The 60,948-nt window shown below is 44.2% G+C and overlaps 2 protein-coding genes across 8 annotated transcripts in view; one reads left to right on the top strand and one right to left on the bottom strand.

Annotated features, from left to right (window-relative positions):
* The first annotated feature begins 5,499 nt into the window (after nucleotides 1-5,499).
* Nucleotides 5,500-36,616, top strand: LOC128837115 (SERTA domain-containing protein 2-like). 6 transcript variants are annotated; one of them, XM_054027998.1, is made up of 4 exons: nucleotides 5,500-5,628; nucleotides 8,907-9,037; nucleotides 18,254-18,283; nucleotides 33,302-36,616. In XM_054027998.1, the coding sequence occupies exon 4, from the start codon at nucleotides 33,306-33,308 to the stop codon at nucleotides 34,158-34,160; it is 855 nt and encodes a 284-aa protein (XP_053883973.1). In that variant the 5' UTR covers nucleotides 5,500-5,628; nucleotides 8,907-9,037; nucleotides 18,254-18,283; nucleotides 33,302-33,305; the 3' UTR covers nucleotides 34,161-36,616. The 6 variants fall into 6 exon arrangements, with proteins under 6 accessions (XP_053883973.1, XP_053883972.1, XP_053883971.1 ...); XM_054027997.1 differs by lacking the exon at nucleotides 18,254-18,283 and adding an exon at nucleotides 7,905-8,242; XM_054027996.1 differs by lacking the exon at nucleotides 18,254-18,283.
* A 14,040-nt stretch (nucleotides 36,617-50,656) lies between these two features.
* The window catches only part of CLBA1 (clathrin binding box of aftiphilin containing 1), a 17,247-nt gene continuing 6,955 nt past the window's right edge, over nucleotides 50,657-60,948 (bottom strand). For both annotated transcript variants that reach the window (XM_054027323.1, XM_054027324.1), the window contains exons 3-6: nucleotides 60,862-60,948; nucleotides 59,035-59,164; nucleotides 54,363-54,473; nucleotides 50,657-52,612 (exon numbers count right to left, since the gene is read on the bottom strand). The exon at nucleotides 60,862-60,948 is cut by the window's right edge and continues 62 nt beyond it. In XM_054027323.1, coding sequence (XP_053883298.1) covers nucleotides 52,445-52,612; nucleotides 54,363-54,473; nucleotides 59,035-59,164; nucleotides 60,862-60,948 — 496 coding nt within the window. In that variant the 3' untranslated portion in view covers nucleotides 50,657-52,444. The remainder of the gene's footprint in view (nucleotides 52,613-54,362; nucleotides 54,474-59,034; nucleotides 59,165-60,861) is intronic.

Here is a 60,948-nt window from a genome sequence, read left to right as displayed (position 1 = left end):
GTTATTCAATGAGGGGGAAAAAGCTATATGAATGCAGAGTTAAGATTGCTTGGTGGTAGGTCGTCCCCTTTCAGAATGCTGAATTGAGCAAAACTCAAACTTGAAAACCAGGAAATATACAGTTATGATTACCCATGTAACCTTAACTCTTCCATCTTTCAGTAATGACATAACATACCTTTACAATGCAGTCGCTGAAATATACAATCTCTTCACCTCCTTTACAACCCCTTCACTCTCAACAATAGTAATCCATCAAATGCTATTAAAGGACAAAAAGGCGGGGGAAAAGAACTTTGCCCGCGCCACCTTCCCTCTTGTTCCCTTGAAGCTGCACTAGCCAATGGGAAATACTTGCATACACTCCGGGTACAGTCAATGTATTAAGTTATCCTGAACTAAGTGGTGGATGCAGTAATTGGGCCGGTTTGGTAAAGGTGTGTTTGGGATATGGGGACATGCAAATTACTTTGAGATGTAACATAAGCCGGCATCAGCTTGGGGCAAGTGCCACGTGGGCAGCCACGGACCCTCTACTGCCCTGGTTGGTGACATGGGCTGGGGGGCTGCTGTCAGGCCCCACAACCCAGGGAGGTGGAGGAGCCCAGGCTTGTCATCGGGGCCTCGGGGGAAGTTGAGGGTCTGGGTGGGGCCACAGAGGGGGCAGGGACTCATATTCATCCTCCCCCCCCACACACACTTTTAGGAAGAATCCATCACCCTAGTCTAAGCATTCATTATCTGCAGGCACACTCCAGTCTGGACAGTGACTGGCAGAGGCAATAGCTCAGCTCGATAGAGGTGTATTTGTGAGATCTCTGGATTACTTTGAGGTGCGTGACAGAGCTGTAATTGTGATAGAAGGAGATCTGTGTTTTCCAGCAACGTGTGTGAGAAAACAGAAGCATTGCATGTGTGCCTTCGGGATGCAGTCTGCATCATTTCTATGCAGAATTGCATAGGTTACATCAGTAGCAAGGCATAGGTTTTTATTACAAAGGATGCTGTCAGCAGTGAGGTGGAATATGAAAGGATTCTAATTAGGGCTGTCGATTTAATCACAGTTAACTCGCACGATTAACTCAAAAAAATTACCTGCAATTGAAAAAAATACAGTAGGAAGATATATACACACAGAGGGAGAACATGTATTTTCCACTGCATGCATCCGATGAAGTGGGTTTTAGTCCACGAAAGCTTATGCCCAAATAAATGTTAGTCTCTAAGGTGCCACAAGTCCTCCTTGTTCTTTTTGCTGATACAGACTAACACGGCTACCCCTCTGAATCTTAGAGCTAGTTTCTTCTCTTTATGTCCACTCCTGGGTGGTAGGGGGAAGCTTATGGATGGGAAATGCAGCTACTTCCCCTCAAAGCTGCCACCAGTCCCTCTGCATAAACTCAATGCAGCAGATGGACTGTGGGGGAGGGGGAGTCACTGAACAGCCATTCAAAGTGGCATGTGCCTCTCCAATACTGCCCAAGTAGTGTGTCAAAAAAGATTCATTAATGCTGCTTGCAGCAGCATTTGCTCCCCTTCTGTGCTCTGTGACCCCCAGCAGCGAGGTCAGAGCACAGCTGTGGCCCAGGAGGAGCCAGAGGCAGCATGTTGAGGGGAGGGAGGAAGCTGAAAGGAACCTGGAGGGACAGTTCTTCTGCCTCTAGCAAGGGATTTTACCTGGTTTGGTCATGGTTTGCTGTGCGTCTTTGGCCTCTGCCCTTCTTTCAGGCCACAGCCCCGGCCCCTCACCTCACTGTTGCCCATCCAGAGATGTAGCAGGGGTAACAATCTGCTGGAACAGAGGGTCCTGCAAACTGTCTATTTTTCAGAGAAATCCCAGTTTGCTCACAAACTTATCAATTTAAAAAATTTAATTTTTTTTTAAAGATTTCTTTAGCCTTGTATTTTGGATCTGAATCAGTTCCCTGGGCTTATATCTTAAATGTGAGCAGTGTTGCTTACCTGTAATTTGTAAGGTAAAGTCATAGTATTGTTTAAAAGAACTCCAAATCGATTTTTCAAAACTGCACATGCAAGTATTTCTATTTGCTTTGCACAAACGTTTGTGCCAATATACCTTGATTACGCAAATGTTCATGGAAAACAAATATAAAAGACGTGTGAGCATGTTGAAAGAAAAGTCATTTAAAAAAATCAAGCGAATGTGAACCACTTTTGCAATATTTGCCCAACTCTGGCTTCATCCCAGAAGAATGTGGGTGTCTTACTCCCCTTGCACTTACAGAAAAAGGAAGACTGTTAATGGCTGTTTACTGACACCCTTGCTATTCGTTAAATCAGTGATCATGCTTAGTGAGGGCTTGCTGCCCCTAATTCTGTTCTTTTCCGATTTGGGAAGAGATGGTGTTGTTGGGGAGGGCCTATCAATCCAAGGCTGTGTTTTAGGTAAGGTCAGAAGTTGGCATGTGGTGCAATAGTTGTAACACTAACACCAGTAAAGAGATTTTGGTACAGCAGTTGAGGAGCTTTGGGTGGTGTTCAGGCAGAATATCACTGCAGCCTTTGTACTTTTGCCCATTAGCCGGTACAAATAAAGTCCTAATTGGCTACCAACTACTTACAATATGAATAGGGCTGTCAATTAATCACACTTAACTCATGTGATTAACTAAAAAAAGTTAATTGCGATTAAAAAAAATCACGATTAATTGCACTTATAACAATAGAATACCAATTGAAATTTATTAAATATTTTTTGATGTTTTCTACATTTTCAATATTGATTTAAATTACAACACAGAATACAAAGTGCACAGTGCTCACTTAATATTTCTATTTTATTACAAATATATGCACTGTAAAAATGATAAACAAAAGAATAGTATTTTTCAATTCACCTCAGACAAGTACTGAAGTGCAGTCTCTTTATCATGAAAGTGTAACTTACAAATCCAGAATTTTTTTTGTTACATAACTGCACTCAAAAACAAAACAGTGTAAAACTTTAGAGCCTACAAGTCCATTCAGTCCTACTTCTTATTCTAACAATTGCAAAGACAAACAAGTTTGTTTAAATTGATGGGAGATACTGCTGCCTGCTTCGTATTTCCGTTACCTGAAATTGAGAACAGGCGTTTGCATGGCACTTTTGTAGCCGGCGGGGCAAGGTATTTACATGCCAGATACTAGATAATGTTTTCACCTCTCTTACTGAACATTTGTATGCCCCTTCCATGCTTCAGCCACCATTCCAGAGGACATGCTTCCATGCTGATGATGCTCATTAAAACAAAAATGCTTCAATTAAATTTGTGACTTTACTCCTTGTGGGGATAATTGTATGTCTCCTGCTCTGTTTTACCCACATTCTGCACATATTTCATGTTATAGCAGTCTCGGATGATGACCCCGCACATGTTCGTTTTAATAACACTTTCACTGCAGATTTGACAAAATGCAAAGAAGGTACTGAAGTGAGATTTCTAAAAATAGCTACAGTACTCGACCCAAGGTTTAAGAATCTGAAATGCCATCCAAAATCTGAGAGGGACGAGGTGTGGAGCATGCTTTTAGAAGTCTTAAAAGAGCAACACTGATGCAGAAACTACAAAACCCAAACCACCAAAATAGAAAATCAACCTTCTGCTGGTGGCATCTGACTCAGATGATGAAAATGAACATGCATCAGTGCGCACTGTTTTGGATCGTTATCAAGCAGAACCCATCATCAGCAGGGACGCATGTCTTCTGGCATGGTGGTTGAAGAATGTAGGCACATATGAATCTTTAGCACATCCGTCAGATAAATATCTTGCAATGCCAGCTACAACAGTGCCATGTGAACGTCTGTTCTCACTTTCAGGTGACATTGTAAACAAGAAGCAGGCAGCACTATCTCCTGTAACCAACCTTGTTTGTCTGAGTGATTCGCTGACCGAGAAGTAGGACTGAGTGACTTGTAGGCTCTAAAATTTTATATTTTTATTTTTGAATGCAGTTTTTTTTTTACATAATTCTACATTTGTAAGTTCAACTTTCATGATAAAAAGATTGCACTACAGTACTTGCATGAGGTGAATTGAAAAATCTAATTGTTTTTTACAGTGCAAATATTTGTAATAAAAAATATAAAGTGAGCACTGTACTTTTTGTATTCTGTGTTGTAATTTAAATTAATATATTGGAAAATGTAGTAAACATCCAAAAATATTTAAAATAAATGGTATTCTGTTGTTTAATAGCGTGATTAAAAAAATTAATCACAATTAATCGTGCAATTAATCACAATTTAATTGCTTGACTGCCCTAAATATGAATAATAACTTTTCAAACATACAGTACCTTCTTGCAAGCCCTGTATTTGTCATGGTCTACCCTAGGTTTGTAGCAGCAGTTTGCCTTTAACAAGGGAGAGTATTCATAAAATTGCGGAGCGCTTTTTGGAGGCAAACGGCTTTTTTATTGTGACAGATATGCAACACCAAATGTAAGTGGAAGGAATATCCATTAAACTAGCTCTTATACAGCTATATTAATGTGGTGCTATCTATTACATGTTAAAAAGGTGTTTGGTCCTGAAAAAGACACTGAGGAGCTGTAGGTCTAAGCTGCACATGGGATCTATGAAAAGAAGGGCCTTTGCATTTCTTTTACCAGCGAGGGCTCCAAAAGCCACCGTTAAGGGGCTGCTTATAAATTATTAGTAAGAAGAGATGGGTGGGTCCTTCTTTTTGCCCATTTCAGTGTTACAAGGGATGGGCGGATCTTGAAGCTCACCAACAAAACGGTTGCCTAATTTATGGGCAGCAGATCCTTACGGGAAAACGGACGGGACTCCCCCAAACAGTGTGATCAGATGTCCCCATTTTATAGGGACAATCCCGATTTTGGGGTCTTTTTCTTATATAGGCTCCTATTACCCCCACTCCCTGTCCGGATTTTTCACACTTGCTGTCTGGTCACCCTACCCCCAAAGCATGGGGCTCCCTTACACTCCGCCTTAAATCAGAGGCACAACAGCCTGCGTGCAGCAGCTGGAGGGCAGCGGTACTGCTCACCCCCGTGTCGCTGCTGGCTGCTACGCCCAGGGCACCCAGCTGCCGCGGGGCTAAGCCGTGCACTCGTGCCGCGGTATCAGGGGGCCTGGGGACTGCTACCGGCACAGCCCTGCGCGAGAGGCGCCTCCTCCCAGCAGGAGAGTGGAGCGGGAGACCTGTCCCTCCAGGAGCGGGAGAGGCGCGCGCTCGGGCGGAACTGCGGCTGCGCCCATTCCAATTGGACGAGGGGGGGGTAGCCGCCCCGCCCCCTCTGGCTCCGGCGGCTTCGTGATTGGTCGTGGCTGTTGGGTAGGCAGAGCCCATCCCCCCAAAACTAGCCGGCCAGTGAGAAAATGGTTGCTGGGCTGGCTTGCAGAGCCGCTGGCCAATGGGAGCAGGGCCTGCTGCCGGCGGGCGCGGCGCGGCGCGCGCAGCTCCCCCTCTCCCTGGGCTGGCCGTGGTGTTGCGTGCGGAGGGGAGGAGCTGAGGTGGCCGGGGCCCGGCGGGGGTGGCTCTCGCCTCCTCCTGGAAGGAGTCCGAGTCCCAGCCCCGCTGAGGGAGCCCGCCCGGCTGGCTGGGGAGGGCAGAGCAGCCTGCGGAGGAGCGGGCGGCCCGCTCGCTCTTCTCCCAGGTGAGGCACCGGCTGGAGCGGGGCGACTGAGCAAAGGTGGCGCGGGCGGGGGGGGTGAAAAGTGGCCTGGCGGGGGACTTGTGGGGAGGGAGTGGCTGGCTGGCGAGGGAGGGGGGGTGGACCTGGCTGGGGGGCCGGGATCTGAGGGGGGACGGGGGGGGCACGGGGACACCTGACCTATGCGGGGGACGAGTCCTGCCTGGGAGGACCTGGGGGGGTGGGGATGGGGGCTGGGGGGCTGGCTAGCTGCTTGCAGGGACTTGGGGGGTGGGAGGGTGGCTGGCTGCGGGGAGGACCTCTAGGAGGGGACACCTGGCTGGCGATCTTCAGTCCGGGCGGGGAGGAAGCGCTCAGATCAGCTCTAATTAGCCTGGCTGGAATCTCTGGAAAACGGGGCAGGAGGCAGGGGAGGAGAGGAACTTTTCACAGTTCAGGAAGCCCAAGGTTATCTTCGGTTTTATTGCTGCTGGGGGCGGCACAGGCAGCCGTTTTCAGGAAGTACCCAACTTGTCTAGTCTCTTTTCACGAAGGCCAGATGGTGGCAGGCTCCCCTGGGCTTTATTATAAATGGTGCATTTGCAATAGTAGCTGTAGGGATGGCGTCAGGGAAGAGAATCTTTCTAGGTCCCTGCCTGTGTGTGCGCTCTTATCGTTTGCAATTATTTAGCTTTTAATCATACTGCCTTTTGGAAAAATGCTAATTGCAGCCGCTACATAACTGCTTTGTACCTTTATCGTATGTCTCTTCGTGTCTATTTTATAAGTTCCCAAGTTTGCCTCAATTTCCAGCAAATGACTCATACTTACCTATTATCCTAGTCTCTCATATGCATATTGCAAATTTGCTGCACTAACAAACATGATTAATAATTTCTGCTCAAGATAGGGCTGCAATTTATTGAGAGAGGCTGCAGCAATTTAGAATTGAGGTGCCTTTACAGAGCTATATGGGAAGCTTGCATGGTGGCTTTTTCTTTTATATCTGATTCAGCCAAGTGTGTTAGATCTCTCAGTTCTGTGGGCACTAAATTAAGTTCAGTTTAGTTGGAATAATATAAAAAAATAGATACTACAGTGTTTTTAAGTTAAAAGTGGACCACAAACAAATTGGTACTGAAAGAATTAACATAGAATTGGAGGGGGACAGAAGGAAGAAGAATATATTTTTATAGTCTATAAAACTGGTAACTATTTACAGAATAAGCAATTAGGTTCCCAGCTTATGCTAAAAATGAATGCTTTCTGGTATATAGGCCACTTGCGTTTGATAGTCTTTTGTATTTTGCACTGTCACTCATTGCATACCAGTGTGAAATTAACTAAGAATGGTAAACTGGTGGCTTGGAGCATGAAAATGAGCTATAGTTAAGGAAAAGATCCTCTCTTTTCAAATAATGACAGGTTTCAGAGTAGCAGCTGTGTTAGTCTGTATCCGCAAAAAGAACAGGAGTACTTGTTAGTCGCTAAGGTGCCACAAGTACTCCTGTTCTTTCCAAATAGCTAATCCTCTACATAGTTCTTTAAGGTCTATATGTAAAAAAAATTTGAAGGATGTTGCATATTTTTCACTTTTGTTAAAAACCACTTTTGCATTATGAAATCTTTTTATTAATCTCAAGTTTGAAACTAAAATCCTTTCTTACGTGAGTGTGCACACTGACTTGTCTGTTCCAGAGCTCTTATAAAGACTATATTCCCCATGAGCTTCACAAATAGATTTTTTTTTTAAAGCACATTAACTTTTTGGCCATGTTAGTGCTTTTTTTTTTAAACAAAAAGTCATGCTTTTTAATGTTCAACTCAGTGTTAAAAACCTATTTTAATTTCTTGTCAAGAATGGTGCAGATCTTCAAGAAGCCAATTTCTGTGAGGAGTAGGGAGTTGTATCTGAATAGTTGTCTTATTGTTGAGTTAAATTGGCAGTCTCAAACTCTCAAACCGAGGGTGTTCTACTGCTGGATTATTACTTCTCTTTCTACCAGCTGGTCCTGTGTGGTGAAATTTTGAGGGGGACAAGCAAACAAACCCATACATTTTCAGAGCTCTCTGTAGCTAGATGCTAATAAAGTAAGGTGTTCTCTGTTAATAGAATATTAGAACTAATTGCTATGTTAAATATACTTGCAAATAACAAAAAATATTGGTTTATGAATAATTGAGTATGATTGTTGAAATGAACATTTTAAACTGAAAAGCTAGTTCTTGGTTACAAAGGAATATGTTTTCAACTAGATATACTGTTGATATTTACTCCAGTGCTGAATTTTCTAAATTAGACAGACTACTGTGGCTAGGTCCAAGTTTGAGGAAACATTCCAGGCACAAACTGAAAAAGCACTCTGCTACCAACAGCACATGGGATTCCAGGGGGCAGATAGCTGAACTCAATGGAGCTATGACAACTTGCATCAACTGAGGATCTGCTCCCAAGAATAAATGAGACTATCAGAGCACCCCAGTTTGTGAACCTCAGTGGAGGCTGAACAATCCCTTTTACTACACCCTCAAGCCTTCGCCTAGTCCACTAGCATCACTTGAACTTCAGCCACCTTGTTATAATCCAAGTTGCAGTTTCTGTTGTGCACTGATGAACCACACACACTCTGCTCTCTGGGTATGATGAAAATTATACTATGTTGTGTGTTACTTGCAAATTTATGGCTCAGGTCAGTTCACTGTATTCCCTAATGGCCTCATATATACTGAAGATGAGGAAATTTGGGTAATTACTGTGAAAAATATTTTCATTAAACTAAAATCTAATAAAATCCAAATCTAGATGCCTAATGCCATCTCTCAGTAGATATCAATCAGTTTTGAAATATGTATGTTATCCAGAAAGATTTACTTGTAACTTGGTCTGCCTGCTGTCTTTATGATCATGTTAGAAATCCTGTGAAAGAGAGCAGTTTGTTGTTGCAGCATGTTGGATAAGATGATGCAAAATTAATATAGCTGAAACTGGTACTTGGTGGTCAGTTTTCTGTGTTATGTTTAATTATGGAAGGTAATTACCATTTAACATGATCTGCTGACAAAATATAAATTAGAATTTTTAAGTATGAGCCCAAGGCATCGAATGAACTTAATTTTGACTCTTGTATCAATTCAGGTTTTTCAGTTGTTTATAGTTGTCCTATTAGCACTGAATATCTAAAATGTCAGTTTAAGAAAGTAGTCTTAAATTTCATGCTGATAATTTGTCTTAGTATATCCAGACTTATTTTTTGTAAAGCAATGTCATAGTAATAGAACATTTTTATAATTCTGTCCTAAAGTTGCATCATTCTACTGAAGTGGATGACTTGGGCTGTTATCACAGTTGTATAGTTCAACACCGTTTCGGATGAATGCGCTTTAAACAAAATCTAGAATCTTCCTACCTGGAACACCTTTCTAACTTGTAAAGGTAACATTTTTTTCTTTGAAATCTTATTTTTACCTGCACAGTTTCTATTATGCTTGTAGCTAGACTCTTAATATCCAACTTCTAAATAACTTTTTGAGGTAAAATCAACAGTCCAAAATGACAGTGGGTTTCTTTATGCTTGGCGGGTAGAGTAAAATCTTCAGATTATTTGCTTTGAATTCCATGTTTTATGTGAGTTTCTGTTCACTTAAACATTATAGTGTCACAATAAATTGTTTGCATAAGACCCCATTTTTCTGGGTTTTAATAACTAGGGCCCCAATCCTACAGTGAGCTCTGGGGTGCATGCTCATTGGCAGTCCCTTCAGCTGCAGGAATTGGGGGCCTTATGGGAAGTATGTCTACAGTGCAAAAAAAAAATAAACCGTCCGGGACTACAGACTCTGGCTCACGCTAGAGCAGTGGCTCTCAACCTTTCCAGATGACCGTACATCTTTCAGGAGTCTGATTTGTCTTGCGTACCCCCAGGTTTCACCTCACTTAAAAACTACTTTCTTATAAAATCAGACATAAGAATGCAAAAGTATCACAGCACACTGTTACTGAAAAATTACTTTCTCATTTTTACCATATAAAAGAAATCGATTAGAATATAAATATTGTACTTGCATGGCAGTGGATAGTACGTAGAGCAGTGTGCGCAATCATTGTATGAAATTTTAGTTTGTATTGACTTCCCTAGTATTTTTTTTGTAGCCTGTTGGGAAAACTAGGCAAATATCTAGGTACCCCCTGGAAACCTTTGCATACCCCTGCTTGAGAATCCCTGCACTAGAGAGTAAAAATAGCAATGTAGATGTTCCCCATTGGGCTCAGAAACCCACCCCTCTTGCTTAGCTTCAGAGCCCAAGCGACAGCAGGACTGCAAACACATACACTGCTATTTTTAGGTATGTAGTGTGAGCCCAGGTCTGTAGATCCAGGTTCTGAGGTTTGTTGCTGTGGGGGGGATGGTGGGGGTGGCGGTGGTTTGTGTGTGTTGACATACCTATGTCACGTTATTACTATGCTCTCTTGTGAGGCAGTGTTTCTGATATATGCTGCTCTACCATAAAATCTTGGGTGTGATTAAAAGAATGAATCCCAGTTTGACCCAGTCAAATGTTTTAATGCACTTTAGTGAAGTGTGTGAAATATAGAAATGTATGAGGAGAAACACTGCTTTTTTTTGTGTCTCCCCCCCCCGATCAGTTACATTTATTTATTTTTGGTGGTGGAAACTTCTCTGATTCTCTGCCAAATCGACATACTAGCATTTCATCATTCTGAATAATCTAAATTCTACTGACAATGGATTTTCATCTGGATCACTGCAACTTGTATGCAGTTTCTGTCTATGGCGTTACATATGTGATCACATACAATAGTTTTGCATCTTCAGTAGATAGGTGACTTAAAGAAGGAATAGGTTTTTTTTCCAACTGTTTTCTATCAAGTAAGGAAAGCTGGTAATAGGCATTACAGTGAATCTGATGATCTTTTATTTAGTTTATCAAGCCAGCTGTATTTTGCTTTGGTGGAACCACAGTTAAAAAGTTCAAATTTAATTAGTTAAACTTTTGCTGCAGTTTCTAGATTTAGTAACTTTTGATCATGTTTGGTTCAGTTCAACTTTTGAACTGTTCCGTTATGCCTTAGCTTAAATGACAACCCTCCCCTCCTTCCCGCTGAAACCCTCCACCCAAAAATTTCAGCTGAAATGTAGCTGCTGCAACACTTTATATACTAAGGATACATACTTGCAGGGTTCACATCTGAAAGTGGAATCATACGCACAAATGACAAGTTTGGGGACAACACTTTTAAGATAGTTATTTTTTTTTAAGCCATGCTACCTCATTACTCTCCTGCAAGTGACTCTAGTGATAGATGTTGGATGCTAAGAGTACTTCTTGTTTATTGCTATAAGTAGTCCCACAGACATCACACCATGCTATTATAGCCGGTAAAAATACAAATCTTGACAGAGCTGCTTCTTTCCCAGAATGAAATACCGAAACTAATAAGTAGCAGTAAGTGAACAGCTGTTCATTTTCTATACACAGAAAACTGATTACCGTTGCTTTACAGAGAATGACTTGTGAATGAGGGTCATTTTAATGTAGAAAGTCTCTTAGCATAATTATTTTTATTACTAAACTTTTTCTCTTTTCACCTCTTATTTTTAGATGAAGGTAAAACTTTTCACTTGAGTAGCACCTTCTATCCAAGGACCTTAGTACTTTACGAACACTAGTTTAGCTTTGTAACATTCCTGTAAACGTCTGAATTATCCTGTCTATAGATACTGAAACTAATGCAGAGAAGTTATGAAATAGAACCGAACTTCCAGTCCTGTGCTTTACCAAGGCTATTGTTTCTCCATTTATTTCATTTAGTGCTCTTTAGAATCGTGTCTATATTAAAAACATTGTTTGGCAGGTGGATTGTCCTCATTTTGTAGTTTTATGAAAATATTAACTATCTCTTGTCGCTGTGTTCAGATAAGTCCCTCTATTACTATTAAAAGTTATGTGAAGCATCTGTCCGTATTTGGGGACCAAAAAATGTGTCCTGCTCTAAATTCACTTAACATTATCTGCAAAAAGAACAGGAGTACTTGTGGCACCCTTTTTGAGGAGCTGTTTCCTTTTGGATTCTAGCTCCAGTAAATAACTTCACTCCACAAGAGCTAATTTAGATTTTTGGAAGTAACAAAGATTCAAGGCAGTATGTGGCAATATGCATGTCTGAAATGGTTTAAAGAGGAATACCGCCTATTTAATCTCTCATACCGTTGGACTAAAATAAAAAGCAAAATGCTTTTCTTTAAGTCTCATTCTGTCCCTAAGGCTAGAGTCATATCTTATCATTTAGTATAATATATTTAATCCTTGTCTCACTTCATAAAATGATCCAGCCCCATTGTTAATAAAAACCTGAGTTGAACTGTAAAATCCTCAGGGACCTTGGCTAGCAGGGCACCAGTTGTGATTATCCAATCACACCTTGCTGTGTTATGCAAGCTATTTTGGGTTGTCAGTGTAAATCCATTCCTAATGTCCAACCTGGCCACTTCTGTTTTGTCCCTTGATCTCTGCTCCATTAACAACACTAGCTTCTCTACCTCTTTGCTGCTCTTGTCTCTCTTTTGTGGGGAGGAGAGGGAGTAGCCATTGCAGGAATACTCAACCTCCAGTTGTCAGGACCTTACTGTGCTAGGTGCTGAAATACAATGTGGGTAGATATGCTCCCTTACCCTTGGATGTTTGCAGTTTAAGACAGGATGCAACAAGTACATTAAAGATTGTCATGCTCAGATACTACAGTGATGGGAGCCAGATAAGTACCACAGATTGATAGGTAAGTGGCAAATAGTAGCAGGGAAGGAGAAAAGATGAGGATAACAAGTTCACACAGTTACATATACTAGCTGTGTGCACAATTTGATGGTTCTGAATTATAACTATTTCTAAAAGTCACCTACAATTAACTTCCTTTCTAGATGGCCACTGTTAATTTGCTGATTTACTGTAAGCACCCTTATGTCTCTGATGTCTCCATACCTCCTCCTATGTTGTTCCTAGTGCTTAGAACACCACCCTTTCAGAATCTATTCAAGCCCCCAACTCTTAACCCTCACCTAATTCAAATTATTGCTAAAAATCTCACTTCTCTAGTATTGCCTACATTAAATGAGTGTTTACAAAAAAGAAAGGTACCACCAAGATGTGTGAAAACTTAAACTGGGTCATCATGTAAAATCTCTATAACCTGTGCCCTTTCTTGCCCTATCCTCTTGTCTATCAAGTCCATCGCGCTTATTGTAAGTTTGGGGCAGTGAGACTTGTCTTTTAGGTGTTTTATCTTAAGTGCCTCATACAGTCATATGGGCACTCTAAAATCTGAAATTTTGAAAGCCTGTCAGTCAAATTATATGCCGTGTCTGAATGAGTCAACAACATGATGCAGCTGTGAATAAGGCTAATATAATTCTGGGGTGTATTAGCAGGAGTTTGTATGTAAAACCAGGTAATTGTTCTGCTATCCTCAGCACTGCTGAGGCCTCAGTTGGAGTATTCTGCCCACTTCTGGGCACCATACGCCAAGAAAGATGTGTACAGATTGGAGAGAGTCTAGAGGAGAGCAACAAAAATGATAAAAGGCTTAGAAACCTTACCTATGAGAAAAGGTTAAAAAAATTGGCATGTTTAGTCTGGAAAGATTGAGGGAGGAGCTGATACGTATTCAAATATATTAGGGGCTGTTATAAAGGAGACTGTGATCAGGTGTTCTCCATATCTACTGAAGGTAGGCCAAGAAGTAAGGGGCTTAATCTGCAGCAAGGGAGGTTTAGGTTAGATATTAGGAAACTTTCCAACTGTAAGAGTAGTTAAACTCTAGAATAGGCTTCCAAGAGAGCTTATGCAATCCCCATCACTAAAAGTTTTTAAGAACGGATTGGATGTACACCGATGAGGGAGGGTCTAGTTCAGTAGTCCCCAACTTTCAGTGTGGTGGGCGCCGGATGACCAGCTACCGAAATGCCACCAAGAAGCGGCATCATCGAGAAGCATCGCCGCTGAAATGCTTGTCCGGCGGCTGCGCTCCTCGTCAGTGGGGCGCTCCCTTGTCAGTAGGCGGGCACACATAAATGCCCTGGCGGGCACTACGGCACTCTCGGGCACCGTGTTGGAGACCACTGGTCTGTGACCCCCAGCAGCACTGGTCTGTGACCCCCAGCAGCACTGGTCTGTGACCCCCAGCAGCACTGGTCTAGTTTTATCTGGGTCCTGCTTCACAGGGGGCTGGATTTGATGACTTTTCAGGGTCCCTTCCAGCTCTACGTTTCTGATTTTGACTTTCTTGGTATAGTTATTCTAGTTAATTAAGACTTGGAAATAAGAAGGGCAAACATGATTGTTGTGGCTATTCCCACAAGGTAGTATACCTGACTTAAGTTTGGTCTACATTACAGAGTTAAAAGAAGAACAGGAGTACTTGTGGCACCTTAGAGACTAACAAATTTATTAGAGCATAAGCTTTCGTGGACTACAGCCCACTTCTTCGGATGCATATAGAATGGAAGATATATTGAGGAGATATATATACACACATACAGAGAGCATAAACAGGTGGGAGTTGTCTTACCAACTCTGAGAGGCCAATTAATTAAGAGGAAAAAAAAACTTTTGAAGTGATAATCAAGATAGCCCAGTACAGACAGTTTACAGAGTTATTACAGAGTTAGGTCAACATAAGGTCAGCCTAACTGGGTAAACGTCTACACTGCAATGTTCCGCCCACCCATTTAACTCGCCCGCTACACCAACCTAATAACTCCACCTCCGTGAGAGGAGTAGCATTTAGGTTGATGTAGTTAGGTTGATGCAGTGTCTGTGTAGACACTGTTGCTTACATTGCCTGTTGCTGCCTTTGACAGATGGAGCCCTGTCAGCCCCGGGACTCCGGCTGTCGGCCCGGGGCAGTGGGGCTGCGGTTGTCAGTGCCCCACAATGCCCCACTAAAGTCGGTGCAAGTGCTTCTGGTGAGGACCCGCACTGCCGACAGAAGGAGCGTAGTGTGGACACAAAGATCTGATTTAATTACTGTGGCTACTGTAGGTGGACCTAACTTAAGTTGACTTAATTTTGTAGCATAGACATGCCCTTAAACAGGCATAAGTTCAATAAAGATGATTGTAAAAGTGACCCCTCACTTGTGCAGAAAGAAATGCACCAGGAGATCCAATAAGGCCAAGTCACAGATTCTAAAGCCGGGGTGGGCAAACTTTTTGGCCCAAGGGCCACATGAGCGTATGGAAATTGTATGACTGGCTATGAATGCTGACGAAATTGGGGGTTGGGGTGCAGGAGGGATTGAGAGCTCTGGGGTGGGGCTGAGGGTGCAGGGTTGGGGGTGCAGGAGGGTGCTCTGGGCTGGGACTGGGGGGGTCGGAGGGTGGGGGGAGGGAGGGAATCAGGGGTGTGGGAGCAGGTCAGGGGTGCAGGATCTGGGTAGCGCTTACTTCAAGTAGCTCCCAAAAGTAGCAGCATGTCCCGCCTCCAGCTCCTACCTGGAGGTGTGGCCAGGCAGCTCTGCACGCTGCTCCATCTGCATGCGCTGCCCCAGCAGATCCCGTTGGCCGCAGTTCCCAGCCAATGGGAGCTGCGTGTGTGCGGAGCCCCCTGGCTGCCCCTACGCTTAGGCATTGGATGGGAGACATGCCGCTGCTTCCAGGAGCGCCCTGGCTGGAGCCTGCTCCCCGGCTGGAGCGCTGGAATGGGGCAAGCCCTGGACTCCGCTCCCCAGCGGGAGCTCGAGGGCCAGATTAAAACATCTGGAGGGCCGGGTGCGGCCCCCGGGCCGTAGTTTGCCCAACTCTGTTCTAAAGTCAGAAGAAACCATTGTGATCAGCCAGTCTGACCACTTGCATAATACAGGCCAAATGCTTCCTTAGAGATCATGTCCATCAGCATGTACTGTAACAGCAAATGAATGCCAGTTAGCCCCGGTGCTGGGTATCCTTCATGAGAAGGAAAAGGGTGCACACTGTATACAGTCCTAGATTCTATAAATTCACTTTCTTGGAAGCTTTCTCTGTTGAAACTTGCACCACATGCAGTTCTAAAGTTTAGCAATGTTGCATACTTTCAAGTAGGATGTTTTATGAAAGGTGGAGAAAGAGGAAATAAGGAAATGGGCTTGCCCAAGCAGAAATAATGGGAGATTCTAACTCAATCATTCACTGCTTTCCTCCTGTGACTGTTTCCAGCTGCACTTCCTCACCACATGTCAGCAGCAGCTGCTCTGCAGCATCAGTCCCTGTGACAGATGGAGCTGGTGTCTTCCTCTAAAACTGTAGCACTTGTATAATCTGCCACAGGCTTCTCAAGGTTAACATTTCTGGGAGCCTGGAGTGTTTCTTTTGCATCGCTGCCTGTTCTAACCAGGCTTCCCATTTGGCATTCTTGGCTGATGGTTGATCAGTGACATGCCTTCCTGTCTCCTCCCACTTCCTTCGTACTTGAGCACAGTTGAGAATTGTGGCCCATGGTTGCTTTCTCCCACTCCAAAGGGGCAAAATTCCTGTGGCGCTACCATGGGTCTTACGTAAGAAACGTGCTGCTCAGCCAGCACCTACTCCAGACTGGATCTGTGGATGCGAGCTCCTCTCTGCTTACTATCCGAGGGGAGCCGTGTTAGTCTGGATCTGTAAAAAGCAACAGAGTCCTGTGGTACCTTATAGACTAACAGATGTATTGCACCCACGAAAACTTATGCTCCAATACATCTGTTAGTCTATAAGGTGCCACAGGACTCTTTTTGTTGCTTTTCTCTGCTTACTGACATGGATGGTAATATTTGCCCCTCTTAACAGTGAAAAGTAAGCTTTTTTTGACTTTTTATTAATATGCAAAAAGTAATTAGGCTTTCAAAACTCTTAATGTAAGCTTTCCATCATAAATGACCTATAACTCAATGTTGGTTCACATTGTATGATAACTTGGTTAAGTAGATGAGAGGACAGTACCCAAAATACTTAAGTGTAGAATTCCCTATTTTTAATTATTCTGTGTGCGCCATGATCAGGGACTCAAATGGAGACCCTAAATTATTTTCTAGAACATGTTCTAGTTTTTATCTAAGTTTAAGGAAAGTGTAATCTGTAACTTGTCCTTTCATTTCTAACTGGATAAGTACAAATCTCAGGTTTATGTTGATGTAGGCTTTAATCTGTGCTCACTTTGTATATTTACAGTGGAATTTTAAAATCCGTACCCACATGATCATTTTGCTAGGGTCCTATTTTTGAGTGTTGAGTAGCTTCCTGGAATTAGGCTAAAGCGAGAAGGATACACTTCACAGCAGTTTCCAGAAGCTCCTCCTACAATCTAGCATGTCCAGTTTGTGCTTCTCTGTTGACCAGATTGTACAGTTCTGTCAGCTGTTTGAAAGGACTGACAACTGGAGAGCAGTCATCAGTAACACAGGATTATCTAGGTATGGAATTGATAGAGGTTGGTTCTTCGTCTGTAACAAAAATTATAGTGGGAAGCGGATTACAAAATTAAACAATGTGGTCATAGTTCCATGCTGTGTAATGGAGCAGCACTGAAAAAAAGAGTACCTAGAAAAAATAATACTCTTAAAAGGTAAGTTACCCATAGAAACCTGGAGCAGCTTGTTAAAGATATACTCTTGTGACAATTTGACAAATTATTTTATACTAGAAAGTAAAGCAAAAGGCCTGATTAAATGTAGTTTATTTGGTAAGAGAGGCTTCATGCCTTTGTAGGTCAACGTTTGAGTGTATTTGACACAGAATTGAAGTGTAAAATGACGATAGTATCGTGGTTACTAGTGGAAATGTTAGCTGCAGAGTTATTGCAATGCTGCTTTGGTTTTATTATCCTCTTTAAAAATTCCTATACTTCTAAAATTATCTATCTTCTAAAAACAGACATGCAGCATTCATGCAGTTAGGCAGACAGCCACATTAAGCAGGCATAGTTAAGGCTGCTGCAAATAAGACTAGGTATTCTAAAAGTCTTGCCCCCTTTATGGGTTTAGAAATAGATTTGGTTAAAAACAAATTTGCTTTGCTCTTAGGCTTCTTCATGTACTAGAAGAGTTTTAAGTGTAATGTTTTAGAAAGCTACAATCACTCAAACTGTATTAAACACTTCTAGAACAGCTAGTATTAAGGAGGCGGAACTTATTTTGTTTAGCTATTGTGGGAGGAAGTAAGGGAGGGCATTAATGCACGTGTGTGTTGGAGTTTTTAGTGTGATAGGCACACTATATGTGAAATGAAAAGTTAAACTATATAGAACTTTCATGCAGCTTTAAGGATTTTTAATGTCCATGTCTCTGAAAATTTCAGCGTGGTGAGCTGGAATTTAGCGGAGTGTCTCCTACTAAAATTGATAGGTTTGCAGTAACTAAAACACTGCACTCTCTGAGAGAGAATGTAGGGATTATCCTTTATCCATATTAGTCAAATTGATTAGACTTCTAAAGGTTCCTGGATTGACAATGAAGCCTAAATATGCATTGCAGAAAAATTACATTGACTTTGCAACCTTCAAGTTATTTTAAACACTCAAAAGTTAAGAAATACTAGATTTTTGGTGTCCTATACAACCTTTAATTTGGCCCTCTTGTCCATATGTATTAGTCTTTAAGTGATCACATACTGTTTTTTTCATTCAGTGTGCAGGATGGATGACGCTCCCTGAATGGGTAAGCTATTCAATATTTTTTTTATCCTTGTTCAGCATATGGTTCCAGGCCATTTTGCTGCACATTATCTAAACCCTGCACTGATTGCAGAATTAGATATTTTCTCACGGCTTTTCTGTGACACTCATCTCCATAGCAGATGGCTTCTTTGCAAACACTAATTAAATTATTTTCACAAGGCTCCCATGGGATGGGGTAGTGACATTATTCCTAAAATAGATTCCCCCCCCCAAAGATTGCTCCCCAAATTGCCAGAGAATCTCAAATTGGACACCCAAAATTAGAATAATATAGGATCTGCTTTTTGAGTATTTCACATTATTTTTGCATTGTGTATGTTCAAAGCACATTTTCTATAGACTTGATCTACAGTTAAGTCCTCAGCATTTCTGTAAATCAGTCTCCAGATGTCTTAAGTTGAGCACCCAGAAAAAGAGAGAGACAATTAATGGCCACTTTTTAAAAGTTTGATTTAGGTGATTTGCTCAGTATAGTCTCCAGTTGTTTCAAAGAACAAGACTAAACTATTTTTGTGGAAAACTTCCACCCAGATGGTTGAAGTTTGGCAAAATTAAAACCAACTGAAAGCAACATCTTTATAATGGAAAGTATTAGGCGACTTAACAATAGGCAGAACTACTAGCCCCACGTGTAACTTAAAAGTTCATTTGAATGGCAAACTTGATTTCCTACAGGAACATCTACATCAAAATACACAGACTATGAGGGAGTCTCACTTTCATTCCTTTCCCACCTACCTGTCTTCCTTCCCCCTCTTCTCTCCACCCCCAGTTGTTCCTGAGTGCTGCTCCATCTCTTGCATCCTGTTACCTTAGACAGCACTCTTCAGTTATGTTCTGGTTCAGTTCAGCTGTGGTGCAACACAGACGATGCATATTGTCGATGAATGCCTGCTGACTAGGTTCAGCGGTGGCCTAGAAGAACTGCATCACGCCACTGACGATGCCATCGCTTGGCTAGACCACTATGCACATGCTAAATCTATGGTCCAGGCAGATGGATGCATTGGAAGCCCTGCAGTATGTTCTGAAAATCTGAGATGGGATCATTCTCTGGAGTGAAGGGGGCTTTCTTCCTGCCATTCCCCTCTACCCAGAAATATAGCAGCAGATTGTCTTAATGGATAATGTGTGGTAATGGACTGGCAGCTAAAGTAGTCATCTGGACTACTGCTGACTGTACTCAGTACTCACATGAAAGGGAAGTTGGGAGGCCTTCTACAGTGTGCTGGGCCTGGATTCTGGTGTGCAAAGGATCTGACATTAATCTGCCACTGAGTGTCTAATTTGATTGTTTGTGTGTTGAGTCTAAGGAGTAAACTCTTTCCAATTGTATGGACAAAACCAGGTCCAGGCTTTACCAGTGTCTTCAGCAGAAACTGAAGTCTGTGGTTTTTTGTTTTTTTTTTTTAAACTGCATATTATAGCTGAGTGTTAGCCACGCTGTGTTCTCTCTACTGCAACCAAGTAGAAAAAATAGGAAAAAATACTCAACTCAAATATAGAACTGCTTGTTTTTTTTTTTTCCTAATGTGTATAGTAGTAGGACTGGTTAATATCAAGGCATTGTTGTTTTGAGCCACTTCATAGAATTATAAAGTGCAGGACTGGAAGGGGCCTCAGTAGGTCATCTAGTCCAGTCCCCTGCACTCAAGACAGGACTAAGTAATAATTAGACCATCCCTGAAAGGTGTTTGAAGGTTTTTAAGAACAGGTTAGACCAGGGTTTCTCGAATTGGGGTCCATGGACCCCTGGGGGGTCTGTGAGGGTACTCCAGGGGATCCACAAGTCATGTCCAGGGCCACTGGCTCCACTGATCAACTCCTCCCCCTCCCTCCCAGCATCTCCTGCACACCACTGAACAGCTGTTCCACAGCGTACAGGAGGCACTGGAGGGGAAGGGAGGAGCGGGGATAGGGCTTGCTCAGGGGAGGGAGTGGGAATAAGAGGGGCAGAGATGGAGTGGGGACAGGAAGAGGTAGGGTAGGGGTGGGGCCTTGGGGGGAGGAGGAGTGGAGTGGGGGCAGGGTCTGGGGCTGCGCATGAACAACTTTAAATGAAAATGGGGGTCCTCGGGTAGCTAAAGTTTGAGAACTGCTGGGTTAGACAATGACTGAGATTCTCCAATTTGTCCCACATCTTCCTGAAATGTGGTGCCCAGAGGTGGACACATTATTCCTGCTGAGGCCTTAGCATGAAATAGAGCAGAAGAATTACTTCCAGTGTCTTGCTTACAACACTCCTGCTACTACATCCCAGAATGATGTTGGCTTTGTTTTGCAACAGTGTTACACTGCTGACTCTTTTAGCTTGTGATCCACTATAATCCCCAGATCCCTTTCCGCAGTACTCCTTCCTACCTGTCATTTCCCGTTTTTTTGTATGCGTACAATTGATTCTTTCCTAAGTGGAGTACTTTGCATTTGTCCTTACTGAATTTCATCCTCTTTACTTCAGACCATTTTTCCAGTTTGTTCAGATCATCTTGAATTTTAATCCTATCCTGCAAAGCACTTGCAACTCCTTCCAACTTGGTACTGTCCACAAACTTTATAAATGTACTCTCTGTATGCCATTATCTAAATCATTTATGGATATATTGAACAGAACTGTACCCAGGAACAATCCCTGCAGGACCCCACTCAATATGCCCTTCCAGTTTGACTGTGGTGATTACTCTCTGGGAATGCTTTTCCAATGAGTTATGCACCCATCTTATAGTAGCTCCATCTAGGCTATACAGGTCTGTCTCATCTTACGCGGGGCTTCCATTCCACAGTGCGTAAAGCAAAAACCGCGTATAGCTAAAACCCCATTGAGTTCAATGGCAGGCGAAATCGCCCGCACTACAGGTATAGTATTAAAATTGTTTCTCTTTTTTTGTTTTTGCCGACCGCGTAAAGTTGAAATCGCGCATGTTAAATGTGCGTAAGATGCGACAGACCTGTATTTCCCTAATTTGTCTGAGAAGGTATGCGGAGTTGTTGTAGTTGTGTCAGTCCCAGGATATTAGACACACAAAGTGAGTGAGGTAATATCTTTTATTGATATTTTATCTATGGTGAGAGACAAGCTTTCCAGCTACACACAGCTCTTCCTCAGGTCTGGGAATGGCACTTAGGGCATCACCGCCAAATACAAGATTGAACAGATAGTTTAGCATAAGTAGTTAACACATTCTGAGGCTCATTCCAGGTGAAGTGTCCAAACACTGCAGCATTAACAACCTCCCTGGGAACACCATCCTTGCCTCCATGCATTTCACTTTCCTATACACCAACATTCCCCACAATGGCTGCATAGCTGTCTGCCTCAAATATTTACAAGACAATGGACAACCCTCAGATATCCACTCCATAGTATTGCCAAACTCATCCATTTCATCCTCACCCATAACAATTTTACATTCAACAACAAACACTTTGACTAACCATGGGAACAACCATAGGTACTAGCATGGCTCCCCAGTATGCCATCCTCTTCATTGGACCTTAAAGAACTTCTGGATAAATGCACCACAGAAACAAGGATATTCCCTGGACACATCAATTATATTTTCATCCTCTGGACAGACCACTTAAAATCCCTCCTAATTTCCACCACAACTTTAGCAACCACCACCCATCCATGAAACTGTCTCTGGTATGCTCCCACACTAACATCAAATTCCTGGACACAGCAATCAGCTTCAACAATAGAACCCTACAGACAACTACATACAAAAAACCCACGGATCAGCACACCTATCTTCATAGATACAGTAACTACCCCAGATGCACCAAGAAATCTGTCTACAGCCAGGCACTCAGATACCACAAAATATGCTCTGGGGAGAAAGTTCGGGATACACATTAGCACACTCAAAACCACTTTCACCAAACAAGGATACTCCACCAGAGAAGTAATTCACATCATGGAATAGGACACCCAAGTACTCCAAGAGAACTTATTATAATACAGAAATAAAACCCCCTCTGACCACACAACACTAGTTGTCACCTACCACTCAACACTGGAACCCATCTGGGGTATCGTCAAACTACTACCACCCATACTCGATGGAGACCCCATCAGAAAGAAATCTTCCCTGAACTCCTTTTTCTGGCCTTCACACAACCCCCGCGACCTCTCCAAGATCATCATCAAAAGCAGGCTCCCCACAGACCAGGACACACCAACTCAAAGCAGCATCAGGCCCTGATAGAACAACAGATGCAAAACTTGCAGACATGCCTCCACTTCTACAGTGATCAACAACACACCTTCCAAGATCCCTGGGTCCTACACATGCCTATCACAACATGTGGTGTACCTCATCCACTGCACTAAAGGCCCCAATAACAACTGTGTGGGTGAAACCAGACAATCCTATACTCTTAAATGAACTCTCATAGGAAAATGATAAGACAGGGACACCATCTCACAAAGCGATCTTTCTATACCTGACCTATCTGTCCTCATCATCAAAAGAAACCTGCACAACACTTTCAAAAGATAAGCTTGGGAGCTAAAATTCATAACTTTTGCTAGACGCTAAAAATCATGGACTGTATAAAGAGACGGGTTTTATGGCTTATTACAACAATCTGTAACCCACTAACTCCCCTTTTTGTCTTATGACTACAAGGGTATTAATGGGCTACTTCACCTTGAATAGTCTCTCAGAATATGTGCTAAATACACACGCTAAACTATTTGTTTGATCTTGTATTTAGCTGTACCAACGAGGAGTCCTTGTGGCACATTAGAGACTAACACATTTATTTGGGCATAAACTTTTGTGGGCTAGAACCCACTTCATCAGATGCATGGAGTGGAAAATACAGTAGCAGGTGAGTGTGTATGTACACACACCGATAGTACATGAAAAGATGGTGTTGCCTTACCGGGGGGGGGGGGTGTCAGTCTAATAAGACAAGTCAATTAACAGTAGACTACCGAGGGAGGAAAAATCACTTTTTGTAGTGGTAATGAGGGTGGCCCATTTCAAACAGTTGACAACAAAGTGTGAGTAACAGTAGGGGGAAATTAGTATGGTAAAATTAGTTTTTGTAATGTATTCTACTGTTAATTGAATTCTCGTTAGACTGACCCCCCACCCCCACCCCTTGGTAAGGCTCGTCCCATCTTCTCATGTAGTGTGTGTGTGTGTATATGTATACGTGTGTGTGTGTGTGTGTGTGTGTATATATATATATATATATATATATATATATATATATATATATATATATATATATATACACCTGCTACTGTATCTTCCACTCCATTCATCTGATGAAGTGGGTTCTAGCCCACAAAAGTTTATGCCCAAATAAATGTGTTAGTCTCTAATGTGCCACAAGGACTCCTCATTGTTTTTGCTGATACAGACTAACACGGCTGCCCCTCTAAAACCTGTATTTAGCTGTGACGCGGTGTACCTTTCCCAGACCTGGGGAAGAGCTCTGTGTAGCTGGAAAGCCAGTCTCTCTCATCAACAGAAGTTGGTCCAATAAAAGATATTTCCCCACCCACCTTGTCTCTGATTTTGTAGGCATTTCTGTGGTGTTCTTTGCCAGAGTTTGACTCTCCATTTGCATGCTGTAAATGTGAGCAGTTGTGTGTCTGTTATAGCAAAATGTGTGGTTTATAAATTTTATGGTTAATATTATGTTGAGACTTTCATTATAAAACTTTACCTCCCTTTTAGCTTTCTGAGAATCGTTAGATACGATTTTCTGTATGTGTTCTCACGCTGTAGGTGAATTTGGGGAGGGGGCTGAAAGAGAGTATGGAGCAAAATCTATTAACTTTTTGAGACGAAAGGTTAGAGGGAGGACTTTTCTGGTGTAAGATTTTATGAAGTTATAATGAACATGTTACTTGCTGCTGAATTTCTCAAGTTGAAACTTGGCAATTAGTTCTTACCAAGGACTACAGTATGTTCTCTCCCCCCTCGCGCCCCCCCCCCCCCCCCCCGAAAAGAAAAGTAACTTTTACACATGCAATACAAAATTCCTAGTATGTTTAGAGCTATGGGACTGAAATAGTCCAGCATACAAAGTTTTACTTCTTCTTCGAGTGCTTGCTCATATCCATTCCATTAGGTGTGTGCGCGCCGCGTGCACGATCGTCGGAAGATTTTCTACCCTAGCAACACCGGCGGGTCGGCTGTGGAGCCCCCTAGAGTGGCGCCTTCATGGCGCTGAATATATACCCCAGCCGACCCGGCGCCCCCTCAGTTCCTTCTTACCGCCCCTGACGGTCGTTGGAACTGTGGAGCGCTGCTTAGCTGTTCTCCACTCTCCCTAGCTTTGTTGGTTATTAGCAGTTATAGTTATAGTGTTTATAGTTAAATAGTTAAATAGTTTTTTAAAAAAAAAAAAAAAAAAAAAAAGTTGTTATAGTTGTTCTAAGTAGCTCAGGGGATTAAGGGGGTCGTCTCCCCCTTTCTTCCCCGGCCGCGGGGCCGGGCTCATGCCCAACGCTCCCGGCTTCAAGCAGTGCGCCTCCTGCGCGAAGCCTATGCCCACGAGCGACCCGCACGACTCCTGTCTGAAGTGCCTGGGAGAGTCCCACCAAACAGATAAGTGCAAGATCTGTAAGGCCTTCAGACCAAGGACCAAGAAGGAGCGGGACTTTCGGCTCAGGCAACTCCTGATGGAGGCGGCACTTAGCCCGGACACTCCCTCTACGGGCCAGACCCCGGCGCCTAGCACCTCGGTGCGCAGTGCACCGGCAGCACCGGCTTTGACGACCACGCGAGTGGCGTCAGACAAGCCTCCCCGGCACCGGACCTCGTCGGCACCGCAAGCAGTGCCTCGGCGCCGATCATTATCCCCGGGGCATAAAAAAGCCCATAAAACGGGGACGTCCGTGCCGAAGACGCCAGCTCCCCCAGTGCCGGGGGTAGAGCCGCGTCCGCCGGTGGAGCAAAGGAAACAGGTGCCTCCAGCACCGTCGACTCCGGCACCGAAGCCGTTGAGTCCGGTGCAGATAGCGTCTCCACCGAGGCCGGCGGTGATACAGTGCCTACCGTCGACTCCAGAGACCTTCGCGGCGGCGAGAGACTTAATAGCTCTCACGGAGCCGGCACCGCCTCAACCACCGGCACCGACTGCACCGCTGACTCGCCCGGTCCAGTCGAGGGGGAAACCGGCCTTGATGCGCCCTCCACAAGGACTGGAACCTCGGCACCGCTCCAGGTCCCGAAGCAGGTCCCCACGCCGCTCGCAGTCCCGGCACCGAATATCATCTCGGCACCGGTCGTACTCGCGGCCAAGATCTTCTTCGCGGCACCGCTCTACGTCTCGGCACCGATATGATCGTCGGCACCGATCAACGTCGAGACGTAGCTCTCGGCACCGCTACGGTCGACGCTCGACGTCGAGAGGCCGCTCCCGGCACCGGGCATACTCCAGGTCCTCGTCGAGGTCCAGATCCGACTCCCGGCACCGACGAGGTCATCGGCACCGGTCGCGGTCCCGGCACCGATCGCCGGCACCGCGTGGAGATAGAACATCCCCGGACCGGCACCGTGCGGCACCGCATCCCACGGGATTCGTCTCGACGCACTCGGCACCGCCATGGCCATCGAGATCGGTGTCCCGCTCCTCTGAGGAAGTATCGAGATCGGCATACCCCCCTCAGGGTCAAGCCGAGGAGCAGGACATAGGCCATTGGCAGGAGGTAGCAGAGGACCCTGCTCATGGCCCATCTCACTGGTCGTTCTGGACCCCGTGGGCGTACCATCAGGCGCAAGGGGCTCCAATTGCGTCGACCTCTCGCTCCGGTCACTCCGTCAGAGGGGCCCCGGAGTCCACCATCTCTCGGCCTCCGCCAGGGGGCATGGAGGCCTCTGGGTCCGCACCACCTGACACCCTGGACCCAGGCACAGGTGATGCTCCAGCCCAGGAACAGGGAGACCAGGACCAGCCCTTGGATCCTGTTCCACCGCAGGCATCTTCCTCTTCTTCTCCCGATGAGGCAGTGGCGGGCACATCGTGCACAGGCCCGCCTCCAATAGATCTTCGGGCTCACCAGGATCTTCTGCGCAGGATGGCCCGTAATATGGACCTGCAGGCGGAGGAGATAGTGGAGGTTCACGACCCGATCGTGAATATCCTTGGAGCGGATGCCCCATCGAGGGTAGCGTTACCCCTGATCCGCACGATTCAAATGAATGCGGATACGATATGGCAGACTCCTGCCTCTATCCCACCCACAGCGAGAGGGGTGGAAAGAAAATACTTTGTCCCGTCTAAGGACTATGGGTACTTGTATACCCACCCCCAACCGTGTTCACTGGTGGTGGAATCAGTGAACGCACGAGAGCGCCACGGCCAGCAGGCTGCAGCGCCTAAATCAAAAGAGGCTAAGCGGCTCGATTTGTTTGGCCGTAAGGTTTACTCAGCCGGAGGGCTACAACTTAGAGCAGCGAACCAGCAGGCGCTGCTGAGCCGCTACAGTTTCAACTCCTGGAACTCTATGGGGAAGTTTAAGGAGCTGATTCCCCAAGAGTCCAGGGAAGAGTTTGGAGCCATGGTAGAGGAGGGCAAGAAGGTGGCTCGGACCTCCTTGCAGGCCTCCTTGGACATAGCAGACTCAGCTGCGAGGACCCTGGCTTCGGGTATCGCTATGCGTAGGATCTCCTGGCTTCAGGTCTCGGGTTTGCCTCCGGAGCTGCAGCAAACCCTACAGGATCTCCCCTTTGAGGGACACGGATTGTTCTCAGACAAAACGGACTCTCGCCTGCAGAGCCTAAAGGACTCGAGAACAATCATGCGCTCCCTGGGGATGCATGTTGTGGGCCCTCAGCGCAGGCCATTTAGGCCGCAGCCTCAGCGCTTCTACCCCCCCCCACCTCGTCAGAGACAGGACTCGGCCAGGAGGCGAGGGCGAGGTGGTAGAAGAAGGTGGACCGGCCCTCAACCCGGCCAAAACCAGGGGCCACCTAGACCACCTTCAGGCCCCAGGCAGAACTTTTGAAGGTGCGGTCGAGGACGGCGCCCCAGTCATCCCCCAGGATCCAACCCCCTCCTTTCGGGATCGCCTCTCCCACTTCCACCGTGCTTGGTCCCTTATAACTTCGGACCGTTGGGTCCTCCGCACGGTGGAGAGGGGATACGCTATCCAATTTTCTTCTATCCCCCCCTCCCACCCCCCTTCCCCGTCCCTCTTCAGGGACCCTTCTCACGAGCAACTTCTTATTCAGGAGGTTTCTACGCTCCTGGCCATGGGGGCCATAGAGGAGGTTCCGGTAGAGTTAAGGGGCAGGGGATTTTATTCCCGTTACTTCCTGATCCCCAAGTCCAAAGGAGGTCTGCGGCCCATCTTGGACTTGCGCGAACTCAACAAATTCGTAGTAAAGTTGAAGTTCCGCATGGTCTCTTTGGGGGCCATTATCCCTTCCCTCGATCCTGGAGACTGGTTCGCCGCCCTCGACATGAAAGACGCATACTTTCACATCTCAATTTACCCACCTCACAGACGCTTCCTGCGATTCGTGGTAAACATGGTGCACTACCAATTTGCAGTCCTTCCCTTCGGCCTATCCTCGGCCCCAAGAGTGTTCACGAAATGTATGGCTGTCGTGGCAGCGTACCTTCGTCGGCAAGGGATACAGGTGTTCCCGTACCTAGACGACTGGCTGGTACGCGGTCGCACCAAGGAGCAAGTTCAAGCTCACGTCCACATAATAGTGCACACATTCAACGAGTTGGGCATCCTACTCAACAAGGACAAATCCACTCTAGAACCTACCCAGAGAATAGAATTCATAGGCGCAGTTCTAGACTCCAGACGTGCACAAGCCATCCTGCCAGACAACCGATTTGGCACCATCATGAGCCTCATTCAAGGGCTCCAGGCGTTCCCAACTACCACGGTGAGGTCGTGCCTTACCCTGCTGGGCCACATGGCTTCCTGCACGTACGTAACCAGGTATGCCAGACTTCGGCTTCGCCCACTTCAAACCTGGGTGTCTTCAATATACCGTCCACATCGGGACAGCCTGAACATGGTGGTCACGGTCCCGATCTCGGTCCTGACCTCCCTCACCTGGTGGCTAGATCACAATGTGGTCTGCGAGGGGATGCCATTTCACGCCCCACAACCCTCTCTGCACCTGGTCACAGACGCTTCATCTCTGGGTTGGGGCGCCCATCTCAACGAACACCATACCCAGGGCCTGTGGACTGCATCCCAGCTAGCCCTGCACATCAATGTTCGGGAACTGATGGCGGTGCGCCTGGCGTGCCAGGCATTTCTCAACCTCCTACGTGGCCGATGTGTGTTAGTTCTCATCGACAACACCACGGCCATGTTTTACATCAACAAGCAAGGAGGAGCACGTTCGTCAATCCTATGCCAAGAGGCCATTCGCCTGTGGGACTTCTGCATCGCCCACTCAATCCACCTCACGGCATCGTTCCTCCCTGGAGTCCAGAACACTCTAGCGGACCGACTCAGCAGGTCCTTCCAGACGCACGAGTGGTCTATCCGTCCGGACATCATACATTCCATCTTCCAGAGGTGGGGGTTTCCCCAGGTAGACCTGTTTGCATCCCGAGACAACAGGAAGTGCCACGTGTTCTGCTCCCTACAAGGTCGAGCTCCGGGCTCCCTCTCGGATGCGTTTCTCCTTCCCTGGAAAGACCACCTGTTTTACGCCTTCCCTCCGTTTCCTCTGGTCCACAAGGTACTGCTCAAATTGCGCAGAGACCAGGCACAGGTAATTCTGGTCGCTCCAGCGTGGCCGAGACAACATTGGTACACCACACTGTTGGAACTCTCGGTTCAGACACCGATCCCGCTTCCGTTGTATCCGGATCTCATCACGCAGGACCACGGCCGGCTGCGTCACCCCGACCTGCAATCACTCCACCTCACGGCGTGGCTGCTCCATGGTTCACCCAGGCAGAGCAGCAATGCTCGCACTCTGTCCAACAGATTCTGCTGAGCAGTAGGAAGCCCTCAACACGCACCACGTACCTGGCCAAGTGGAAGCGGTTCTCCTGTTGGTGCGAACAACGAGCCACGTCCCCGTTGCAGGCACCCATTCCTCTCATTTTGGAGTATCTCCTCTCCCTAAAACATCAGGGGTTGGCGATATCTTCAATTAGGGTTCACCTGGCCGCTATATCGGCCTTTCACCCAGGGGAACTCGCGTCCTCGGTATTCTCTAACCGGATGGTCGTTAGGTTCCTCAAGGGCTTAGACCGGATGTACCCACAACAACGTCAGCCCGTCCCGACGTGGGACCTCAACCTGGTTCTCTCCAAGCTCACAGGTCCTCCATTCGAGCCACTGGCCACCTGTTCACTTCTGTACCTATCCTGGAAGACAGCCTTCCTCGTAGCCATCACCTCAGCAAGGCGCGTTTCTGAACTCAGGGCGCTTACATCCGAGCCCCCTTATACAGTTTTCCATAAGGATAAAGTGCAGCTTCGTCCACATCCTGCCTTTCTCCCTAAGGTGGTTTCTCCTTTTCACATCAACCAGGACATCTTTCTCCCGGTCTTTCATCCCAAACCACATGCCACTCGCCAGGATCAACGCTTGCATTCCCTGGACGTACGAAGGGCCCTGGCCTTCTATATTGACCGCACAAAGCACTTTAGAAAGACGACGCAGCTCTTCGTTGCAGTGGCCGACCGAATGAAAGGCTCACCGGTCTCCTCACAGCGCCTATCCTCCTGGATTACGTCTTGCATCCGGACTTGCTATGACCTGGCAGGTGTCTCAGCACCGCACCTCACCGCTCACTCCACGAGGGCCCAAGCCTCCTCGACTGCTTTCCTGGCACATGTTCCGATACAGGACATTTGTAGAGCGGCGGTTTGGTCATCAGTCCACACGTTTACAGCTCACTATGCACTAGTGCAGCAGTCCAGGGACGATGCTGCCTTCGGATCAGCGGTTTTGCACACGGCAATGTCTCACTCCGACCCCACCACCTAAGTTGGGCTTGGGAGTCACCTAATGGAATGGATATGAGCAAGCACTCGAAGAAGAAAAGACGGTTACTCACCGTTGTAACTGTTGTTCTTCGAGATGTGTTGCTCATATCCATTCCAAACCCGCCCCCCGTCCCCACTGTCGGAGTAGCCGGCAAGAAGGAACTGAGGGGGCGCCGGGTCGGCTGGGGTATATATTCAGCGCCATGAAGGCGCCACTCTAGGGGGCTCCACAGCCGACCCGCCGGTGTTGCTAGGGTAGAAAATCTTCCGACGATCGTGCACGCGGCGCGCACACACCTAATGGAATGGATATGAGCAACACATCTCGAAGAACAACAGTTACAACGGTGAGTAACCGTCTTTTTCCCCTTCAAGTTGAAAAGTAATTTAACAGTGAGGGGTAACTAACCAGTGGAACAATTTACCAAGGGTTGTGGTGGATTGTACATCACTGGCAATCTTTAAACCAAAATTGGATGTGTGGGGGTTGTGTGTGGGTGTGTTTTTCCCCCCCCCCCCTAAGATATTCTCTAGGCATAACTTCAGGGAAGTTTTCTAGCTGGTGTTACTCAGGAGATCAGAATAGATGATCATAATGGTCCCTTCTGGCTTTGAAATCTATAAATCTGTGAAAAATCAGTTTTGATGAGTAAGAACAGATCCAGGAATTTATGGGGTTTTATATAAATGTTGGTAGTTATGGAACAGTTTTGAGAGGAAGACTGAATTCTGGGTACTGTGTGTAGGTGGGCTGCTTGGGGTGTGTGGTGGTGATGGTGGGAGCTGCATACCTGTACTGTTACCTCTTATTTTTCCCACCCAGGTGCAGAATGAATTTTGTTATGTGCACCACTGTTGAGGTGATGTGACACATCACCTTCATGTCGGTCGGTGCACATAACAAAATTCATGGGGTGGGAGTGAGGGAGAGGGCAGAGGGTTGGGGTGCAGGGGTGTGAGGACTCTGACTGGGGGTGCGGGCTCTGGGATGGGGCTGAGGATGAGGGGTGCAGGAGGGTGCTTTGGGGTATCGTGGGGGTGAGGACTCCCGCACAGCTCTCTTCCCCGCCGCAGCAGCTCTGAGGCTAGGGCTGCAGGATAGGCGCTCCTCCCCCAGCCCCCGCAGGTCCGGGCTGGGGCCAAGCCAGGGGAGGGGCCCCGGGGCCTGGGCCGTGGCATAGTTGGGGCCAGAGGGCCACTGCGGCAGATTGGGGGTTGGGTTAGGTTGGGGCCAGGGGAGAGGGGCGTCCCGGCCTCAGCAGGTCCCCGGGCGGGTTCCCTGAGCGCCTGCATAGCGCTAAATAGGCTGCTGCGCAGCTTATAGGGACCTTAGCTGGGGAGTCCAAGATGAATACCTCTGTTTTCAAGGCCTTAACATCTGTGGGATCATCTAACTGTGAGAGCCCACAGGAGCCTGCAATTGTCATCTCTGGTGCCATGCAATTCCACTTACCTCCTCCAGTAGCATCACTGAGAAGCGCAGGCTTGTTCTTTCCCCTTAAGATTCTTCAATAAACTTTTACCTGCACTTCTTCCATTTGGGAATGAAATGGCATGATGTGTTCTACTCCCCACTTAGCTCATTAAGGGAGACTGTAGGCTTCTTGTTTGATTTTGTTCTTTGTCTTAGAGACTAGTCTGGAGTGCTCTAGTCCCCAGAAAAAATAATTATCCATAAATCAAAATCCCTCACTGTTTGGTGTAATGACTGGCAGGATTCTTGACCAGCAATGAAAAGAGGGCTGTCCTGCAGCCAAATCCCCTTGCCTGTCATATCTGGACCTCTTCCCTGCTGCCTTTTCACTGCCTGTACTCTTAAATTGTCTGAACATTTAGTGGCATAAGCACATAAATGGCTTGAAATCCCTGATGTAATGTTGTAAGGCAGCATAAGTGCTGCCAACATCCATTGAGAAGTTTGCATTTATGAAGGAACTTACACTTCTAAGTCCTTTGGCCTCACTGGTACTTACTGGCATACATTAAATGGGGTGCACTTCACATGTACGTACGTAGGAAGCACATCTACATATGAACACTGACTGAAGTGTTCTTCAGCCCAGTCCCAGGATATTGGAGCTTACACAGAACTCTTCTTCAGGTCTGGGCTGAAGCTGAGCCAATAAAAAAAATTGCCTCACCCACGTTGTCTCGAACACTGACTGAATACGGTTTTCTATTGTGGGAGTGCAGTAGCTAATTTTCTATTGCTCACAACTTTATTATATAACCCTACCCAGTGCCTGATCTACTCAATGAGAGCTACTACCTCTACATGCCAAGTCTCAAAATCCATCTTGTAAATTTCATGGCATGGGGAGGGACTGTGGTGAACTCAACTCAGACAGCTTTGTGTTCCAGTTGGGAGAGGAGAGGAATTCAGGAAAGGAAATTTCAGCCTGCAAGTTTTGACCATATGAAAATAAGGTTAATGAAACTTGTTTTGCAATCTTAACTATATTATCCACTAACAAGTGATTACTATAATGCAAATTCTGAAATATTCCATATAGCTAGGGCAGTTATAATAATGAACCTCTCTTTACTTGGCAGGAAAAAAGGTTCACGGCTATCCTATCTTCATTGAGTTCCTCTGTAAATCTGTCTTTCTAGCCTGGAAGGGTTGTGAGCTTTATTCCAAAGTACTTGGCCTAGTAAACCTGCAAAATGTTCAGTTTTTAAAAATTATGCAGCTATTTAAAAAGCCTCAGTATGGTCCTGTTGATGCAATTTTTTGTAGTTCTCACTATTGTTAAATACAGTTCAGATCTCATGATTAAGTAACTGATTTTTAGATTTTTTTTCTCTAATCTAAAATTGTAAGCATTATTAGGGAATCTAGGTGGAATAAATACATCTTTCTTAATCGAAATCAAAACTTCCGTGGAAGAGAGGGTATGCTCCCTTAGTTATGTGTGATCAGCTCTCATTAGCATTGATTAACTTAGACAAACTGTCTCCTCTCTGCCCACTGTTAGGAATATAGCTTTTGTAAAAGTGTGGTGTTTTCCAATGATGCTAAATTAAAAGTTTGACTAGAATTTTTCTTTTGCAGGTTCATGTTGGGGAGAGGCCTAAAACGCAAGCTGAGTGACTATGAGGAGAACATGGCTGGTCTCTCAAGTGCCTTTGATTCCAGTCGAAATCTGCCATATCCACTTAAGAGGCAGTTAGTGCTGAATATGTGCCTCACTAAACTACAAACTTACAAAATGCTGGTGGAACCAAACTTACACCGTTCTGTGCTCATAGCCAACACAGTAAGACAAATTCAGGAGGAAATGAGACAAGAGAGTAGCCAGCAGCCAATTAATGTATGCAATGGCATTGCTCCCAATCCTCCCAGCTACCCAGGAATTGATTCATCTGGAATTTCTTTACATTTGCCTTCAGGTAGCAGCCAGCAAGAGTCTAATTGTTGTAACTCGTGGTCTGCAGAAGGCCCAATTGAAAATAGCCTGCTGATGGTTTCAGATGATGACATGTCATCTGCCATTTCATCTATTCTGAAGGATTTGGACTTCATGGAAGATATAAGTCCACCTACTTCTTTGGTTCCAGCTGGAGATGATGAGCCACCGAAGTCTCCAGAAAACACATGTCTAAAACTAGAAGATGATAGACAAGATTTGAAGGGAGCTGAATGTGTGTTTGGTTCCTTTGAAATTTCAAATTCAACCAGTTACTTAAAAGATTTGGCTATAGATGACATCTTTGAAGATATTGACACTTCAATGTATGATTCAGACTTCTGCTCTCCCCCACTAATGGCACCTAGACCACCTTCTGCTGCTACAGAAGAAACATTGAAAACCTTCCCATCTTGCAATTCTTCCTCAACAAACAATATTCCGATATGTAGAACAGATCTGAGTGAGTTGGACCATATCATGGAAATTCTTGTTGGATCTTGATATTTATTTTTTAACCAAAGATGCTTTCTGTACTGCTACTTATCATTGGTTTGAGGATAAAGCCACTGGGAAAGCTGCAAGGAATTTCTTTTAAAACAAAACACAGTTGTCCATGAGTAGTTCTTAAAATATCTGTTATAAATCAAAAAAGTGGCAGTTTTTTAAATGAAATTATTTATTTGACAAATTGTGCAATCATCTTTTTCCTTCTGGGGGTGCATGTGTGTATTGACATAAAAACATATGCACGTATCCTTACCCGCCACCCCTCCCCCCTTTGAATAAATGTTTATGTGCAATTTTTAATTTGTCAGAAGAATTTACATACAAAATGAATTTCAAATGGGAATCTCTTATGAAGCCTAGATTTTATTTTTAATATTAAAATACATGCCAAGTTGGCATACATTGGAGTTGCATATTTGGATTGTGCAAATCCATCAGCATTACTAGAGATATAGGTATATTTTAAAAATATTAAAACAAATGTCACTTCCCTTTGGTCGGAAAAGCAGACTCAAGACACTTGTCAGTGAAGTATCTTGCATTTTCTAAAGCATTCAGAACTATTTATTTTTGTAAATTTTATAGTCTTTCTACATTTTACTACGTTATTTCATCATAGTACAAATATAATGTATTTCTAGCTGGATGTGGCTAGTACTACCTCTATAAGCTGAAATGCTTTGACTCTTTCCAGTGCTTTGTCTAAGAATGCAAGTTTTGTTTCTCCATTGTATTTTTCTGGTGGGGAGAAAAACCTTTTTAATTCATTAATTAGATCCTTTGTTTGACAGTGATGACCTAGCTGATTTGTGAAATTAAGAGTATTAAATGTTTAAAATTTCTACAAGTATTTGCAAATGTAATTTATATGTATATTGTCCAATTTAACATTTTCTGTCAGTATTATGTGCTTAGATTTTAAATAATCTTGGCATTCTTTAAATTAGCATTTACTGTACAGATAGCTTTTTATTCTGTTTGGAGAACACCATATGTCTTCTCAGTCCTGTTTTCACTACAACGCTTTTTTTAATGTGCAATATTACTTACAGATACATATTTGCACAGATGACATTGTAGAAAGAAATGCTTTAAATTTAAACTTGTAAAGTAGCACCTTGGGAAAGGTACCTGAAGAGCCAGTGTCTCTGTATTCTTTTAAGAAATGAGTTGAGCATTTCTTATAGTACCAACATTTACTGTTTTGAATACTCCTGAAATGTTCTTGTAAATGTGGTGGGTCATTTCTGATGACTAAGTACTGTCTTGTGAAAGCTCGGGGGTCACCTCACTCTGATGCAGTTGCAGGACTGGGGCCTAAGTGTGCTGAAAGAGGTTTTTCAAGTACGGAACAGAAGGGTTTGGTGGGTTTTTCTTTACATTATTAATTGAAGATGAGGTTTGTAGTGAGAACTGTTGCTCCATGTGATAGTGGGAAATAAATTTTCCCTCACTGGGGTCTTTATTAACCTCTGGAGTTGCTTTCTAAACTATACGACACTAGTTTTCACTTGAAACTGTAAAACTGTTTCAATATAGCCATTAATGTTGCAGTACATGTAGGGCAAAAAAGTTTATAGTGAGTTTTAAAAGCTCTCATAGTTCATCTCACAGTCTCGCCATTTCCCATGTCATTCCCTTTTTCAGCCAGTAGCAGAAGTTTAGCAGCAATAATGTCTCTATTTTGGATAAAGATAACTTTTACTCTTTTTAGTATGAACTCGCTCATGCTCACTTCAATGTCTTTTGCTCAGAGCACTGCTTAGATCTCCCCTAGCACTCCTCAACATGTTTAAGTGTTTGCTTTTGTTTCATTCTTTAATTTTTTTGTGGGTGCAGTATCTGCAAAGAATATGAAGAGCAAGAAAATGTGCCCTAAATTTTGCATCTCAAAAACAAGAGGGGAAGTCCTGGCCTTGCAGAACAATGGGAGTTTTGCTATTAACTTTAGATAGGCCAGTATTTCACCTGGGATCTTTAGTCTTAAATATGCTGCAGCGTCAGTTATCCTGGGCTAAGATCTCCATTTCAGACCATGTGCATTCCCCAGTTAATAGTCTGTCCCCCAAAACTGTGCAAACCCAGTTTAGGTCACATTCTCTCAGCCATCTGGATTGTTTTGCAATTGAAGGGTATAAATATATGCGCTCAATGTTAATGGTTCTAATAATTAATCAAGAAATTCTGATGGTATAAAACATTCTAAATCATTGGTTAAGGGATTAGTTGGGAAAATATATAAATAGCTACTGAAAAGGTACAGCTTCAGAATGTATACAGACTACATTGTGTATAGACTACTCTGGCTTTTCCTCAATCTCTACTTTTGTATGTAAAGATATGCCTCAATAAATCCTTGAAATATTACTGTCCTTCCACACTGTGATGAAGCAGAATTGTGGTTAAAGATATTTTTAATTTTGGTCACAGAAATAAAAATTGTATCTTAATTTCTTGTTTGTATTTGCAAATGTGGAATTTGACAATGCAGTAAATATCACCCTTTTTTTTAAATATTACATTCAGACCATGTAGCAAATCGTGTTTACTTTAATATGTTCCCACCATATTCACCACCCTACTCTGCAGAAACATAAGAGGTTGGGGGAATTAACTGCACATGCGATTGCTGTAAACTAATTTCCTATACACTTTGGTAATTCAGACAAATTGTTGAATACAGTAGATGACACTTCACTCTTTCTGGTGGTCATAGAGCTCTTGCCATTAAACTCCAATTCTTAACTGGTTGTTTAGTATCCCAGTGCCAAAACCATAAGCTGATATGTAATGCAGTGTGGGTGATGTGGTAGTTTGTGTAAAAAGGAAAGTTTTTCATTATAATTATGCACATTTTAATTTTAATTCAGTATAAAATAAAATCAGACTAGTCTATTCAGTTGTTTAGGGAAAAAATGCAATAACCTTTCAATTTCACCATAATTTCATGAAGTTTCCAGTATGAGTGTAACAAAGTTACTGACCTTGCCAGTATTCATTGAACTAATGAAGATGCAAAATAAATGTTTCCCTAACAGATTGCTTTTGGGAATAACCGCTTAATAAGAAAACTTGCCTATCGCTTCACACCCAGGCCCCATCTCTCTAAAGTCGGGGTCGGCAACCTACAGCACGTGTGCCAAACACGGCATGGGAGCCAATTTTGAGTGGCACGCCCCCCGCCCCACTCAGCCCCACCGCTCTCCCCTGCGGGGGCAGGAGGCAGAAGCTTGGTCCTACTGCAGCCAAGCTTCCCCCCCCTCCCCGATTTCTTCCCACAGCTTGGTGCGTTCCGGCCCCTCCCCCACCCTCTCCTTGCTGGCGATGGCCCTTGCGAGGGGGAGGGGGAGCGGAGCAGAGCTGAGCGGCAGCGTGATCGCTGCTCCATAGAGCAGGCAGAGAGAGGTAGGGACGGTCCTTGGGGAAGGGGGTGGAACCGGGCATATCCCTCCCAGCCCCCTGCCATGAGCCGCTCAGGGCAGGGGGCTGGGAGCACCCCCACGAGCCGAGCTGCCCAGTCTTCTGCCCTACACACCCAAGCCCTCTGCCCTTACCCCTGAACCCCCCCCCCCCCACACACACACACACCCAGCCTTCTGCCGTGCACCCTCTGCCCTGAACTCCCGCCCAGGTCTGGGGTCCCGGCTGCAGGCCTGGAAGCGGGCCGAGCAGGCTGGCGGTGTAAGATCAGCATTTTAATTTAATTTTAAATGAAGGTTCTTAAACATTTTGAAAACCTTGTTTACTTTACATAATAATAGTTTAGTTATATAATATAGACTTAGAGAGAGACCCCTTCTAAAAAAGGTTAACATGTATTACCGGCACGCGAAACCTTAAAGTGAATAAATGAAGACTCGGCACATCACTTCTGAAAGGTTGCCTACCCCTGCTCTAAAGCCACATCTCTACAGAACAGTGGTGGTTGGGTATGGCAATTCCTCCAAAGTCAGTAGCTGGGAAAAGCCGCGCTGCTGTTGATAGTCAAACATCACTTTCCTACCAGTATTAAATGTAGTTTCCCCTGTCTACACCAATGTACAGCAGTGGAAATACAACTGAGATCTGAGGCTCCTATCTGTGTATGGGGACTAATAGTGCTCTTAACTCAGCATGCATGGAAGGTAACTGTCATCCAGTGGGAGAACAGACCCCATTGATGGGGAATATATCTTTGAACGAGCTTATTAGTTTAAAAATAACCTCTTCAGAGTAACTTCTCTTATTGGGGAGTTGGGATATGTTAGAGTATGCTGTGCCTTAAAAACGTTGACTGTTTAAGTTGTCCTGCTGATACCCTGATATGAAATATTCTGTAAGAAATATGGATAAAATTGCTTTCATGTGAGGCCCAGACACCTAATCATGTGTTCTTACCACAAAAGAAGTAACTGCCTTTACACAGGTTATGGAATTTAGTTTATTAAACAGATTTATAAAGCACTCATTTGCTTAAAAAGTGCAGTTGTACTCTGAGAAGTGACTAAATAAAAATGGCTCTGTGGGGTTTGACAGTGGTGTCCATGTTCTCCCCCAAAGTAAGGTTACTAATTACAGGTAAAAATGTCTGTCTGCCACAAATGCATCCTGGACTTTAAGAGCCTGATCCCTCTCTCAGTGAAGTCAAATCTGGGTTCTTCTCATGAATCGCTACCAACAATGGATTCTGCAAGCCAAATTGGGCCTTCAGTGATGAGTGCACAGGTGTAGGTGATCGGGATTTAATAAACAACGTGTTTAATTCATCTCACTTCCGGTTGTGTGGCCTTTGTAGTGGTAACTGATGTAGTAAAAGTCCAGGGAATACTTGGTATTCATTCTTTTAAAAAGATCAGCAATTGTCTACAGCTACTGTACCTTAAAATCACTGCAGTTACTTCCTGTTCTATGTATAGGGTATCTCAAAAATCAGTGTGTGATAACTCTTAAAAGGAGCTCAGATACCCCAATGATCTTATAAAAAATTTTGAGAAAATAGTCAAATGTTATTTGGCTTTTTAGATGTCAACATAGCTAAACAAAGATTGTAGTGGTACATCACTTGTATATAGCTTTTTACACTCATTGAGAGATTGCAGATCTGGAGGCATAAAGCTGAGCTTTAAATTTATTTTAAGGACAATAACATTTTCAGTGCAGTGACTTGATTAGTCTAGACCAGTGGTTCTCAAACTAGGGCCGCCGCTTGTTCAGGGAAAGCCCCTGGCGGGCCGGGCCGGTTTGTTTACCTGCCGCATCTGCAGGTTTGGCCGATCGTAGCTCCCACTGGCCGCGGTTCGCCGCTCCAGGTCAATGGGGGCTGCAGGAAGTGGCATGGGCCGAGGGATATGCTGGCCGCCCTTCCCGCAGCCCCCATTGGCCTGGAGCGGCAAACCACAGCCAGTGGGAGCCGTGATCTGCCAAACCTGTGGACAGGTAAACAAACTGGCCCAGCCCGCCAGGGGCTTTCCCTGAACAAGCAGCGGCCCTAGTTTGAGAACCACTGGTCTAGAACAGTGGTTCTTCACCTATTTACCATTGTGGGCCACATCCAATACTACCTGTATGGCCCTGAGGATGTCACATGGGCTGCAGCTCTGTGCTGATTGGGCCACAAACAGGCTGCAGGTTGAGAATCACTGGTCTAGAAGTACCTATGTGGGGACTAAATATTTAATAGTGTGCTTTTCAATCTAGGAGAGAAAGATATAACACAATCATGAAGCTAGACAAATTCAGACTGGAAATACAGTGTAAATTTTTAATGGTGAGCATAATACACCATTGGAACAATTTACAAAGGGTCATAGTGAATTCTCCATCACTTACAATTTTTAAATCAAGATTGGATGTTTGTCTAAAAGACCTGCTCTAGGAATTATTTTGGGGGAGTCCTATGGTCTGTGTTACACAGGAGACTAAATTAGGTGATCACAAAGGTCTCTTCTGGCAGTGGCATGTACAAATAAAACTTGCCCTCAAATTTGAAACAGTTGAGCAAACTCTAATCCCAAGGGGTGAAATGGACACAGTACTGCATACAGCCTGTATAAACAAGCTTTTCACATGGGGAACTTTGGTAAAGAATCAACTCCCTCCCATGAGCAAGGCAGCTTCCAGTTCAGTGGTTCCCAAACTGGGGTTCACGAAATGTTACAGGGGGTTCTCAGGAAAAAATTCCCTAATGCTGGACAGAGCTGTCCCTAGGAACCCCATGCAGCACGGGGCCAGCATCCCGGAGCCCCTGGACTTCCAAGAGCTAAGCAAATCAAAGCAAGCATATCTAGCACACTGATGAGATTTTAAACTTCAAGACTCCTTATAAGAAATGGAAAGGGAGGCGAATATTTTTTGCTGTTTTAAAAATTAAATAGGCAGCTAGTATTGTTTTAAAAAATATTATGAAGAACAAGTTTAAGCTTTGCTGTAATGTGCATTGTTTGCCTCAACTGCTCAAGACCTGAATGCTTGTGTAGGGGCTGGTCTACACTGGGGGGTGGGGGCGGGATCGATCCAAGATACACTACTTCAGCTACGCGAATTCGCATAGCTGAAGTTGAAATATCTTGGATCGAATTACCTGGGGTCCACGTGGCGCAGGATCAACGGCTGCGGCTCCCCCGTCAACTGCGCTACCACCGCTTGCTCTGGTGGAGTTCCGGAGTCGACGGTGAGCATGTTCGGGGATTGATATATCGTGTCTTAACGAGACGCAATATATCGATCCCGGACAAATCGATTGCTACCCGCCGATACGGCGGGTAGTGAAGATGTACCCTAGGAGGAACTCTTTGAGTTGGCTTCTTAAATACCTTCATGCTGTTTCACATCTGATATTCCTTGATGAAACATAGAAGCCTTGTCTTATAACAGGCTTATTCAAAGTGATACAAGCTACGAAAGTAAGATCTTGGAAGAGTGTTGCCATTTTCATAATGTAATAAAAATACTATAATAATTAATAATAGTGTGTAATGAGCATGTCATAAAAACAAACTTTATATTTCCAAGATCGCTGCTTTTATAATTTATACTCAAGTAATAGAGAAAATCCCTGGAAATATTCATTTTTAGGAGGGGGTTCGTGAGACTTGATATTTTAGTGAAAGGGGTTCACAGGTGGTTAAAGTTTGGGAACCACTGTTCTAGTTGGAATAGAGCGTGAGATCTACTTGTACTTAATCTACAGGAGTTTGAGCTGAGTCTGTCAACATAATGGCCACATCTCCCCACTCTGAAGTGGCCTTCCAGAAACTGGTGCAGAGCCCACCTCTGCAGTGTGCAATGTCCCCCTGCATACTGGCTAATCTGCCTCCATGCTATTAAATCATTGTGGCTATGATCGGGGGCGGGGGGTTTATCTTGGAAACTCACAATATTAATAGTGCTTTTTAAAAAAAATAAAAAATAAAAAAAAATAAACTTTGGGTAAAAAATATTGATACAGTTTGAGCCATGCTATAATGGCCATCTAAACTTATGGCTTGTTATTGTTGCAACTAACCCCCTCTTCTCCCCCCTCCTCCCCATAATTGCAGAGGTGTTAATGGGCCATTATACCTTGAATGGTCTCTTACAATATGTGCTAAATACTAAACAATCTGTTCCACATTACATTTTGCTGTGATGCTGAGAGTTCCTTTCCCAGACTTGAAGAATCGCTGTGTGTGGTTGGAAAGCTTGTCTCTCTCACCGACAGAAGTGGATCAGATAAAAGATATATTACCCACCTTATCTGTCTAAACGAAGGTTTATACGTGTGTGACAGCATATGTATTCTTCCTAAGGCTTTTATTAGTTAACGTATATACAGAAGTATGTAGATATCAAGTAATACCTTTATTGAAATAAAATATAATTTATTTATGCTTTTATTTATTCATAGATACTTAGCCCTGCTCTACACTGGGTGGGGGTGGACCTAAGATATGCAACTTCAGCTACGCAAATAGTGTCGCTGAATTCAGCGTATCTTAGGTCGACTTACCTGGCCGTGAGGATGGCGGTGAATCGACTGCTGCCACTCCCCCGTTGACTCCGCTTCCGCCTCTCGTGAGCTGGAGTTCTGGAGTCAACGGGGAGCGCGTTCGGGGATTGATGTATCTGCATCTAGACGAGACACAATAAATCGATCCCCGATAGATCGATCTCTACCTGCCGATCCAGTGGGTAGTGAAGACCTGCCCTTAGGTCAGAAGGAACCATTATGATCCCAATCCCCTGCATGGTACAGGCCACAGAACATGGCAATTAGAGCCAGTTAAAAATTTTTTTTTTTACAGAATAGTTTTTTATTGGAAAACGCAGTTTTGTCCAAATCAAAATATTTTGCAGGAATGGGTATGTTGATGAGATTTTAGGGCAAAATTCTAAAATCATTTTGATGTCCTGATTTAATTTTATATAGATTAGAATAATTAGAAGTGGTCAGAAAAACTTGGATGGAACAGTTTTCTGTCAGAATGCAGTTCCGGCTAAATCTAAACACTTTGCAAAATTTGTCTCTTGTCAAAATCCTGTTTTGGTGGAGGGAAGGGGGAGGGGAAGGGAGTTCAACAACATTGATATGTCCTGTTTTGACTTTTTTTTTTTGAAAGAAATGTGTGTGGTGTTTTCAATTCAAAACAATGTTTTGAAGTTTTGATATTATTCTGTAGAATGTAAAGTCATAATCAAAATGAAAGACTTGTGAATGGCATAGAATATGTTGTACCTCCTGAAATCCACCTTCTAAAACTATACTTGTGTAATTCAGTTCCTTATCTCTCCCCCTCTCCTTCACAGAATGGGTACTACATTATCTATCTTAATGCAAGGTTGTGTGTCCGATGCTGGGAAGTCACTGATTCAGCTAGAGCAAATGACTCAGTGCCAAGGAATGGGAGCAACAAGCAAAAAACAAAAGGAAATGAACAGCAAGTATTCACAGGAAATTTATCTGAGGCTCTCCCCACCCTGTCCCAGACTCTTAGCTTCAGAGAACTAGCATGAAGCTGCTTAGATTTTAGCCACGCTGTTTTCCTACCTAAGTTGTATTTGGATTTTGGGAATGCTTGTATACATTTACAATTTATATGTTACCTACTTTTAACCTCCCCCCCCTTTTTTTTTTTGGCCAGACTTTGGAAACTCTAAACTGAAAATAACTTCTAACTTTAGTTTTCCTAAAATATTTTTCAAAAAAGGCAAACTTTTTCTTCCAGTTGGCTCCTACCTGTCTTGGCTCAAAGTCCGCTCGAGTGGTGGTGTCTTTGGATCTCGTACTCAGCTAAGTTTAGGGAGTTCAGGTGGCCCCAGATTACTAGAAAATAGAAATCAGCCCCAGCGGATATCAACAGGTTGTTTCCTGTTAGCTGAGGTGCAGGCTTCCCACTAAGGGCTTGTCTACATTTAAAATGCTGCAACAGTGTCGCTCCAGTGAAAATGCTACCTACACCGACAGGAGGGATTCTCCCGTTGGCGTAGGTACTCCACCTCTCCGAAAGGTAGTAGCTAAGTTGACAGAATTCTGTCAACCTAGTGGTGTCTACGCCAGGGTGCTAGGTCGGTTTAACTGTCACTTAAGGGTGTGGATTTTTCCGACCTAACTTCCTAGTGAAGACTTAGACCTAAGGCAGGAAACTGTTTGAAACTGTTTCTCTCCCCATCTGCCATATCCTGGCCAGGAGCTGTAAAAGCCTGTCAACACTGGGAATTCAACTACAGACTTGGCAGGAGCAGAACAGTGGTGGAAATGCGTATTTGTGAGGCTGAAAGCAAGATGGAGGAGCCTGCTGCCAAGCAGTGACAGTGCAGTCTGCAATGTAGATGATATCACACCTGCCTGCTGTATTCCACGCAACATTTGTGAAAGGAAGCAGGAGGTGTTAGGCTGTGAACTGAAGAGGTGCTGGGCCTTGCCACAAATGATGCTTAGCTATTCAGAAACACTGGGGAACCTGGTGCTGTAAATGCTGCAAGTATCAGTCGTGAACCTCCTCAGATACACTTTGTGCAGATATTCTGCAAAAGCAGGGGTAAGTTGGACAGGAAGTGAGGGAGATGCTTGAGTGAGGCAGATGATGTTTTACCTAAAACTGTTGTAGCTGTTGCATTTGGCCTTGGGCAGTAACTGTGCATGTCTCCTGTGACACGGGAGTTTGGTGTTGATGTGTTGGGATGAGGGAGTGCTCTGTGCCAAAATATATGCCTCAGTCGCACTGATATTTCTGCTTCTCCCTCCTATATCAGCCTGTCTTAACTCAGCATTCTTGACTGGTTAGACGAAGGAGATTGTTCTTCTGCTCAGATGAGCTTTCAAAGGCCTTGCTTCTATGGGAGAACACAGTGTTAGGATAGCTGTTGCAGCCTCCTAGAATAACCCAACATGTGGCCACACAACATTGCCTCAAATGGTGCACAGCCACTCACATCACTTTGGGGATTGCATTTGCTCTGAGCAAGACTCTAATCATCCCTGACTGTATTCTAGAGCAGTACAACAACAGTGCAGATCACTCTAGAGTAGTCAGCAAGTACTGCACCAGGTCAACTGGTCCGCCCAGAGCTTCAGAAAAGTGGGGGGAAAGGATAGTGACTTTGTCTGAGAGACCCCAAACTAAAAAGGCTTTTTTTGGGTGGTGCTGGCAGACATGCATGCGTGGAGTGAGATATCATAACAGAGTACAACTGCCAGAGCAGGGCCAGGAGGCTGGAGGGCAAGACTTCTGCACCACCTTTCCTTGCTAAGGCTTTTGAAGTAGCAATTCCAGAAGTTCCTTCAAATTTACAGTGACGTCCAATTCCAGTGTGTCCGTCAAACTTGCCTGACAATACACCTCACTGTAAAAGCACCCATTGTTTTCTCTTGCCCCGGTAAAACCAGTAGCTGCTATTTAGGCTTTTACAGCTGAAATCTTTCTCACCAATCCATTGTTTCTCCTTGGCCTTGGAGACAGAGAATAGCTAGGTCTTCCTTATACGTTGTTTTCACTCTGCTTAGCCTGGCAGCTGAAGGACAAGCTGATAATAGAAACTTTGAGGGGAGGCAGGGCTCTCTATGGGAGGGCTGACTTTTATAGCTAATAAAAATATCACCATCCATGGCAGAATCAAACCCATACAACAGCCATTCCTTTGGGCAAGCTTTCTGTTCTTTTTAAGAAGAAAGGTGTAATAGTGCCATTGTATTTCACTCAGATGCAGGGGCGCTGGAACAATTTTTATAGTGCAGGTACTGAGAGCCATTGAACCAAACTAAACCCCGTGTATAATGGAAAGCACTTCAGGCCGCTGCACCCCAGTGCCCTTAGTTCCAGCACCTATGCTCATACATCAGCAAAAGATCACTAGCATATGGCTCCAGTTCCTCCCATTAAATCTGCTCTTCCTACTGCTTCGGCTAAACTATGCGTTGCTAACCTAGGGTTACCATACGTCCTCTTTTTCCCGGACATGTCCGGCTTTTCGGCAGTCAAACCCCCGTCTGGGGAGAATAGCCAAAAAGCAGAACATGTCCGGGAAAATGGCGGCTCTGCTCCTCCCCTGACTCTTCGGCTCTGTTTCAGAGCCGAGCTGCCCGAGCGCTATGGGCTTCAGGCAGCCCCCTTGCCTCCGGACCCCAGCCGCCGGCCAGGCACTTCCCCTCCCGGGCTCCGGAGGCACGGGGGCTGCCCGAAGCCGGTAGCACTCGGGCAGCCCGGCTCTGAAACAGAGCCGAAGAGTCAGGGAGGAGCAGAGCTGCCGCGGCTGGAGGCTCTGCTCCTCTTCGGCTCTGTTTAAGAGCCGGGCTGCCCGAGCGCTACCGGCCTCGGGCAGCCCCCGTGCCTCCGGACCCTGCGCCGCCGGAGCCCGGGAGGGGAAGTGCCTGGCTGGGGGCGCAGGGTCCGGAGGCATAGGGGCTGCCCAAAGCCCGAGCGCTACCGGCTTCATGGTTTGCCAGGCAACCTCCAGACCCTGCACCCCTGGCTGGGCGCTTCCCCTCCCGGGCTCCAGCTGCGCTGGGGAAGCGCCGGCCGGGGGCGCAGGGTCTGGGGGCTGCCCGGCAAACCGTGAAGCCGGTAGCACTGGGGCAGCCCTTTCCCCGTGGCTGGGAGTGGGAGGGAGGAGGGGCGGAGTTAGGGCGGGGCTAGGGGTGGGGAAATGGGCAGGGCCAGGGTCCGTGGAGGGTCCTCTTTTTTTATTTATTAGATATGGTAACCCTATGCTAACCTAGCCAGACTATGGTTCCTTTGTCTTAAAGTGGGTTCCTCTTTTTTGTCTCCTGTTGCAGTTACATTGGTTTTCCTATAGAAGAAACTGCTGTCCCTGCTGCCTCTTGAAAAGAGAGTGGATGGGAGGGCTTAAGAGGTCTGACACCACTTTGTCTATTCCACCTGACCATTTCCACTTTCCTCTTAGCTATTTGTGCCTTAAATGAATGACATGGAGGGTGCTTAGCTTCTCCTATGAAAGCTGCCTCGACATTTTCCCCCTAGACTTTCTTTGGTGACTTAGGCCTGGTTCACACCATGTTTGGACCAGGGTAACTATTTCACGTAGTGTGAACTGGTACAACCCCTAGGACACGTCTATACTTGCCATTTAAAGCGGAAAAAGTCCCTTTTTTTACACACAAACTGTGGGAGCATCTACTGCCCATGACTTTTGCAGTGAAACTCAAAATTTTCACCACAAAAAGAAAACCACCTCCGCAAGAGGCATACAGCTCTTACCGGTGAGGCTTCTGTGGTGATGTGCAAGTGAAGACACATTCTTACTGTTTACCGAGCTTTTAGCCTCCACAGGATATCCCACAGTGCCTAGGTGACCACTCTGGCGAACAGCTCTGCTGCTCTGACACCAGGTAAACAGACATCCGCCCCTCCCCCTGTAAAGCCCTGGGAACTTTGAAACTCCCCTTCCTGTTTTCTTGGGAAGCGCTCACTTATCTGGCCAGGTGACAATACCTGTTCCAAGGAGCATCCCCTGCTTGGAGCAATGCTGAGCGACTGGAGCTGAGCAGTGTTTGGGGAGAGGAGGCTGGGCAGTAGGGTGACCAGATGTCCTGATTTCATAGGGACAATCCCGATTTTGGGGACTTTTTCTTATATAGGCACCTATTACCCCCCACCCCCTGTCCCGATTTTTTACACTTGCTATCTGGTCACCCTACTGGGCAGGGACCCAGGATGCCGCGCGATCACAAACCCCCCCCCCCCCTTCCCACAAGACCTATAATCAAAATGGAGAGAGCTGCACTGTGGGATAGCTGCCCTCTGTGCACTGCTCTCACTGGCGATGGAAGTGCTGCAAATGGAAACACACTCTGATGCCTGTGGAAGTGAGTACACAAACCAGCGCTTTTCTTTCACCGGGTCACTATCGCTGTTGAAACTGACAACGCAAAAACCCTGCAAGTGTAGACATAGCGCAAGTGTGGACAGTTATACTGGTATAAAGTGCCTTATAACAGTGTAGCTTTTTCTACCTTCCTGTATGGGAATAAGTTATACTGGTATAAACACCTTTTTACTGGTGTAACTGTGTCCCCATTAGTGGAGTTGTACCATTTTAATTATACTGGGATAGTTTAATGCCACACAACTTTGTGTAGACAAGCCTTTACTATGCAGTTAATGACTGGCTTTCAATCAGTAATATGGCTATTTAGCAATGCCTGCAGAAGTTTATGGTTTATAATCCTAGGCAGCTAAATTGTTTCTATTGGTGGTGTTAAATCAATGGAACTAGAGCCACCTTCTCTCTTCTTACAGTCTCGCCTTCCTTGATAAAGATCTAATCATCACACTGTTGCTGCATCCCTTATCAGGGTCCTCTGCTGCGGTTACTATTGTATGGTTTGTAGTGATTTGTAATACAGAGGTCCCAGCCGGGTTGGGGGCCCCAGTGTGCTAGGTACTGCACAGATGCATCATAGAAAAAAGTCCCGGTCTCCAATTACATCTAAACTTAGCTTAAGCTAAGGCATGTGGCTGAAACAAGTGGGGAAGATGGCACTTCAGCCTGGTTCTTGGAGCCCTAAGTCTTCCAGACTCCAGGGTTCTGAGCCACAGACAAGGGCCTCTTTCTTGCTGCCATAGTTTCTGCAGGGGCAGGGTTAAGAGCCAAATACTCTGGCCAACTTTTCCCTTCCCCAGCTAGTGCCAGACATGTTTTTAACAGTTCCTGCCCTCTTATTTAACCAAGACATTTTTTTTTAGCTAGCTTTTGTCCTTCACAGTCGAACAGTGCCTCTTGCAGTTAGAAAAGCCTTGAAACTCTGCTTAGGAATTTTATTACTGCAAATGATTCTTATGAGAGGGGCCCAGGAAGGGGGCCAACAGTTGTAGTTACTTTAGCTTACTGGTTTTAAACTTGTGTTCAGGAGTCCTGTTTGGCAGAAGGGACTTGTCCTCTGAATATTAGAGTTCACTACTTGGCCTTTAGCCACTTGCTGAGCAGAAAGAGTAGAAATAGCCTCACTGAAGTTCCATGCAAATCTGTGTATGATCTTTCCAGCATACTTCCACCCAGCTCTACTGTGTAAATACGTGTATATGAGCCGATGGATTTTAACTGGTTCCCGTTACTGTAGTATTTGAGCATTTGACCATCTTTAATGTAGTTATCCTCACAACAGCCCTATGAGGTAGGGAAGAGGCACGAAGAGGCTATGTGACTTGCCCAAGGGTCACACTGGAAGTCTGGGGCAGAACAGGGAACTGGACACAGGTCTCATGAGTCCCAGGCCAGTTCCCTAATCACTGGATCATCCTTCCAGCTCTGAGTGCCAAAATCAGATGTTCCTCAAGACATTCCACTCCCCAACTCCTGCTCTTGATGTGTAGGATAAAGATGGACCCTCCACATCTCTCCCTAGCCCCAAGCTTGCAGACTAGCATTAGGAGTTTCTCCCCCACCACACTCTCCCTATCAAACTTTTCCTCTGTATTTTTCTTTCAGATGCTCCTGATGACATGTTCAGAACAGGTACACACTTATGTAAGAATGATGCCTCGTTGTTACCTGCTTTGAAGAGATTTTTAGACATTGTGTAAATGGTGTGTCAACACGTCTAAACCACCATCCTGGAATTTATCCTTCCCGGGCTAGTATTTGTGAGCTGAAGTCACTAGTAGAATTCCAGCCTGACAACTTTTCAACTTTGTTTAAACTTTTAGTCACAACTACTGTCTTCCATAACAAAGAACGGGACCCTTTCACTAATTTTTTTTTTGTATGTTTCTTTCTTAAGTCCCTGCTTGTAAGCATTGCTTTTATTCCTGAAGGCTGTGGGAGATCCCTCTGGGAATTGTAATAAGTAGCAGCACTACAAGTCCTCTGTCCCTGAGGCAGGTGTTTGGGGACACACTAGAAACTGCTACAGCGGCGCAGCTGTAGCGTAGACACTTACTACAGTGATGAAGGGGTTCTTCTGTCACTGCAGTAAATCCACCCCTCCAAAGGTGCTAGTTAGGTTGACAGAAGAAATCTTCCATCAACCTCGTGGTGTCTACACTGGGGGTTAGGCCATCTTAATTACATCAGACAGGGTGTGAAATTTTTAACAGCTCTGATACTCCTGCCACTCTCGGCAACAGAAATTCACTGTTTGTCGTACATTAGAGATGCATTTATAGGTAAAAATTCTAATTAGGTGTCAACGGAAAAGTCTTCTGTATGCCTATCACATATGTATGCTCATGTAGTGATTGGGGCTGGCCACTTGAAGGAATCATGATCATATGCCCATGGCTGTTATACACATTATCTAGTAGTTGGAGCAATGGCCACCGGCGTTATGATTTCAGGTTTGTATACCCAGCTCCACAGCTGATTTACTGTGTACCCATAAGCAAGTTATCCAACCTTTGCAAAAGCTTTCCCCATCTGTAAGATGGAAATTCTTGATCACATTAAAGGGTATTAGAGGGACACTGCCTACTTCTGCTTTCTATCAATAATAGATAAAAGAAAAACCCCACCTATTAGGTATTAACTGAAAGAGTTTGTTTTTGTTTTCTCAGTCTACTTTGTCACAAAGTCTTTGTGCATTGTGTGTATGTGTTCAGTTTCTCCTGTTTTTTTCATATGGCAAGAGGGGAGAGCAAAATGGGGTAAAACCACAAAATTGGCATAGGAACTTAGGCAAGTATAGGATGTGAATCTACTTAGGAATCTCTTCAGATTGAGTTATTTGATGATGCTTGTAAAGAGTGATGCTCTTGATGAGAGGTGCTATAAAAGCTATTTTTGGGGTGGGGAAAGACATTAGGTAGCTTAAATAAGCTTTGCACACCCTCATTTCCTTGGACAGAGATTTTTACAAGCTAATCTTGAAATGGTGTCTAGTATGTTTTAAACTAAAACTGGTTAGACTAGCAAAACAAATATCCTATAGATGTGGACCCCAATATGGCAAGGTTCTTGAGGATGTGAAGACAATAGTTAAAGTTGCACATGGGTATTTAAGCACCTTATTGAATCAGCACTTTAATGCAATGATTGCATTTCCATTTCAAAAGAGATGAAAAAATACATACAGCAGAAACCTGTATCTGGAACATTTTATTAAATACAACATTACAAAAATCAGTGCAAACTTGTTAGCTCTTGCCAACTTTTTACTATAAGAAGGTTTCTGAAGCTAAGAAGCTCAGTGTTTCTTTAAAATTATAAGACCTTTGGCCCTGATCCTACACCCACATAAAGCTTTGGGTCTAGCCACGCAGAAATCATTACAGGATCAGAGCCCTAGATTCCTGGGCCATTTTAAATGGCACCTATTCAAATAAAAGACTAATGGTTAAGCTAAGCTGTTGCCATTAACTGAGTAGGCATTATGCAAACAATTTCCCTATATTAATAGCACTGAGGTATCCTGAAAGTTACTACTGCTAGTAAATGTATAACTCAGCTCTGATTTTACTGCTGAATGGAGTTTACACAGATTTAGGCCTGGATTCTGCCAATACCTATGCATAGACTGCGCATGTCCTTAAAGTTATGCACATGCTTAAGTCTTGGCAAGGCCTTAGTGAGAATCTCATTGAAATACAGGTCCTAACACAAAAAGAATGAATTATTTTAGTATTTAAATTAACATTTAAAACATTTAATTTCAGATGATCCAGTTTCTCTGTCACATGCCTTTACAATTCAACTATATACTGTACACTTTAACATGCACAAAACCTCTTGTTATAATGCAGTAAAGTTATCTACATAAAGTCAGAGGCTTATCTGGCTTGTTAGAATAAAAACAATCATACAAAGTTTTCACATTCATAAGGGACAAAATAAAAATATTGATATAACCTGCATATAAAGTTCTTGCTAATGAGTAACGTAACTTATACACCAAGTGAAGATGGATGTTTGTCATGAGCGAGCCATAGCTTCTGTGGCTGATATTAAATATGAAGTGTACCTGACTTGGTACTATGGGACTTGTACATGCAGGACAGTGGGCAAACTAGTTAGTCATTAGTACGAAATTTCAAGTCTTAAAATAGCAGCCTACAGTACTGCACAGTACAAGGGCTTGACTGCACAACTAGCTTCTAACAGTTTTACAACCATGATGACTATGCACAGTTTAAAATGGTTGAGGGCTGAACGTTTCTAAAGTCGTGTTACAAACACATTCCAAAGACATTCTATTACAAGCAGAGACTGATCCTAGAACAGTTTCTGAACCTGATTATAACACTGACTTCATCCAGGCTAGCTGGTTAAACTGTGTTAGAACGCCACTCAGTAAAAATGCCATTCAGCAACGGAGGTAAAACTGTACAGAGCCATGGTTATAAACAGAAAATGATGTGAAAGTCATAGTGTGGGTGGGGGAGGTGGAGAGGGGCTCCTCAGCGTAAGGGATCAGCAGCACACAGTACCAGACCCAAGGATGGTCCAAAACAAAGCAAGTCAAGGAAAAGAAATGGTAACACCAAGGCACACCTTACAACACACCGAAGATGTGTTCAGATTTTTGGGGAGAGGAGGGAGTTTGAATTAAAAAGATCCATTTAGACCCAAAAGGGAACAGTTGTTAAAAGGTCACAGAGCGACGACCAAATGCCTTTAAATGTAACACTTGATTCTAGCTGGATTACCATACAAGATATGACTTCATCATTTACCATGACTGCCACCAAAATTTACTAGGACAAAACTAGAATCTAAAACTAAATAGAATAAGTACCTTTTAGTAAGAGAATTGCTTTAGGTGTGACATACAGCTATTATATAAGATTTTTTTTCTTTTTTCTTCACAAAAACATCTCTAGACTTCGGTAACAACCCAGTAACAAAATGAAGGAAAGATAGGTACTTTTGCTTTAGCAAACATCACTATTGAAAATTTTCATTTTTAGACTGTGTGTACTGAAAATCCTCTTCTTTCCTGGGACTGTTTTAAATTGCATATTTCCATTTGATGGTGTCCTCTTCAAAAACAGGTTATAACTAAAGAAATGACCACGTCTGGAATCTGGTGACACAGACAGCTGAGTCAAATGAGAAAAAAAAGTTTAATAGTTTTTCTGCATTTAACTAGTTAAGGAATTAAAACAGTTTACATTTTCAAACAGATTGAGAAATTATTAGTCTTACTGACAAAAATAGGGTTACCAAATTGAAATGTTTACAATCAGGAACATAAATGGAAAAGAGCTTATTAGTACATCTAGCCCATCCCTAAGTAAGTACAGGATTGTTCACTACAAGACCCTGCCTAACATGTATTCTAGATTGCAATATCTAGCTCTGGGACTTCCTGTTTCTCCTGAGAAGCTATTCCAAAGTCCATTAGATCTTGTTAAATAAGATTTTCCTGTTCAGCCTACATTTTCCTCTTTAATTTCATCCCCTCATGTTGATTTTTGCCTCTTGATTCACTCCTCCCAACAAAAAAACCTGCCTCTTACACATGTTAAAGGTGTGTTGCCAGCAAAGATCTCCCCACCATTACCAAATAACAAAATATCTGCAGTTTATACTTTCATTAATCAATCCTTCCAGTCTCTCTGTCCCACCTGTTTCTCTTCTCTAAACTCCCTCCTGTTTATATCTTTTAAGTACTGAGGTGTCCAAAACTGAGCACAGTTCAATATTCAGCTTGAAGTGGACTAAAAACTAGAGAGAGAGAGAGTGTGTACGTGTGTGTACTTTGCATTACCACAGCAACAAGACAGTTTATTTTCTGCTCAAGAGAAAGGGAACTTTTGTTTGACATGCTCATCTAAACCTTACCACGGCTTATTTTTTTTTAAAAAAAAAGGCCTTTTCTTTTAGAGTAACGAACAAGAATGCAGTTTTGCAACATTTATTTCTAAATGTGAAGTTTTCCTTCAAAATGAACTAAATTCCTTTAGCAGAAAACTGATGGCATTTGCAAGGCTCAATAACAACTGCCCCCTAGCGCGTAGAAATGCTGACGTGAAATAGAGACTAAATTTAAGGGCAAAGTACAGACACCAGAAAATGTTATTTTCAATTGGTAAGTAATTACCTGATTAAACTAGCTTTAACACTTGAAGTATTTCCAGTGACGTCTCTCTCCGCATACTAACACAAATGGGCTAAATCCTAGTAATATCCTTTGCTCCTGAAACCTCAAACTCTGATGGTAGTTCCATTTCGCTTTAGTTCAAACAGTTTGCTATTGAGTCTTTTGTTGAGAGTAGTTTTTGTTTATTTCTCACCACCTCTATTCTTTCCTCCGCTGAATAAGCCTAACCTCTGATTCACTCTGAATACCTGAAATACCAGTTGGACACAACTGCCTCCTCCATTCTTCTTCCCTTCCTCCCTCACTGTTCTGTAAGAGCGAGTCGAGTCCGTGTTGCTATCTTTTTATTCATGCCTTCATCACATTAATCCTGTTATATGGTGACTGGACCTCCTTAGTCATCAAAGTGTCATCAATCAATCTTCCGTGTTTGCTACTATCTTAGCATAGAGCCCATACTAATCCTGCAACTCAAGTTCCTTAAATAACACATGACCTGAAGTTCTAACTCTCCCAATCTTGCATCACTTTGCACTTGGTGCATACACAGTACTTAGAGCACAATTTCCAAGGAGCATTTGAAAAAGCAAAATTTGGCTGAAGAACTGCCAGGTCCCACTAGACAGTATGTTAAAACACCAGCGGGGGAGGGGAAATCCTGACAACTCTGTCTGTACAGCACCCAGGGACATGTAAAAAATGAGACCTGTATCTCTCTAATGTACTTGCCTCAGAACAACTCTTACCTTGGTTTGAATTAGTGCTTTACAGTTACTAATATTGAATCCATCTTCTAAGTCTTCATTTATTTTAACATTTGTCTCCTCCAAACCATCTTTGTTGTCTCCTGAGAAGTTCTAATAAACAAGGAGCATAATTTAAAACACTTCATAATATTAAGTGTCCATCAATGTCAGAAATGTTTTATTCAGGAATGGGCTTTGGCCCTCTGAAAAAAGGTCCCCCTCTCTCAGAACTAATAAGCAAATAGGTGTTTAACTTTATTTTTCAAAGTTGCAATCTAAACCCCTGGCCTGTAATCAGATCTGTAATGTGTATCCCCTGCCGCCACCTACTTCTCATTGACTTCAGTGCAGTTCTGTGCTGGGGCAAGATTCTGTCCACTTGGATCACACAGCTTGATTGTGGCCTAAAAAGTTGCTTGGAGACTACTCTTACTAGTTTTTTGGGTTAGGCCTTATGTACATGAGAAAGTTGTTCTATTTTAACTGTACCAGTATCACGAAAGCAGTACCACCCCCTACTAGGGATGCTCTTATATAGTATAATGTGAGAAAACCTGCTTGAATACAGAAAAAACCCTCCAGCCACACACTCCTAATTGTCACCTACCACCCCGCAATGGAACCCATACTGGGTCTTATTAAACAACTAAAACCCATACTTGGTGGAGACCACATCCTGAAAGAAATATTGCTTGAACCCCCTCTTCTGGCCTTCAAAGCTCATCTTCAGAAGAAAGCTTCCCGCAGACAAGGACCCACCAACTCAAAACAGCATCCGATCCTGCCATCAGTCGCGGATTAACACACGAGCCCACGCCTAGGAGCCCTAGCCATTTTGGGGGCCCCCCACAGGAGCCTGGGTAGAAGTAGGGGGGCAACTGCCACCAGAATGGTGGCACTGCCCCCTGCTTCTCCTCTTCCCCCTGAGGCCCCACCTCCTGGTCAGACCAGAAGCCAGAGCCAGGCAGTGGTAGGAATTGCCGAGGGAGCCTGGGCCACTCCAGGAGTGTGAGGCCCAAATGTTCTTTGTGCCCAGGGTCCCAGTAAATCATAATCCGCTTCTGCCTGCCATAACAACAGATGCAAAACCTGCAGATAAATCTCCACTGCTATACCCCGCCCCCCACAACACACCTTTCAAAGTCCACGGGTACTGCATATGTCTGTCCCAACTCATGGCGTACCTCATGCATAAGGCTAAGATTTTGTCATGGGTATTTTTAGTAAAAATCAGGGACAGGTCATGGGCAATAAAGAAAAATTCACGGAAGCCATGATCCCTGATTTTTACTAAAAATATCCATGACAAAATGGGAAGCCATTGGGTAGCTGCAGGGGCCGGCTAGGAGCCCTAGGGGCCCCCACCACCCACGAGGGCTCAGAGTTGTGGGGGTACCCCTGCCCCAGTGGTGGCAGGGGGCAGCTGGGGGTTGCAAGGATCCCCAGCTGGGATCCCCCTGTCCCCCACGGCAGTGGAGAATTGTGGGGGCCCCTTGCTGCCCATGGCAGCTGGGGACTGTGGGGTACACCTGACCCTCACCCCCTCCCCCCACAGCAGCAGAGAGCTGCTGGGTACCCTCGCTGCTGCTGGTGGCTGGGAGCCCCAGCGCCCTGCCACCTACCCTGCAGCTCGCAGCTGCTGCGGGCTGAAGTCACAGAGGTCTTTGGAAGTCAGGGATTCTGTGACAAAACTGTAGCCTTACTCATGCAGTGCACTAAAGTGCTCCAATAACAACCCTGTGGTTGAAACTAGACAATCATCTCTCAAATGAACACCCTCCGATAAATAAGACAAAACCACTATATCACCCGCGGGCAAACACTTTTCACAAAATCATCACTCCATATCTGATCTCTCAATCCTCATCCTCAAAGGAAATCTGCACAACACCTTCAAAAGACGAGCCTGGCAGTTTAAATTCATAACTTTGCTAGAAATCATAAAGACATGGGAATTATGGCTTATTACAACACCTTGCAGTCCCATAACCCCCATTTTTTGTCCTATGACTGCACAGGTAATAATAAGCCACTTCACTTTGAATGGGCCCAGAGATCAGTGGCGCTCAATCTTTCCAGACTACTGTACCCTTTTCAGGAGTCTGATTTGTCTTGGGTATCCCAAAGTTTCACCTCACTTAAAATCTACTTGCTTACAAAATCAGACATAAAAATAGAAAAGTATCACAGCACACTATTAGTGAAAAATTGGTTACTTTATACCATATTATTATTAAATAAATCAACTCGAATATAAATATTGTACTTACATTTCAGTGTATAGTATATAGAGCAGTATAAACAAGTCATTGTCTGTGTGACATTTTAGTTTGTACTGACTTCACTAGTGTTTTTTATGTAGCCTGTTGTAAAAGTAGGCAAATATCTAGATGAGTTGATGTATCCCCTGGAAGACTACTATGTACCCCCCGTGGTATATGTACCCCTGGTTGAGAACCATTGTCTTAGATATACGTGTTAACTACTTATGCTAAACAATCTGTTCCACCTTGTATTTAGGTGCGACAGCGAGTACCTTTCCCAGACCTGAAGAAGAGCTCTGTGTAGCTAGAAAGCTTGTCTCTTTCACCAATGGAAGTTGGTCCAATAGAAGTTATTACCTCACCCATCTAGTCTCTCTAATATCAGCATAAAGACATCTTATACCAGTATATTTATTCCTGTACAGAAATAGGGCTAACTGTACCAGTATAAGGTGCTGTGATGGGGTGTACCTATCCCACACCAACCCCAAAAGGGTTAACTGTGCTTTGCAAACTGAGGAAGCCCCGCCCCCCCAACTCTGCTGGGCATGCTCAGCTTGGAGGCAGAGTATAAAAGAAAGCAGCACAACTCAGTCTGGGCATGCTGCTGAAGGGGGAGGATACAGACTGCAGGCTCCAACTGCAGAGCCATGGCACGCAGAGTTCCCGATGGACTCCAGGCTGTCTGACGATCCCAGAGAAGAGATCGTGCCAGCAGGATCTATGCCACCTGAGGACCCCAGAGACCTGGGGGAACCATGGAGCACTACTGAGGGAGAAAGGGTAGGAAGCAGCCCAGGGAACTTAAACCTTTCTCCAGTGAGTGAACCAGGGAACCAGTCAGCATGTTTCGGGAGGATCCCTGCTGACTCGGTGGTGAGCACCCCACCACCACAAGGCCCTGGGCTGGGACTCAGAGGAGCAGGGAGGGCCTGAGTCCTGTTGCCCTAGGCACCATATACCCCGAGTGGTGCCCCATTTCACCAATGGGCCAACAGACCACCTAATTCTACAGAGTGGGGTGACTTTATTGACTGACCATTGGGCCATGCCGCCCTGGGAGGGAGGGCTATGCTCTTGATGCTGGCCCCACTACTACATTCATAGTAAGGGACATCAACATAAGAACTAACTGGCTGCGGTACAGCCTTTTCCCTTCTTTTTGACAACACATGACCTGACACCCCGTCATGGGGTGTACCTAGCCTGTGACAGGTGCCTTCATACTGATATAATTGCATTCACACTAAGAGAATAGTAATGCTCTAACTATATCAATTAAAAATAAAATCACCCCTCTAGCCAACATTATACCAGTATAACTCCTGTGTAGACCAGGTCTTGCATGACTAACCAGCAGTGCAATTTTGTTTGATTAAACTCATGTGAAAGGTTTGATTAATCAGGTAACACCAGGAGTTTCAAATAGCTTTCCTGATGGTTGCCTAACAGCAACTATTAATGAAGATATCGTTCCCTCTGAAAAGCAGAGCAAGATTAAATTTGTGCTAACTAAACAAGTGATTATAATAAAAAGCTACCTCCAATTAATCTTTCCAACATAAAGAGAATGAATAGTAACAATTCTGCTTTGAGAGTTTAATATGTTGCTGTTTTTTAATCTTTGAATTTATTTAAAACCTGTTTTCTCTATTTTTTTTTAATCCTGAAATGGGTGAAATGATTTGAGTAAAAGCAAACTGAATATTGTGTTCCAACCTGTACAGTTAAGCCAGATATTCAAGCATACAGAACTTAACTGGACTAACTGATTCCATTTTTCACAAGGAGCAGTCCAATTTCCACTTAAGTCAAGTCAACTGACTTCACTGGGCACTGGATTGAACCCATAATGTCTTGTATAAATTCTGATAACTCCTTCACCTCAAAGTAGGTGAAAAAACCCTACACTTGTGGAACTCTGCCAACTAAATCAGAAATTGATTCCAAACAAAGTGGCATACTGTCATTACAACAGAGACTTCAATACATTCTCTACTTTAAATTGGCAAAGATAGCCAGAATTTGATCTTTGCATCATTATAATAGTTGTAACATCTTAGCAGAGAAGTCTTAAATTAAGGGCTTGTCTACACATGACAATTCATCTGGAATAAAGTAGGGTGTGAATTTAAGTGGAACAACTATTCCTGATTTACTCCATTTTTCTGGAATAAGTGTGTCCACACAAAGAATTAATCAGGAATAACTCCCTGTGTAGACAAGGCCTTACATCATCAAAGAGGCCCTAGTTGAAGACATTAGCATTTGCGATCCACCAAAATACACTTCCTAGTGCAGCTGTGTGACTGACGCATGTTTGTTTTCTGCCTGGGTGACTTAAATGAATACAAGTTTAAATCAAACACCTACAGTGGTGTTCTAGCCAAACATATTTTTTAAATTACCTTTTGATTTATATCTATTCCAAGAGCAGATAAGAAGTTTTCCTGGCAGTGGGATTTATTCCAGGGACATCTTAAACCCGTGGTGCTATCGGGGTGCCTAAGAGTTCTCCAGAGGTTTCCAGAGTCAATGCTAGAAAAGAAATGCAACTTGAAATTGTAGTTCATAGAAAATTTCCAAACAAAATCAATGATCTTGAGCCCATACCTCATATAAAGCCATTATCTACTTTTCAATTCTAATGCAACCTCCCTGGAGACAACTGTACTGGGGTACACCCTGAACCACCTACTATGGAAACTGACTCTTAGAATTATTTGTCCAAGTCATCAATCCAACTTGCTAACAAAGATGCATGATATCAATGATGTAAGCAATGGCAAAAAAATTGTGCATGATTTTTTTCATCAAATAAATAGCCATACAGTAAGAGCATGTCTGAGAGCGCTTTATATGCCCACATATCTCCAGAATGAGTAGAAGTAGACAGGAAATATGCATTAGAAAAATCACGATCCAGAGGTGGTGGTGTCCAATTCATGTTGTGGAGAGCAAGCAGGTACAAAACAGAGCTCTACTTATTTCTCTTCAAAGGCAGCTAACCTACAGTTTGGTTAGTCTGTGTCGCTCAACCCTCTTCCTTATTTCAGCTTTCGGGCTGCACTGAGCCAGCCTGATATTCATGTGGGTTACCTTTCATATTTGGTCTCATCTGGGTAGGCGTGATTTCCTTCTCTGTGATGCTCAAACAGTATTTAAAGCAAAGGCCCAGCTCCAAGGAAACACAGAGGAAAAGAATTAGGCATCTAAATCAGGATGTCAAATTGCAGAAGCCTAACTACTTATTCTATTCAGGTTCTTTTGCCATGCTCATCACCACACTATCTGTGTGCCTTCCAGTAGTGCATTAACAATGTGGCTAACATCTGTCATGGGTAGTTTGTCACGTAGAATATCTAGGTTCCTTGTATGTTACATAGCCCCATAATATTGGTGTGCCTTCCAAGAATTAAAAATAATCTTTTTCCTTTCCCAACAGTAAGCTACCTGATCAGCTTGGTGTGCATGTGAGGCGTTTACTGAGGGAAAACTCAATAAAAACATTTATTTTATTGCATGCGTTAATCCTTGGACCTTCACTAATATACAGAACAAATAACCAAGCCTACTTTTTAGTTACAATGTTCTAGATGTATGCAGAAACCAGAACAGCTACTAGTGCAGAAGCAGAAATCCTTCAAAAACAGGTAACAAGTTGATCAGCATTCCAGCAGATTTAACAGCCAAGTTACCCATTTAAACTGCTGTTAACTTCATAATCTCCAGAAAGGAAACCAGATGCACCACTGATTAGGGAGAGCATGTAGCTTAACAGGAGAAGCAATAATTAGTGGGAGACTTGGGAGGCTGTCAGAAAAGTACCAATGATTGGGAAAGAAGGACCTGTGTTGCTACTCTTGATGAAATAGAAACAACACAGACATGCAGGAAAGAGAAGGAATGCTGACAACAGAAAGAATACACTGTCTGTTGGTGTCCAGCATTCCAGGAATTTAGTAATCAGAAGTGCTACCAAAAGCAGTAAAAATTCTACAAAAAGAATTAATACCACTGATAAGTGGACCGTTATGCTTTTTGGGGACTAGAAAAACAACCCCATTTCCTTTCTGAACCCAATAATCTGATCAAATTAATGTCCTGATTAAACAACTGAACTATCTTATTTTAAATTGAAACAAGTAAGTCCACTCTCCTCCCCCCAATTTCTTCTTTCAGAAAAATTAACAGTATTATTGCCGGGTGTTTGAATGTTTATTTAAACTCATTACCAAAGCTGTCTCTTCGCAAATTCAGGAATCCCAATGTCTTCATTATCTGTGTCAAGAACTTGAGCTAAGCTTCTTATGCTCTCTGTG

Source organism: Malaclemys terrapin, chromosome 4, assembly GCF_027887155.1.
Source record: "Malaclemys terrapin pileata isolate rMalTer1 chromosome 4, rMalTer1.hap1, whole genome shotgun sequence".
Taxonomy (NCBI): Eukaryota; Metazoa; Chordata; order Testudines; family Emydidae; genus Malaclemys; species Malaclemys terrapin.
Note: the sequence above shows the minus strand (reverse complement) of the source record. Positions and strands in the feature narration are given on the sequence as shown.

Excerpts from the sequence above, each read along its gene's own strand:
- LOC128837115 (XM_054028002.1), top strand. The coding sequence starts at position 33,306 with ATGTTGGGGAGAGGCCTAAAACGCAAGCTGAGTGACTATGAGGAGAAC.